General features: G+C 37.3%; 1 long non-coding RNA gene and 1 pseudogene across 2 annotated transcripts; one reads left to right on the top strand and one right to left on the bottom strand.

Annotated features, from left to right (window-relative positions):
• Nucleotides 1–12933: 12933 nt before the first annotated feature.
• LOC145095778 (geraniol 8-hydroxylase pseudogene) lies at nt 12934–24626 on the top strand (annotated as a pseudogene). The gene is made up of 3 exons (XR_013703722.1): nt 12934–12943; nt 15999–16655; nt 23951–24626. The product of XR_013703722.1 is annotated as a geraniol 8-hydroxylase pseudogene (transcript).
• LOC145093248 (uncharacterized) lies at nt 20729–23220 on the bottom strand. The gene is made up of 3 exons (XR_013702798.1): nt 22665–23220; nt 21563–21650; nt 20729–20904 (listed from the first exon to the last, which is right to left on the bottom strand). It is a non-coding gene; the product is annotated as an uncharacterized LOC145093248 (long non-coding RNA).
• Nucleotides 24627–60948: the final 36322 nt, after the last annotated feature.

The raw sequence follows: 60948 nt of genomic DNA, 5'->3' as shown, positions 1-60948 counted from the left end.
TCCGCGACAATGGTGCCTAAAACTTGATATGAATTATATATAGTAGTTTTTATTTTATAAACCAAAAAAATCTTAACTAGCTAGGTAAAACGCAATAGGCAGTGTACCTGATCGAGCAATAAAAGTCGGGTGTCGAACACAAAGGGAACATAATGATTAAAATCTAAAATCTCAACTAAAGTTAACTAATTTAAATAGAGTAAATAAGGGGGTTATTCTGAATTTTCAAGTCTAGAAAACTTAATTAATAGCAATAAACAAAAGGTAACTAAAACTTAAGCTGGAAAACGATTTTTAAGACAAGATTAAAGAATACTTTCATTTATATACGATTCACCTACTAACTATGGTGGATTTTATGTATAGTGCAATGGATATAAGTTTCGTTGCTTACTGATTCCTATTACGATTAGAATTATGTTAAAATTACTAATCCTTTGATTCAATGAGATTATTTATTCAGGGATCAAATGGAAAAACAATTAAATAAATTAGTACTGAGTTCGAAGTATACAAGACTTGAAATAATGAATGATATTAATTGTAATTAACACCGATTATATATATATATATATATATATATATATATATATATATATATATATATATATATATTGTAACAACCCAAATTTTCATAAAATTTTTAAACTTTTATTTTCATTACATTAACCATAGTAAATATAAAAATCCCAATACATATCTATGTTATTTTGAAAATTGTGAGTATAAAGAACTAATGTGAGAACACCGGAGAATGCATGCATCGTCATCAAGCCGGGCCCTTGCCCTTATCAATAGAAGTACCTGAAACATACAAATAAACTGTAAGAACATGCTTAGTGGGTTTCCTGATCACACAAATCATATAATCACACAATGTCATGCTCATATATATATATATATATATATATATATATATATATATATATATATATATATACATACCAATTTCCATGGACTCCCTCCATGGACTTCAATGGAATGTCATCGGCTACCCTCATGGTCTTATATCGTTTTGCCATGGGCTCCCCCCATGGTCTTGACAAGTGCCATGAGCTCCCCAATGTTCTTTATAACACCTTGTTTATTTAATAAATAAATAAACAAATTAATGAATGAATAGTAGCCCTACAATTTATAATTTTATAGCAAGATGTTGCTCTTGAGGAGTTAACTGTCATAATTTTTAGAAGGCGGGGAATAAAGTGTAAAGTCCGGAATAAATTTATAAGCAATATTGAAGACAAGGGCTGCTTGGTAACAATTAGGATTTACTATGAAAAGATTTATGGAAGCTGGGGGCTGAATAGTAAATATTGGATTAATGTTGAAAAGAGGTTTTGGGGTTTATTCGGCCGAGCAGCTCGCCGTGGGGAGCTCCGATCCTTTTTGTCAAGAAAAAGGATGGTTCACACCGGATGTGCATTGACTACCGGGAGTTGAACAAGTTGACGGTCAAGAACGGTTACCCCTTACCGAGGATCGACGATTTGTTCGACCAGTTACAGGGAGCATCTTGGTTCTCCAAGATCGATCTGAGGTCTGGATATCATCAGGTGAGAGTGCGAGATGATGATATTCAGAAGACCGCATTTAGGACTCGTTATGGGCACTACGAGTTCGTGGTGATGCCTTTCGGGCTCACCAATGCACCATCAGCATTCATGGATCTCATGAACAGAGTGTGCAGGCCGATGTTGGATCGTTCGGTGATCGTGTTCATTGACGACATATTGGTGTACTCAAAATCCAGGGGGCAGCATAAGGAGCATTTGAGGGAGATCCTCGGAGTTCTGAGATCGGAGAGGCTTTATGCCAAATTCTCCAAGTGCGATTTCTGGTTACGAGAGGTTCAGTTCTTAGGACACCTCGTTAACCAGAATGGGATATTGGTCGATCCGGCCAAGATTGAGGCAGTGATGAGTTGTGAGGTGTCGAGATCCCCCACCGAGATCAGGAGTTTCCTAGGGTTGGTCGGCTACCATAGGAGATTCATCAGGGATTTCTCTAAGATTGTTGTGCCTCTCACCAGGTTGACCCGAAAGGGTGTTGCTTTTACATGGGGTCCGGAGCACCAGACCTCATTTGAGACTCTTCGCTAGAGATTATGCGAAGCTCCGGTGTTATCCCTTTCGGAGGGGATGGAGGATTTTGTGGTGTATTGTGACGCGTCGATATCGGGATTGGGTGCGGTCCTGATGCAGAGAGGGCATGTGATCGCATACGCATTGAGGCAGCTGAAGCCTTATGAGATGAGGTATCCCACCCACGATCTAGAGTTGGGGGCTGTAGTGTTTGCCCTCAAGATCTGGCATCACTATTTATATGGGGTCCGGTGTACTATATACACGGACCACAAGAGTTTGAAGTACTTGATGGATCAACCCAACCTGAATATGCGCCAGAGAAGGTGGTTGGATGTGGTAAAGGATTACGATTGTGAGATCTTGTACCACCTAGGCAACGCTAATGTTGTAGCCGATGCCCTGAGTCGTAGGGCGGAGAGTGCCCCGATACGAGACATTTACATGGGATTGACAGTGATGACTCCAGTGTTGGACACCATTCGAGAGGCCTAGGTTGAGGCCGGGAGACCAAAGAACCGCAAGAGAGAGGGGGTAGTCGGGCAGGTGACGGAGTTTGTCGCTGACAATCGAGGGCTTTTGACCTTTCAGGGTCAGATTTGGGTGCCGTTTGAGGGTGGGGCACACACCATTCTGATGGAGGAGGTGCATAGGTCGCGGTTCTTGATCCATCCTGGGGCCACTAAGATGTACTTGGACCTGAAGAGACAATATTGGTGGCCCTATATGAAGAGGGATGTTGCATGGTTTGTAGAGAGGTGCTTAACCTGTCGCAAAGTCAAGGCTGAGCATCAGCGTCCGCATGGCAAGTTGCAGCCATTAGAGATTCCCGAGTGGAAGTGGGAACATATTTCCATGGATTTTATCACCAAATTGCCAAGGACTACGAGAGGTGTCGATGCAATTTGGGTGATCGTTCATCAATTGACGAAGAGCGCTCACTTCCTTGCTATCAGTGAGAGCTCTTCTGCTGAGAGGCTAGCGGAGTTGTACGTAAGGGAGGTAGTATCGCGGCATGGAGTTCCGGTCTCGATTGTTTCAGATCGGGATGTGCGTTTCACTTCTAGATTTTGGAAGAAATTCCATGAGGAGTTGCCACAGCAGGCGACGGTGCAACGGATTTGTCTTTGAGGTTGCTCTCAGCAGTCCTCAAGAGTCCTTGGAGCTTGCTCAAGGAGACCTCCTCTTTGTTCATATGGTAGGTCATCCTAAACTGATTGTAGCAGGAGGGCAAGGAGTGGAGGATTATGTCAATAGCCAAATCCTCATCAAACTTAACATTAAGTTTGAGAAGACGATCAACATACCTCTGCATTTTCTGCAAATGAGAGGTTAGGGATTCTCCACTCCCCATCTTAGCGGTGATCATGCTAGTAATGATCTCATAGCGCTCTTGCCTCGCGCTCTGGTGATACCTGTCCAGCAAATCCTGATGCATTTCATATGGATACATGTCCTCATAGGACTTTTGGAGTTCGAGGTTCATGGTGGCCAGCATGATGCAGTGAACTTTCGTGGCATCACGCTCGTGGGCCTCAAAGGCGGCCAGTTCCTCAGGAGTAGCAACATCTGGGATGATCTTCTCAAGCTTTTCATCGAGGACATATTCTTTGTCCTCGTAGCGTGTGATCATGCGAATGTATCTCATCCACTCGTTGAAGTTTGAACCATCAAATGTCACTTTCTGACACAAGTTCATCAACGAGAATGACCCAGAAGCGTTGTTGTTGTTGTTGTTAGCAGACATCTGAAAAAGAAAGGGACAAAGCTTGATTAGAAATGAATCCCTAATTAACCACCCAAATGAGAAATTAGGGCTAGGATCCAACAACATTATTTACAACTTAGAAAGGGATGCCCTACTCTAAAAGTAAATAACTTGAAGGTAAGTGAATGACGATTCACTAATTCTCACCATGAAAAACGAAAAAGCAATTTAGGTTTTATACAAACAATCCTATGTGTGCATGCAACCCTAGTTGGATCTATGTTTTCACTATAAGACATACAACTTTATGAACACAAAATAAAACCCTGGCATGCTTCTATAATTTTCGAAAATTACATAGAAGTGTAGTAAACATACCTTTGTTGTTATATAGCAATAACAACTAGTTTCCTTGATCTCTTGAACTCTCTTGAACTCTTGAAAGCAAGCACCACAATTGTAGTGCCTCTAATGGCTCACAAACACCTTGAAGCAAGAAGGCAACAAAGAGAGAGAAGGGAATGATGCTAATTTCGGCCCTAGGGTTTCCTTGGAATCAAGTGGCCTTAAATTGAAGCATAGGGCATGTATTTATACTATAGGGTGCTAGGGTTTTAGTCAAAACCCTAATGGACAGCTTAACCACCAAGCAGCCCAAGGAACCTTATGGAATGAGGCCTTTGGACGAAAATATGATGATCCTTCATCATAATTTCGTTCCCCCTTAGTCCATTAGGTTTCCTAGCCCAAAACTCAACTATCACACATTTGACAGTTTATACCCTTTTATTTAATTAATCTCTTTTAGTCACCAAATTAATTCCTAATTAATTTATGACTAATACTAATTAAATAAATATGATTTCTCCTTTAATATATTATTCTTATAATATGTTAATAAATCATAATATCTCCTCTCTCATATCAAATTACCTTGTCAAGTTGCTTTGGTGAAGGCAACCCAAAAGGACCATGCACACTCGGGTCAAGTATATACCAAATATGGTTACTGACTTAGACACTAATCCAACAGTCTCCCACTTGGATAAGTCTAGTAACTATATCTCACGTATAACTTCCGTACCTGATAGCAATCGTAGCTTTCAATAGCCGCTGTCAACTCTGACCAATAATCTGTCCTTCAGATAAGGGATCGTATAATCCTCTGTTCTAGATATCATGCTAACAATACTTATTGTCTAGCATTCTATTTCTTGATTTCTGATTTGTTCGACATAGAACTCAGTTGAACACATCAACTTTATCCTGACCGGGCCCGGCACATAAGTCAAACCAAATCATGAAGTGGCCGAGATATCGCTTTTATCCTCATAGAATAAAAGGAACAGAAAACGTTGACTAATATGCCTTTATCATTTACTAGTTAAACCACACACAATAATACATTTTATAACATCAAGTTACTGATGCGTTTTCGCATTATCAATGTATAATCAACTAGTAAACAATAACCATATCTCTAGGTTTAAAGATTATATGATATTATCATCTTGCGATCACTTGTGATAACATTCATGAAGTAATACCAGCAAGTGTGGGTCTATTTCAATGCTCAATACAAATTTCATAAGCACTCATAAACTTTGCAGCAAACCTTTGCTATGTCTAAAACTTTTCAGACAATCTACAAACAAATTTATGACAATCTTCCTTCATATCTACTTCCAACATATGAGCGATTGTGAACTGTTCGAATAATCTTATTATTCAAGAAGTCAAAACATGCAAAATCGACACAATAGATAAATAATCAACACAAGATAGAAACTTTCTTATAAATAACACACCTTTATTTAATCATCATTTGTTGAATATGACATTATCTATTACAAGTTTTTCTACCTATCTAATCTAAACTAATATCGTCCTTCAGCCCTACGCTCCTAGCGTGCTGCAAATGCTTGACCCTACTCAGTCCCTTTGTAAGGGGATCTGCTGGGTTATCTTCTGACGATACCCTCTTCACAACGAGGAGTCCCTCTTCTACCCGATGTCTAATAAAGTGGTATTTCCTGTCGATATGTCGAGATCTGCCATGATCCCTTGGTTCCTTGGTTAAGGCAACCGCTCCTTCATTATCACAGAAAATTTCCACGGGCTCTTTTATGGATGGCACAACTCCAAGGTCTCCAATGAAGTTCTTCAACCATATAGCCTCCTTTGACGCTTCGCTCGCCGCAATATACTCTGATTCGCACGTTGAATCAGCTACGGTCTCTTGCTTGGAACTTTTCCAAGTCATTGCTCCTCCATTTAGGGTAAAGACCCAGCCTGACTGCGATCGGAAGTTATCCCGATCCGTCTGAAAACTAGCATCACTGTACCCTCGTACCCTTAAGTCATCACTCCCACCGAGGACTAGAAACCATCCCTTGGTCCTCCGAAGGTACTTAAGAATATTCTTAACCGCAATCCAATGTGCCCTACCAGGATTCCCTTGATATCTGCTGACCATGCTTAAAGCGAAGGCCACATCAGGGCGAGTACAAGTAGGGCGAGTACAAGTCATAGCGTACATGATAGAGCCTACTGCGGAAGCGTAAGGTACTCGGCTCATATCAGCTATCTCTGTCTCTGTACTCGGGCTCTGAGTCTTACTCAGCTTGGTATTGCTTTGGATTGGCAACTCCCCTTTCTTGGAATTTTCCATACTAAAACGCTTTAGTACCTTTTCCAAGTATGTATCCTGACTGAGTCCTATCAGTCTCTTTTCCCTGTTTCTTACTATTCTTATTCCCAGAATATAAGCGGCTTCTCCGAGGTCCTTCATAGCGAAGCATTTCCCAAGCCAGGACTTGACTTCCTGCAAGGTTGGGACATCGTTTCCTATGAGTAGTATGTCGTCGACATACAATACGAGGAAGCTTACTATACTCCCACTGGCTTTGACATACACACAAGATTCATCTTCGCTTCGCAGAAAGCCAAACTCTTTAACCTTCTCGTCAAAACAAAGATTCCATCTGCGAGATGCTTGTTCCAATCCATAAATAGATTTCTCAAGCTTGCATACTCTATTCGGATGCTTCACATCGACAAAACCTTCTGGCTGATTCATATAGACATCCTCAGCCAACTTTCCATTAAGGAAAGCGGTTTTCACGTCCATCTGCCATATTTCATAATCATGAAACGCAGCTATGGCAAGCATCACCCTAATAGACTTTATCTTCGCAACTGGTGAGAAGGTCTCATCATAGTCAACTCCGGGAGTTTGAGTAAAGCCCTTCGCAACCAATCGCGCTTTATAAGTATGCACTTTCCCATCCATGTCCGTCTTCTTCTTGAAGATCCACTTGCACCCGACTGTCTTACGACCCGGTACATTATCAACCAAATTCCAAACTTGGTTGTCGTACATGGACTGAATCTCGCTGTCCATAGCCTCTTTCCATTTTGCAGACTCCGGGCCTGCCATGGCTTCCTTATAGCTGCTAGGTTCATCCAAATTTACTAGTGTACTATCACTAATAAATGTATCCCCTTCAGTAGTAATATGAAAACCATAAAACTGGGGTGGAATGCTAGCCCTAGTGGAACGTTGAAGAGGTAGGGACTCGTCAATAGGTTCAACAGGAGTTTCCTCCTCAAGTTGAGTGCCAGTGTCCGAGGTTCCTTCATCGCTTTGATCTTGAATTTCTTCAAGTTCAATTTGCCTCCCACTGTCTTCTTGGCTTATTAATTCCCTTTCTCGGAAAACCCCTCTTCTAGCAACGAAAACAACATTGTCACTCGGTCTATAGAAAAGGTAGCCAAAAGATTTTTGCGGATAGCCGATGAAATAACACTTCTCACTGCGAGGTTCTAGTTTGTCGTGAGTCTCTTGTCTTACGAAAGCCTCACAACCCCAAACCTTGATATGCGCCAACGAGGGAGCCTTCCCTGTCCACATCTCGTGAGGAGTCTTGGAAACCTTCTTAGTGGGAACTAAGTTAAGTATATGGGCGGCAGTCTCTAAGGCATACCCCCAGAAAGCTATTGGTAGCGAAGTCCGACTCATCATAGAACGAACCATGTCCAACAAGGTCCGATTACGTCTCTCAGCCACACCATTCAATTGTGGCGTTCTCGGAGGCGTCAATTGCGAAACGATTCCACATTCTTTTAGATAGTCGTGAAACTCAAGACTTAGGTACTCTCCTCCTCGGTCTGACCGAAGCATCTTGATTTTCCTGCCCAGCTGATTCTCCACTTCATTCTTAAACTCTTTGAATTTTTCAAAGGTTTCCGACTTTTGCTTGATCAAGTAGATATATCCATATCTGCTATAATCATCTGTAAAAGTCACGTAGAAGCGGCAAGCATCCCTTGTGGTGGATCTAAAGGGCCCACACACATCGGTGTGTATGAGATCCAATAAACCCTCACCCCTTTCACAAGTGCCAGTAAAGGGTGACTTGGTCATCTTCCCAAGTAAACAAGACTCACACGTGTCATCGTCCCTAAGGTCGAATGACTCCAACACTCCATCCTTTTGGAGTTGGGCTATGCGTTTCTTGTTGACATGGCCAAGACGACAATGCCACAAGCATGCTTTGTCTAGACTAGTAGACGAATCAATATTCAAAACATTATTTCCAAAATTATCAACAATCATCACTGATTCATAAATCCCATTACAAGGTAATGCATTGAAATAAAAGACACCATTCAAATAAACATTAATAGAACCATTACTATTATCAAAAGAATATCTGAAACCTTGTCTAAACAACCCATGAAAAGAAATAATGTTTCTTGCCATATCTGGCGAATAACAGCAATTCTCTAAATCTATTCCTAACCCATTACTTAACACTAAAGAATAAACACCGACTTTGGTCACAGGCGACGATCTTCTGTTTCCCATAATCAGGTTCATCTTCCCATGCTCCATCTCCCTACTTCTTTTTAGGCCCTGCAAATCAGAACAAATGTGGTAACCACATCCTGTATCAAGAACCCATGAAGTAGCAAATGATGAGTTATTAGATTTAATAGAATACATACCTGCAAATGTGGGCTTGATCTTCCCATCTCTTATGTCCTGCAGATATTGTGGGCAGCTTCGCTTCCAGTGGCCCTTTTGGTGGCAATAGAAGCACTCTGCTTCTTTAGGATCGGAAGAGGGTTTAATGGGGCCTGCTTTGGTCCCACTTGATGACGAACCATCACGGGGTTTCCCCTTATGGTGGCTCTTACATGGTGCCTTCCTCTTTTTACCCTTTCCTTGACTTATCGCCATCACGGGAGCGGCCACAGCAGGCGACGGTGCAACGGATTTGTCTTTGAGGTTGCTCTCAGCAGTCCTCAAGAGTCCTTGGAGCTTGCTCAAGGAGACCTCCTCTTTGTTCATATGGTAGGTCATCCTAAACTGATTGTAGCAGGAGGGCAAGGAGTGGAGGATTATGTCAATAGCCAAATCCTCATCAAACTTAACATTAAGTTTGAGAAGACGATCAACATACCTCTGCATTTTCTGCAAATGAGAGGTTAGGGATTCTCCACTCCCCATCTTAGCGGTGATCATGCTAGTAATGATCTCATAGCGCTCTTGCCTCGCGCTCTGGTGATACCTGTCCAGCAAATCCTGATGCATTTCATATGGATACATGTCCTCATAGGACTTTTGGAGTTCGAGGTTCATGGTGGCCAGCATGATGCAGTGAACTTTCGTGGCATCACGCTCGTGGGCCTCAAAGGCGGCCAGTTCCTCAGGAGTAGCAACATCTGGGATGATCTTCTCAAGCTTTTCATCGAGGACATATTCTTTGTCCTCGTAGCGTGTGATCATGCGAATGTATCTCATCCACTCGTTGAAGTTTGAACCATCAAATGTCACTTTCTGACACAAGTTCATCAACGAGAATGACCCAGAAGCGTTGTTGTTGTTGTTGTTAGCAGACATCTGAAAAAGAAAGGGACAAAGCTTGATTAGAAATGAATCCCTAATTAACCACCCAAATGAGAAATTAGGGCTAGGATCCAACAACATTATTTACAACTTAGAAAGGGATGCCCTACTCTAAAAGTAAATAACTTGAAGGTAAGTGAATGACGATTCACTAATTCTCACCATGAAAAACGAAAAAGCAATTTAGGTTTTATACAAACAATCCTATGTGTGCATGCAACCCTAGTTGGATCTATGTTTTCACTATAAGACATACAACTTTATGAACACAAAATAAAACCCTGGCATGCTTCTATAATTTTCGAAAATTACATAGAAGTGTAGTAAACATACCTTTGTTGTTATATAGCAATAACAACTAGTTTCCTTGATCTCTTGAACTCTCTTGAACTCTTGAAAGCAAGCACCACAATTGTAGTGCCTCTAATGGCTCACAAACACCTTGAAGCAAGAAGGCAACAAAGAGAGAGAAGGGAATGATGCTAATTTCGGCCCTAGGGTTTCCTTGGAATCAAGTGGCCTTAAATTGAAGCATAGGGCATGTATTTATACTATAGGGTGCTAGGGTTTTAGTCAAAACCCTAATGGACAGCTTAACCACCAAGCAGCCCAAGGAACCTTATGGAATGAGGCCTTTGGACGAAAATATGATGATCCTTCATCATAATTTCGTTCCCCCTTAGTCCATTAGGTTTCCTAGCCCAAAACTCAACTATCACACATTTGACAGTTTATACCCTTTTATTTAATTAATCTCTTTTAGTCACCAAATTAATTCCTAATTAATTTATGACTAATACTAATTAAATAAATATGATTTCTCCTTTAATATATTATTCTTATAATATGTTAATAAATCATAATATCTCCTCTCTCATATCAAATTACCTTGTCAAGTTGCTTTGGTGAAGGCAACCCAAAAGGACCATGCACACTCGGGTCAAGTATATACCAAATATGGTTACTGACTTAGACACTAATCCAACACTACCTGCGGAGTTAGGTCAGATTCATGACACCTTTCACGTATCGCAGTTGAGGAAGTGTGTGGCCGATGAGTCGGCGGTGGTACCATTAGAGGATATCCAGGTGGATGCGAGCCTAAACTACGTTGAAAGACTGGTTGCAATTATGTATTGGAAGATCAAGGTCCATAGGAACAAGGAAGTGCCCCTGGTGCAGGTCCAGTGGCAACATCGGAGAGGGCCCGAGCTGACTTGGGAGCCGGAGCGAGAGATGCGTGAGCAGCATCCAGAGTTGTTTGCAGAGTGAGACTTCGAGGACGAAGTCTGATTCTAGTGGGGGAGAATTGTAACATCCGGAATTCCAGGTATATTATTTTATTCATTTATTTTGAGTTTTGGGAGGAACTCGGCGAGTTGATGCTTAGACTCGCGAGTAGGACCACGGGTTCTTATCCGAATTGGTGAACGGACTCGACGAGTCGACTTGTGGACTCGGTGAGTCCACGTTGTTAAGTGAAACCCTAATTTCTCAGGTTTGGGATCTATTTAAATGGTCTTATAGCCTTCAGTTGCGGCTACCAGACCCTTGAGAGAAACCCTAAGAGAGCTAGAACGTTTGTGAGGGAGGAGAGGCCATTTTTGATCCTTGTGTTGGTGTTCTTGCAATAAGAAGGTGACCAAGGCAAGAAGGAGCTGAAGAGGGTGCTATTCAGTAGATTTCAGAGCCCAGGGACTTCATATTTGAGGTATAGATTCGATCCTTCTTCAGTTTTGATGTTAACCTTCGGAGTTAAGGTTTTCTAGACCCTTTAGAGGCTTGATTTGATGAGCATTTGGTCCCTTCTCGTATTGAGGCTTTGGATCTGGATCCAAAGAGGTCCAGAGACCTTAACCCTTTGATCTTTATGATTGGTATTAGGAGACATGAGCTTAGGATGTCATATTTGAGGTTCTTTCTCCAAATAGAGCCTTTAGGCCTTTGCATGAGCATCAAGATCTGAAATTTACGTAATTATCATGCTTGGGAAGGTCAGATCTATGGATTAGAGGAACAGATCCGACCTTAGGAGGTCATTTGAGTATGAGCATGACATGAACTTGCCGAGTCCAAGGATAGACTCGACGAGTAGGGGTAGGTTTCCCCAAGAACCACATAGTTAGTGACTCACTGAGTTGGGGAAGTGACTCAGTGAGTCATTGGGGATTTAGAGGACTTAAGTTCATGACTAAACTCACCGAGTCATAATTTTGCACTCGGCGAGTCTGGTCAAGATTTGATCGTTGACTTTTAGGGTTTGGTCAACAATTGGACTTGTGGACCGTTTGAAGGGTAAAATGGTCTTTTAGCCTTCTTAGAGGACATGTAAGAGTCTAGTCTAGCCTGGAGAGCAGTTATTGATTGAAATGATTGTTATGTGTTTAGGCAGAGGCTAGATCAGTGTATACGCGAGCGAAGTATTACCCGAGACATCCGAGGTGAGTCTTCTCACTATACTTTACCTTGAGTAGGTAACCAGAGTTATGTGATAGAGTATCTTGTATGCTATCTATGTGATGTCTTGCACTACATTATTTCTATGTGATTTATGCTGTTAGTATATCAGAGTGAGGACCAGAAGGTCCACAGAGCTAGGACCAGGGGGTCCGCAGAGTTAGGGCCCAAGGGCCCACAAGAGTTATAGCCTTGAGTGGCTAATATGTGTTATATGTGGTATTTTGGGGAACTCACTAAGCTTCGTGCTTATAGTGTTTTGTGTTATGTGTTTCAGGTACTAGTGAGGATCGCAGGAAGACGCTGGCATGATCAGTACACACACACGCGGAGTTTTATTTATATGTTATGATCTTGGGATTTTTACTTATGTTCAAATATATGAAACAATGAGTTATATGATATTGTGAAATAAAGTGTTTTTTTTAATATGAAAATTTGTTTGAAATTTTTCGGCCTTACATATAGTACTATTATCTACTTATTGTCACTATGAGCATCATTCTCCAACACTAACATGTAAAAAACTAGCCCTAGATCCAAAAATATGCAAAAAGACTAAGGCTTCCTTGCATGATTCAAAAAGGGCCTAAGTTATATTCTTCACATCTCATTGTGACTAGAAGAACTATTCAAACAACTCACAAGCTCGGAGTTTTCCAAACTCCAAAGCACAAGGAACTGAACATGACTAAAGATGCTTAAAACACTATATCTGGCAGCATAGAGTCATAAAGATTCAAACTTTACAACTTATAGAGCAATATAGGATGGCAAAAGGTTGGTACAAGCTGGATCATTTGCACTAAATACACGAGCTTCTTCTTCAAGTTTCACACCAAAGGTACCAAGAACACATGAATAGATGAGAGGAAGCTAGGGATTGTTGCTTTAGGGTTTCTAGAGAATGGAGTCTGATAAGAGAGAAAATTCTAAGAGTTAGTTTCTTTAAATAGTATTCAAACCTGAGGTCTATGATTTGGGCTGGTAGCTATGACGTGTCGCGAACCACTTAAGTCTCGTCGTGATTTAATTATTAGAATGCCCTACGACCAACAACAGTTGTTCGCGGAGTCATTTTCTTCCCAAAACCCTCATTCTGATTTTCCATAAAATAAATAATTAAACATACCCGGAAAACATGTGTTACACTATTTTTAAAACAAAACCAAAAACAACCTCATTTAAAAAAATCATGATCAGGAAGTCAAATGCTTCTTTCTGTTTGCGTTTAAGTATCAACGAGGGTGGCGTAGGGTAACTCAAATCTCTTACCATCTCACATATTTTTTGTTACGGACTTGGTTCCTACTATTTGTTTTTGTTACGCATTTGGTCTCTGTCTTACCTAAAAAGACTATTATTTAAATAGAAAAAACTGATGGGGTAGATAAGGTGAGGGGGTGTGTATTTAAATAAATTAAAAAACAATGGCAAAATAGTATTTTTTTTAGGTAAGATATGGACCAAGCGCGTAAAAAAAACAAATAGTAAGGACCACCCGAGTTAAAAAAATAAGTTAGGGACGAAACATGCAAATTAACCTAAGAGAGAAAATTTTGGACTCTGATAAGAGAGAAAATTCTAAGAGTTAGTTCCTTTAAATAATATTCAAACCTGAGGTCTATGATTTGGGCTGGTAGCTACGACGTGTCGCGAACCACTTAAGTCTCATCGTGATTTAATTATTAGAATGCCCTGCGACCAACAACAGCTCTTCGCGGAGTCATTTTCTTCCTAAAACCCTCATTCTGGTTTTCATTAAAATAAATAATTGGACATACCCGGAAAACACAATGTTTTAAAAACCGGTTTTCTAGTTGAACCGGTATGGTGACCGGTTCCCGGTTCAACCGCTGGGTGAACCCGGATTCTATATTTTTCATGTGTTTTTCTATTTTCCTACACATACATACATATATAAATTATGAATTTGATTTTAAAAGTTCAAACATTAAATATACATATAAAAATAATTTGTAGATAAATTCAAATACATTAAAATAACACATAAGCATAAGTTTTAGTGTTTAACATCAATCCATATACGTCAAAATGAAAATAAAATATAATACCGAAACAAAAGAGAGTTTTAGATGAATACAAACACATCAAAAAAATTTATAAAATTTACCATATGTTTTTATTTAGAAAAAACTAAATAGATTTGAAAAAAATCACCAAAGTTTATTATGTAAATGGTTCTTTTTCATGTGGTTTTATTAGATTTAACCGGTTCAACCGGGTTTTTTCTAAAAACTAGCCGGTTCAATCCGGTTCAGAAATAAATATAAAATCGGCGATAGTTGAACCGCTTCCTCTCCCGGTTCCCGGTCCAACCGGTTCGACCGGCCGGTTCAAACAGGTTTTTAAAACATTGTGGAAAACATGTGTTACACTATTTTTAAAACAAAACCAAAAACAACCTCATTTAAAAAAAATCATGATCAGGAAGTCAAACACTTCTTTCTGTTTGCGTTTAAGTATCAACGAGGGTGGCGTCCGGTAACTCGACTCTCTCTTACCATCTCACATCTTTTTTGTTACGGACTTGGTTCCTACTATTTGTTTTTGTTACGCGTTTAGTCTCTGTCTTACCTAAAAATACTATTATTTAAATAGAAAAAACTGATGGGGTAGATAAGGCGAGGGGGTGTGTGTATTTAACTAAATTAAAAAATCAATGACAAAATAGAATTTTTAGGTAAGATATGGACCAACCACTTAAAAAAACAAATAGTAAAGACCATCCGAGTTAAAAAAATAAGTTAGGGACGAAACATGCAAATTAACCTAAGAGAGAAAATTCTGGACTCTGATAAGAGAGAAAATTCTAAGAGTTAGTTCCTTTAAATAGTATTCAAACCTGAGGTCTGTGATTTGGGCTGGTAGCTAGGATGTGTCGCGAACCACTTAAGTCTCATCGTGATTTAATTATTAGAATGCCCTACGACCAACAACAACTGTTCGCGGAGTCATTTTCTTCCCAAAACCCTCATTCTGATTTTCCATAAAATAAATAATTAAACATACCTGGAAAGCATGTGTTACACAATTTTTAAAACAAAACCAAAAACAATCTCATTTAAAAAAAATCATGATCAGGAAGTCAAACGCTTCTTTCTGTTTGCGTTTAAGTATCAACGAGGGTGGCGTCGGGTAATTTGACTCTCTTTTACCATCTCACATCTTTTTTGGTACGGACTTGATTCTTACTATTTGTTTTTGTTACGCGTTTGGTCTCCGTCTTACCTAAAAAGAGTATTATTTAAATAGAAAAAACTGATAGGATAAATAAGGTGAGGGAGGTGTGTGTATTTAAATAAATTAAAAAATCAATGGCAAAATAGAATTTTTAGGTAAGATATGGACCAAGCGCGTAAAAATAACAAATAGTAATGACCACCCGAGTTAAAAAAATAAGTTAGAGACGAAACATACAAATTAACCTAAATAGTGAACATTAATGAAATTACTCTAAGAAAAACTCATAGAGGATAAAACCAACGATATCCAATGGTCTAATACTTGGATAAAGGTATAAACAACCTTAGGTTATTCTAAAAATATGTTTACTTTTTAAATAATCGTGGGGCCCTGATATCAAAAAATTTACTACAGGTTGCGATTTTAGCGAGGTACAATAATTTAGATAATAAGTTATATATGCTAATTCATGTTGATGGAATTATGCAATCAATTAATTTAAACTGTAAATATGTATAAAAAAGCATCTCGAATTAACAAATAACTAAAACGTGGGCAAAACAAGGTAACTATAAGGGACCTAACTATAAAGAACAATATATATGGTCATATCACACACTTAACTCAGGCATAACCAACAACACCTACGTCCTTGCCACCATTAATGGAGTCCTCCAAAACCAAGACCTTGCTTTCTCCTCTCGCTATATCCCGGACGCCCTCACCGCCCACAACCATTCCACTTACTCTGTGGTCTGGCTCCCTGTCGCCACCCAGTGGCGGAGTCTCCGCAGGTTCTTTAACACCAACATCTTCTCTAGAAACTCCCTTGATGCTAACCAGCACTTACGCAGACAGAAAGTGCAAGAACTGGTGGCATACTGCCGGAAAGCTAGCCACTCCGGAGATTCAGTCAACATCAGCCGAGCTGCTTTCAGAACCTCACTGAATCTCCTATCCAACACATTTTTCTCCAAGGATTTAACAGACCCGTATGAGGATTCCGGTAAGGAGTTTAAGGAGCTGGTTGGAAACATGATGGAGGAGGCCGGGAAGCCAAATCTTGTGGACTTTTTTCCGGTGTTAATTAAGGAAGATTGATCCACAAGGGATCAGGAGGAGATTGACTCTTTATATTGGGAAGGCTTTTGAGATTTTTGAGGAGTTGATTGAAGAGAGGTTGGGGAATAGATCGAATCAGGATGATGTATTAAACGAGTGTTTGAAATTCAGTGAAGAGAATCCAGATCAGATGAATCGAACACGCATCAAGAGCTTGCTTTTGGTACGTATTTATTTATTTTTCTTAGTATTTCAGACTTGGTTTAAACTTTCAACTACCAGAAGTTAAATTGGTCTTTAACACATGTCTAAAAGACTAAAACTATTATTGGGGTTTTCCCTAAAAACATGACACTTTTTCTTTATTTTCCTAATTTACTATAAATGTTTTCTTTTTCTTTTTTCATTTTCTTTTTAAATTTATAACTGTTTTATTATTGTCTGTGCTATTTGTTTCATTGGACAACTAAGAGCTTTTCCGGAGATGTCCTAAAAAGTTTTTTTTTTTGTAATAGCTATTAAGCCATTTCCAATGGTCTTCAAAATAATAATTTGGTGTCAAATTTTGCTACAACCGGTTTCCAAACCTTTTTTAGTGATTTTGTACGATAACACACCATAATGGTGTACTACTATTGACTGCCAAAAAAAAAATTATGTGTGTAATTTGTTAGATAATTAATATAAATGTCAAAAACTAATTTCTAGATAATAAATAATTACAAATATTACATTAAGAACTTTAATATAAGCCCCATATTATATATAACATAAGTGAAAAAACAGTAAAAAAAATATAATTTTATCACTAAAATATTAAATTAATATGTTTTTAGTATAAAGTGTTAGTATGTGGTTGAAGTAACAACTTCATTATAATGTCAAAATCTCAAAATCTTAGTGTAGTTGTTGAAGTTGATCTAAGGAGTTTTTTCAAACTAAAAACTATTAGAAATTTGAAAAAACTTCTGAAGCCACAAATGAAATTTTCAATGAAATTATAAATTTACAAGGTCTTGATCTTTTTCAATGACTGTAATAATTATATATTTGTTAGCAACCTTTTATATGCTTATTTATTTATTTATTTATTATTATTATTATTATTATTATTATTATTATTATTATTATTAAAAACTTTGTGATGTAGACTTATATTCATATTTTTTTGTTTTGTTAAAACAATACATATGTTGAGAATCATTTAATTTAGTTTTTTATTTGAATTGATGAAAGTGAATTTATTTTTTAAAGAATTTATTAAAAGCATACCTAGTCTTTCACCAAAACCAACTATTTAGTATCATTGTAACTGACTAGGGATGAGCGGAAGTGTAACGTCACAAATTTTAGAATAAAATTTTTTATTTTTAAAATAGAATAAACATCTATTTTTATAAAGTTCCATTAAGTCAAACCATTTGTTTAAAAACCATAATTCAAAATCAGAGTTATAAGCAAAACGATGCATAATCTTTAACCATAAATTTGTTGATGTGCGCATGTATAGTCTCTCATTCGCAATTCGATAAGTACCTGAAAACATTTAAATCCATAATTATAAGTCAGGGCTTAATGAGTTCCCAAAATACCTCATACAACAATACACATACAATGTATGCACATCGTAAAATTGGATTGCCTCCACCGAGCCCACAACCTATGACTTGATTGCCCTTATTGGGCCCACAACATATAACTGGATTACCCACATCGGGCCTACAACATAAGACTGGATTGCCACCGAGCCTACAACATAAAGCTAGACCGCTCCCGGGTTTGTTGGCCTACAATACGAAGCGGTACCGCCTCAACCTTACCACACTATATCGGCATATGTAGCAAAACAGTAACACGCAAACACCATTAATCATAGCAGATCTTTCAGACTAACAGAAAACTATATCATAACAACATCATACATATAAGGACACATACTTTAGTATAAAGTATAGTGAGAAAACTCACCACAATCAGAAGACAAGATGAACCACAAACTTGAGCACACGATATCAAGTATCCTCATGCTAAACACAAAATAAAACCCTAACTAACAATTAAGGTAATAACTAACTTCCAAAAAGTATTGGTTCATAGCTAATCCTACGTGGCGTAAAAGACCATTTTGCCCATCCAAGACTAAATCCCAATGAAGTTGACCAAAAGTCAAATCGGTGAAAAAGTCAACGGTCAACCCTCACTTGACCTATGCTCAGCATGGCATACTGCTCTACGTTCAGCGTAGTGGGCCTTCCTACACTCAGCGTACACGATGCTACGCTTAGCATAGCCTCAGAAGTCTAAAAACTCTATTAAGCAGCTGATCCATCAAACTTTCAAATATGGACCTTTGTAATGTCTTAATGGATAAATTTTCCAACTTTACCCATTAAGACACTCTCATCAAGCAAGATCTAAACTCTAAGCACTAAAATGAAAAAAAAAAATGCTAACACAACTTGCATGGCTTAAAGAACAAGCACCAAAGCATAACTTACCAAGTCTAACAAGTCCCAAGAGTGTTCCATATAGCTCAAAAGTTGTTGGAGTTATCTCAACTCCCAAAATACTAACTCAAGGAACCCAAAAGGGAAAAATATAATAAATAAAAAGATCTATGAAACCGATGAGCAATTTAGAAGCTTTTTACTCATAATGGTCCAAGAATGAAGCAACCTTGTTGGATCTATACATGAACCCTTCTTCTATGCACTTTACAAACACATTGACCTTCAAGAATCAACCATCAAATGGGGAATATAAGCTCACAAAAGATGCCAAGGATCAAAACACGCGAGTGGAGTCTAGGGTTTCTCAAGGAATGATATGAGGTGATTGAGGCTAGTCATGGGAATGATACCAAGAAGTTAGAGCCCTTAAATATGGCTCAAAACCTTAGGGTTAGGGTTTTGGTCTACAGCGGCTACAATCAACGTAGCAGAACCTACGCTCAACGTAGGTCATTAAATTTGTGTTATGTATTCATCACCTACACTCGGGTAAATTTCCCAATTTCCATTTCAACTTCAATCAGTCATAACTTCTTTGTTTGAACTCCATTTTCGTCAATCTTTATATGCACGAAAAGGTATTAACGATTCCCACATATCTATCTAGTTACTTTTGACTAAAAACGTATCAATCTAAAATCCTTAGTTCATGCAAGAACCTTGAAATATCACATTTCTAATTTTACCCTTTTGCTTCAAGGCACAAATCGAGGGCTTTAGTAACTTAATCCAAAATTATCAACATCCAAAAGGCTCTAGACTCTATTCCTTTGAAGCCCAGGACCTTACTCGATCAACTTCCGACCCAATGTCCCGAAATTAGAACATCACGGAAACTTGATGTTATAGGAAGTATCGGAAAAACAAGAACTGGACATGTATTTTCAAGTGGTTCGATTCTTGGTTATGCAAAATGGATGTCCCGAAATTAGAAAACCATGAGAACTAGGTGTTATAGGAAGAACCCGAAAAACAAGAATTGGACCTATATTTTCAAGCGGCTTGGTTCTTGGTTATGCAAAATAATAATTTTCGATCCTAGTTTTAAGATCGGTTTGGTCCTCTAAATACTATTCAAAAACCTGAACTGGAACCGAATCGAGAATTTAAAAAGACATCATCCATGCAGTTGATTGTATGCTTTCAAAATATTTTATTATTATGTCCCGCTTTTTAAAATAAGCATAAATCACTCATATGAAGTTGGAGTTACTTGATTTTGTTCCAACATATGATTTGTTGTTTGTCCTCGATTTTAGACTAAAAAGACATATTTTGATTGAATATTGAAACAATTACAAGTCTCAAAAGATAAATATCAATGCTCTGTTTTTTTCTATTTCAACATTTTTTATTTTTTATTTTTGTCCTATTTTTTAAAATACACATAACTCACTCATATTAAGTCGGAATTACTTAATTTTTTTCAAACATGTAATTTGGTGTTTGTAATTCATTTTAGAATGTAAAAAAGACATATTTTTGTTAGATATTGAATCATATAAACACCCCAGAAGACAACCTATATTTGTTGCGTTTTTTTTTTCTCTGTTTCAACATTTTTATTCTTGGTTCCATTTTAAAAGTGTGTTGTTATTCATGGTTCCATTTTGAAAATGCATTACTATTTTGGTTCCATTTTGAAAGTAAATTGCTATTCTTGATTCTATTTTGAAAGTGCATTGATATTATTACTTCCATTTTGAAAGTCTATTGATATTCATGGTGCTAAATTGGTTCCATTTTGAAAGTTCATTTGAAACATCCCATAAACACAGTTTGAAAATTTCGTTTTAAATCGGTAATAAAACCATATTCATCAAACGTCATATAAGAATCATAAACTACATATCTCAAAATATCATAACAACTGTTAAATATATCAGAGTATAAACACCCCAGGCTGAACAAATGGTGTGTGCACTGCAATCTTCCCGAGCTCCTCTTTTGAAAACTAAGTACCTGAAACCAAAACTAAAACTGTAAGCACAAAGCTTAGTGAGCTCCCCCAAACTACCAAATACCATACAATAACATATAAAGCACATACTGGGCCTTGCCCACTACATCAGACCGAAGTCCGAAAACTGCATCGGACCGAAGTCCGGAACTGACTGGGACCTTGTCCCCTGCATCAGACCGAATTTCGGAACTAACTGCATCGGACCGAAGTTCGGAAACTGCATCAGACCGAAGTTCGGAAACTAACCAGGGCCTTGCCCTCTGCATCGAACCGAAGTCCGGAACTGACTGAACATAGCATCTCGTAACATATCAACTATCATGAATACATATATTGCATACTGCATCGGAACAGAGTCCGGGACACATAACACAAAACATGCTTGAATCAAAAAGACATCAAGCACTCTAACTACTGCATCGGACCGAGGTCCGGAACTAACTGAACGTAGCATAACATAATCATAACATATAATATAAACACATATACCGCATAATGCATCGGACCATAGTCTGGAACACATAACTCATACTATGTCTGTATCATAAAGACACCAAGCATACTAAACTACTGCATCGGACTGTAGTCCGAAACTACTGCTAACTAAACGGCCCGGCATTGTAGCCGTAGACCCGTTCCTACTGGAAGGAAACTCACCTCACACTGCTGAAGTCCTGTAGACACAACCCCACACTGCTGAAGTTCCGCAGAATCAACCCCAGCTGCTAGATGACAGATTCCCAAACTGTCAACACCAAAATAACACTCAATTAATAATTGGGTTCTAACACATAACTATAAATACATACTTTGGATAATTACTACATTACCCCTAGCTTGGCTTACCCAAGCCCAAGGCCCAATCCATAAGCCCAAAGTCAACTAGGGATTAAAGCCCAACATATGGCCTAACTTTCCAAATTGGGCCCAATCCTTCATATGGGCCTTACCCCAAAGCCCAACTAATTACTCTAGTCCATTTGATTATTCTTGGATGGCCCAACACAAAGCCCAAGTAAAATTAGGGTTTCTCATAAAATAATAATTAGGGTTAAGTGTTTCTCACTTAACCCATTAAAGGCTTAACCCACTAAGGACTTAATCCATTAAGTCCATTATTGCTTAGATTAATTTCTGTCAATGATTATTATTTAATATTTCACTTATTAAATAATTCCTGTGTGTGTGTCCTGATAATTTCTCAAATATCAGTATTCGCTCAATTAGCCCATTAAGGACTTAGTCCATTAAGTCCTTTATTCTATTAGATAAATGGCATGAAATAGTTTGGGCTTGATTCACAATCCAATCCCAATGGCCCAAGAGTGGGTCCAAATAAGTCCAAGGCCCAAATACTCATAATTAGGGGTTTCCACCCAAACATGACCCAATAGGCCCAAAACCAAATCTCTAAGCCCATTAGGGTTTGCTAGCGGGGCACCACCCATTACCACCTCAGGTAGTGGTGGTTGATGGCGGCTCGCGGTGGTGGTTACTATTATTTTATTATTCATGCTAATTACAATTACAAGGTTTTTATCCAAAAATAAGCACACACACACATAAACAGCATAAACACACACACAGCCACCTTGTGGTGGCTGGTGGTGGGAGATGGTGGCAGAAAACGGTTTCAGGGCATCAACCACCATGGTCGGCGGCCATGGTGGGTTTTTCTCTCAATCTTCGGCTAAGCTTACACATACACACACGAAACATAATTAGCAGCAACATCATGCTAACTTGAACAAACCCCCACCTAGAGATGTGCAACGGGAGGAGGTCGGCAACGGAAAGAAACAGCCGCTGGGGTGGCAGTGGCGTGAAATGACGGACAACAGAGGCAGATACGACAGCAGCAACGACGGCTTCCGATGACAACAACCACGTTCAGCTCTTCTGGTCTCTCCCAAGGGTCCCATCGCCCTATCTCGATAAACCTTGTTCATGCCGGCAGCAGATCAATGGCGGCGTTAATGCAACAGAACATCTGCAACAGTAGCAGTTGGCGGCGGTGCTGGGCAGCCCTAGCAACATCGGCAGTGTGGCTGAAGGTGAGACAGAAGAAGAAGAGTGAGTGGCGAGCAGTCTTACAGAGGGCCTCATAATCGCAGATAACTTGCACGGGGACGCACACGGTGGGTTTTTCCCTGGTCTTTGGCGGTCCTTTGATGCCCACGACGCCTCCGGCAGTCGCATATTGGCGGAACTCCGGCGAGCAGCTTCACCTGGTAGGAACATCAAGAAGAGGGGAAGCGGCGGCTGGGAACTCACGCATGGCGGCTGGAAATGGTTTCTTAGGTTAGGGTTGAAGATGCGATGTGGGGGGGGGGGGGGGGGGGGGGGGAGGGATACGGGTATATCCCGTGTCCATTCAAACTTCCGTTCCTTTATCCAAGATTAGTCCCTCCCCACCAAATTCATTTCCGTATAAATCCGAAACTTACCTATTAGCCCCCATTATTTCAAAATCTTTACAATTTAAATCCTAATAATTACCAAGCATACCCTTACTTCTAAAATTCTTCTCAAATAAACTCTGTAATTTACTAAACAACCCCCAACTATCAAAATTCTTCACACATTAGTCTGGGACTCACATATTAATTTATTTAAATAAACGGGGCGTTACATCATTATTGTTGCGAATCAGAAAAACTAATTTTGTTCTAAAAATAACCAAAAAATCAGTACCATTACCAACACCGAAAGTTTGGTTCTCAGCTCATATAGTATGACAAATCCGATTCTAGTTCCAAACCGGTTCGGTTCCTGTTTGATTTTAAAACTAATCCCAATAACCAACTCCTTTAAGTTCTAATTCTAACTCAACTTTACTTTCAATTTGTTACAATAGTTTGACACTATCAATCTCCATTAGTAAACATGTGTACACTAATTTTAAACTCTTCTACCAACAACATTGCAATAAATTTCATAATACGATTTGATTGTTTCCAAATAATATTTGTTACCAAAATTCGATTTAGTATTTTTATTTCTCATTTCTAAAATTAATATGTTATTATTTATATATGTTTGTAGGATTTGTTTGCGGCTGGCACCGATACGACTTCAAGCTCGTTAGAATGGGCAATGACAGAAATACTATGTAATCCATACACCTTGACCAGAGCCCAAAAGGAGCTCAAAGACGTTATTGGTAAAGGGAAGATGGTAGAAGAATCTGACATATTAAGGTTTCCTTACTTAGCATGCATCTTGAAAGAAACCCTACGGATTCATCCACCAATCCCTTTCTTAATCCCACGAAAAAATCATACTGAGATCAAACTCAACGACTACATTATACCAAAAGGTATCCAAGTGCTAGTCAATTCATGGGCCATAGGACGAGACTCAACCTTTTGGGAGGACTCAATGAAATTCAAGCCAGAAAGGTTTTTGACTTCAAGTCTTGATGTTCGGGGTCGTGATTTTGAACTAGTTCCCTTTGGTGCTGGACGGAGAATTTGTCCTTGTTTACCACTTGCAAATCGTGTGCTTCCTGTGATGTTGGGATCATTACTCAATAATTTTAATTGGAAGCTTGATGGTGGACTTGGACATAACGAATTGGAAATGAATGAGAAATATGGGATCACCCTGCAAAAGGCAAACCCTCTTTGTGTATTTCCGGTTCCTATAAATTAATTTCTATGTATTTATATCTTTTACTTTTATTTTAATGTTTTTATCAGCCATCATAGTCATTCTCATATCAAGTAAATAAGGATTGTAATGTAATTACATTTTAATTTCTTCTAGATTATATGTTATGCATGTATAGCTATGTAGTATAAATTTGATGACAAATGGCACATACCATTGTCTGCTTCTTTTAAGCAATAAATATTGGATAGAAAATCATGAAAAATAACACTTAGTTGGATGAAATTTAAAGATAAAATAACATCATATAATGAAATATGCCAAGTGGTGAGATGAATTACTTTTTTCACATTTAATTTTACTTGATAAGTGTAACATCAGCGACATAAAATAAAAAGCTTTGACATTTTTCTGATTGAATAGTTGTTTATCCCACCATTACTATGGTAATTTTGAACATGTGTTAGGCCGGTGGGTCTATAAGCCGTACAACATAATGGAAGGTGGTGTCACCATAGCAGTACCACGACAACCAATGTGCGATGGTGCCATGGACCACCCTTATTTTTCTCCCCCACCCTAACCTCAACAAATTCTTAATCAACATATTACACTATGACACTTGTTAGCCCAATTATATTCCATAAATTTTCCCTCCCCCTGAATACATTCGGGAAACCAATCCTTGACCAAGCCGGAAATCAGGTTTGTTCGGGAAATGCAACCCAAATCCTAATCTCATACCGTTTGACCCCAAAGGAAGTGGAAATGGAAAAACACGATTAAAAAATGAGCCCCTCAACAATGGACACCAGAAGAAGAGAAAGTATTAGCAGAATCATGGTTCGACATTTTCGAGAATCTCATGAATAAAAATATGCAACCGAATGATGATTTTTTACTACGCATTACCGAGCGGTTTCTCAACAAAATAAGTCATGTCGCGTACCATACAATGCACTAATGTACGACCTAGTTTCTTGAAATGAACAAGACGGTTACAAAGTTCAACGAGACATACAAAAACTTGATGAGTCAACGAAAAAGCGGGGAAAGAGATATAAACGTTTTCGAAACGGTGCTTAAAATATTTAAAATCAACAATAAAGAAGGTCATTCAAAATTTGACATGGCTCCTTGTCACTACCCAATGGCGGAGTCTTTGCAAGTTCCTTAACACCAACATTTTCTCCGGTAACTCCCTTGATGTTAACCTGTAAGATAATAAGGATAAAATAGCCTTGGAAATTCTGAGAATTGTGATTTCACTATCAAATCAAAGTATTAGGCGGTACTCCCTAATCTTTGATTGGATAAGACTCAGAAGAGAAAAGAACAGAGAATGAGTATATGAATTTCCGTAAGTACCAGAAAAAACTGACCAAAATCGGTTAAATACATTCTTTGTCTGAAAACTGTCAAAACTGTCATAAAACAGTTTGGCAACAGTCAACAAACTGTCATAAATCCGTGTTTTCTATAAGAATTAATACCAAGTCAAAATGGGTCAAATATTCTAAATTTGGATTTCTGATGCATTTTCGCGCTGACCTGGCAGCTCGATCCCAGCTAGGGGCTCTGCCCCTTAGACCCCGCTCCCAGGGGCGTTGTCCCCGAACTCCCGTTCGTTCAGGGGCTTCGCCCCTAAATGACAGTCTACTTTTAATCTTAAATAAATTTAAACAAGTGTGCACTCCACACCTTCCTTACTTGTTTAATATTTATCAAGATCATTTTTGGTCAACAAAAGTAATCCCATTACACTTAAATCACATTAGTGAAACAAATCACCAACATAACCAACAGTGACGGAACCAGAAAGTACAAGAACTCGTGGCATACTGCCGAAAAGCTAGCCACTCCGGAGATTTAGTCAACATCAACCGAGATACATTCAGAATCACCCTGAATCTTCTATCTAACATGTTTTTCTCCAAGGATTTAACCGATCCCTATGTGGATTCCGTTAAAGAGTTTAAGGAGCTGGTTTCAACTTTATGTTTATTTATATATCTTTATTGTATATAAGAAACTTTCAACTATATGCTTAAGTACATTATGTTTAATTGGTTTTTAACACATGTCTAAAACTATTATTGGGTTTTCCCCAATAACACGTCACTTTCTAATCATTTTCATATCCACTACAAGGTTTTTTTTATTATTTTTATTTTTTTTATTTTTTTTTATTTTAATTATAATTACGAGAAATTGCTTTTTTCCGGTTTCTGTGATGACGCATGTATCTACTTATGTTTACTTTGAAGGTGGTGCATACAACATTCTATAACGGTGATTATCATTACTTCACTCATACACATACTAAACCTTTTGAACCAACAATCGAGTTTTAGAAACTTCTCAATTTAATCATTATCTTGTAACGATTAAATACACTTGTAATAAAATAATCTTTCTTCCAAATAAGAAAAATACAAAGTGAAAGATTCAAATCATACGAAATTTTAAAAGAAAGAATCAAATATATTGGGATCTAGTATGAAAAGTACAAGTCTCTCTTTTTGACAAAATTTAGGTTCAGAATTCATTTATTTTGTCCTACTAAATTTTTTATAGGCGCTGACCATTTTTATGTAAAAAAAATACACATAGACCTTTTATGTAAACTAGTGAAAACGCTCGAGCATTGGAGCAAGTTTGTATGTGTTTGCTATTATAGACTAAAAAATATAAATTTCTTATATTGTTAAAAAAAAGGATAAAATAGGTTGCTATTTTTCCGGAATTAGCCCAAAAGAATACTAAAAAAAATACCTAAATAGTAAGGTCGAATTGTAGAATGGAATGTTTTAGTTGTTCAAAGGCTTTAAATCCTTTTCTTGTTGTGTAACTTCTTCGGTGTATGTTCAATTCGGTTGCAAAATAGTTTTCAACCTGTATTAATAAATTACTATAATGCCTCTCCAGTCTCCACTTTAAACTTCATTTTACTTATTACAATAAAGAAATGGCATAAATGTAATTTTACCAAGAAAAAATGTCAACTCCACAAGACATATAACAAGTACATATGCATTGACAGTGAAATATTAATCATACATTGCAGAAACAATGGTTAACATTTGTCATAAGTAACTAAGAGGTGAAAAAACTAATTACCATTCACAAATTAAGGTGTATGCTATAAAAAAATCTTGAAAAATGATGTTTTTTGAAAAAAGAAAAAGAAAAATATAGTATGAATGTTTTTCATTTATTGAAAAAAATTAGAAATATGAGAGGTAAAGGAGAAAATATAATAACAATTTTGTGGATAATATTTAGTGTTGCTCTTTTGAAAAATTTATGTTATTCTTAAATACATAAATCTAGAAAAAAAAATGTGTAAAATTAATTATTTGTTGCAATGAATTCTCGTTGTCCTTTTCAAAGTTAAAATATAAATATCCTTGTATGATTTATTTATTATGTATTAGTTTATAACCTATGAGAACCACAATTATAGAATTGATTAAACTTTCATAGTAAAAACTTAAAATTATTAATCAACTATTTCAAATAAATTGTTTTAAATAAATTATTAATTAAGAGATACTTTTTTAGTTATATAAAATTATAATCATTTATTTAAATGAATACATGAAATTATATCACTTGATAATATATATTAATTGTATTTTATTTTTTATTTTACTGTTATTAATTTAATATAATTAGAGTGTAAAATTTAAATACAGTGAGAAATTTAAAATTTAAAATTTGAAAAAGTGAATTAATATGTTGATATGTGGCATGATAGGTGACATATAATATTAATGATAATTTTTATATTATGACACTTGTCAATACGAAAATAAATTTATTCATTTATTAGAATAGGAAGATTAACTATGAATTGTATATATTTGAATGAAAATTTTATTAATTAAACTATAAAAGGAATTAGAATAAAAATCAAGTACAAGAAATATACAAAAACTTGAAAACTATATTAGATTTTAAAAATGTGTAAAAATTAAAATAAAAGATGTTTTAGTTATCAATAGGTTTAAGAATTACCACAGTACACATTTGATCAATATTAAAAAATTAAAATAAAAGATCTCATATCCAAGTTAAAAACAGCTTTCAAAAGTCATTGAACTAAATTCTAAAATCTTTGAAAAAAATATTTGAAATAATTTTTAAATTGTAAGTTTATATGGTTTTTTTTTCATTTTATTGCAATGTAGTATTTTTTAAGATCAAAATATTTATAAATTACTCTTCAAAATTTGTTTGAGATATCTAATTAATAAGATTATTTAATGTCATTTTACATTTTACATCTAAATTATTAGCTACATTTATTATTAAAACTTTTTTCAGTCAGCAAAGAGCAAGACTCCAAATTTAGGCATAAAAGTTTTCTACATGAATATGGTATGGTTCAAATTTAAACACAATATAGGGCATTTTTAGTAGTCAAGGGGAATGTATTAAGAACTGAACGGGTAAGTAAGAAGCTTCTCTAATCAAAGATGGAGTAGAACTAATTTTACTAGTTCTTTGAAGCATTTCATCAAGAATTTCATGTGCATCTTAATCTGTCAAGTTTGAACAACAAAAAACAATCTAATAAAACCCAAATTAGTTTTTTTTCATAGAGTAGCTTTGTGTGAAATTAGATATGAATTCATTATGTCAAAAGAGAACCAGTATTTAAAATGTACACGAAAATGCAGCAAAAAGTCACAAAAAGCGAAGAATCGTTGCACGAATGTCAAAATACATGAAATTAGTAGCTAAATGATGTGCACTTAATCAAAAGGGAAAATAACACAAATGCCCTAAGAACTTTCTAGGTTTTACCCGTTGAGTCCCTAAAGTTTTTGTCGGACTTTATAGGTCCCTAAACTAGAACATGACCTGCTCTTTTAGTCTCTATCAACATGTAATAGTCGGTTTAGTAACCTTTTAGACCAAAAAAAAACTCACATTGTGCCCCTATAAAGGCAAAAAAAATAATAAGTTTGATGATCAATTCATAGCAAAAAATTCCCCTTTTCTTCTAAATCCATTTCACACTCAAGTCACACCCTCCTGAACGAAATGTTCATGAACATTTTATTCAACCATTACATTACAACCATCATAACTTACCTTAATCACCATCTAATCAATATCACAACAACCCAATCCAAACACCCTTATTCCTCCCCTTTGTTTTGCGAAATAAGCTACCATTAGAGCACCCATAACCCACAAAAACCACCAGTCAGCCACCATAACCAATCCCCTACAAATCGAAGAAAAACAGAGATTAACTCTCATTTTCTCTCTGAACCTCATCAAACCCACGCATCCTTCTCAACATCTCATCCATCAAACCACCAACTCGAAGGGAGAAAGAGAGGTAGCTTGTGCGATTTTGAATAGAGAAGAAGGAAGGATGGGGTCAATTCCTTGAAGAGCTAAAATCGAATCAAAGAAAATAGTGGAAAGGGGTTTTGATTGAGAATCAATTAGAAGGGGAAGAGGGTTGTGATCTTCGGTGAGTGTGTGTGACGATCGAGGGTGAAGACGGAAAGAAGAGCAATGATTGATTTCTTAGGTGGGTACAAATTGAGTGTGAATCGGCTTTAGAAGAAAATGAGACTTTTTTTGTACGAATTGATACCCCAACTTATTTTTTTGGCTTTATAGTGGCACAATGTGAGTTTTTTGGTCTAAAAGGTCACTGAACCGGCTATTACAGGTTGATAGGGACTAAAATAGCAGAACATAATCCGAGTTTAGAGACCCATAAAGCCCGAAAAAAACATTAGGGACTCAACGGGTAAACCCTAGAAAGTTCATAGGGCATTTTGTCATTTTCCCTAATAAAAACAGAAATTACGTTGAAATTTCTCAAAAATTAGGTTCTAAATAAAGTAATATGAAGATATAGTTCATCGAGCTTAGTCTTCATGAAATCTTTGGAATGTATGTAGAAAAATAGAAACCGGTGGGGGACCTACTCACATATCTGATGCCTTGCCACCTGACTTCAACCATCGCAACCATCGTAGGTTCAGAGAAATGAGAGAAGATGGAAGAAAGTGGAGCAGCGACCTAGTAGAAAGAGACGAAATCAATCGTTTTTTTAAGAAGAAAGGTGAGTCTCGTATTGGTTTTGGAGGACCCAATTTGACATCCGGAGAAGCTATGTTTTTCCACATCATATTCAAACCATCAAACGCAATGGCTATCCGACATACCATCATTCATTCGATTCCAGCGTAGTGGTGCGATCGGCAAGAGCAAAAGTGGAAGAACAACGGTGTTCAAGAAGAATGGCGGGGGGTAGGTGGTGGGAGAAATTGTTCATAAGATGCAGAAGTGAAATCGATGTAGGAAAGAATGTTTCCAACAGAAAAAAACTCACAGAAGAACAACACGTATGGAAGAAGCGGATGACAATCCACATTAAAAAAAATCTGGGAAAATGCAAAACAAAAAAAAAAAAATTGGCAAAATTGTAATATCCATAAACTTCGCTATTGTTAAAGGCTTTTGATTTAATATATACTAGGTGTGAGACCCATGTATTACATGAGTTTATTTAAAATAAAAATTATATACAAAATTCTAAACATTTGAGAAGTATAAATTTATAAAAAAAGTGAGAAAATATTGAATTATAAAAATTAAAGTGCTTTTTTTTCTCTTTTAAATTTAAACAAATAATTTAAATTAATAAATAAATAAAATTAATGAATATTTAATTTAGTAATTTTGAAATTAGAAAGAAAGTTCATTAGTGAAATTGATATGTATTTATTATTGTATTTAAACACTATTTAACATTTAATAAAATGAAAAAAAAAACATAAAATGACACAAGGAATAAAAATTAACTTAAAATAACCATAAAATTATATGTGACAAAATAAATGAAAATATAATATGTGGTAAAAAAGATCTTTATTTATTAAGAAGGAGCATTATAAGTATTCTATTTTATTTTTCTATTTGTTTCATTGCGTATTTAAGATCTTTTTCTAAAATACCGTAAAAGGCATCTCCAATGGTCCTTAAAAATAATAATTTGATACCAAAATTTGCTACAACCGAACTCCAAAATTTGCTAGAATCGAATTCCAAACTTTGAACAATTTTAGGGATTTTGTAAAGTAACACTCCAAAACGGTGCGCTACTATTGAAACTAGTGTTAAATTAAAACAACCAAATATGAAATGTATAGTCAATAGGAGGAGGCGGAGCTCACTTTTTAGACTAATAAATATCAATTCAACTATTATCTTTTTTGCGTAAAGCAAATAAATAATGTCAACATTGCACACCTTCATTTAGGTCTAAGTTCACGTGTCATCATACAAATAACTTCATGAATAAATGATAAGGAGCTGATTAACACATTTTGAATAAGAATCAATTCAAGTTTCAATTTTGAATCGGAATCAATTAAAGTTAATAGATTCAAAATCAATTCAAGTTTATATTCAAGGTTAATAGAATAAAATCAATTCAAGTTTACACTTAAAATAAAGTTAACCGAATCAAAGCCAATTCATGTTCAATTAAAGTTAACAGATTCAGAATCAATTCAAGTTTATATTCTAGGTTAATAGAATCAAAATCAATTCAAGTTTACACTTAAAATAAAGTTAACCGAATCAGAGCCAATTCATGTTTATATTCAGGATTAACATTTAACATAATCAAAATCAATTCAAGTTTGAATTAAAGGTTAACACTTAAAAAAATCAAAATCAATTCAACTTTTCCTTCAAGGCTAACAGTTAATAGAATAAGAATTAATTGAAGTTTACACTTAAGGATCAAATTTTGGAGTTAACTCTTTGAGTATGGTTGTAAATGAACCGGTTGAACATAATCAAATGTTTAACTTTAAACGACAAACAAGCGAACACGAACAATTATTCAAACAAAATTTTATGTTTGTGTTCGTTTGTTAAGAAATTTAGTCTCTTCGTGTGATAAACGAACATAAATGAACAACAAACACAAAATTACATAAACAAATAGAATTGAACACTAAAATATAAACGAACGAATGCAAATGAAATTAAAATAAAATAAACAAGCAAATAGATGTGAACTCAAATGAACTAACACATACAAACATTTGTATACATATAAAAATCTATTTATCAAAAAATAAATGAACGTACGTAAACGAACATCAAGAAACGAACATTCACGAACATAAATGAACAAATGTGGGGATTGTTCGTGTATGTTCATTTAAATAAACGAACAGAATATTTTGTCCATGTTCGTTTGTTTATTAAATAAACAAACTTTCCACCAAAAGGTTCACGAACAGTTCGTTGACCATTCGATTTATTTATAACCTATCTTTGAAAGTGGGTTGAAGTAATGTCGGCTGAAGAGGTGTTCATATCGTTATGTGTCCTTTAGGGTTCTAAGTGTGGTCCTACGCTTTGGAAATAAAAACTAGGTTTTGATTATGATATTTTAAAAATATATACTATGAGGGTATAATTGTCAGTAATTTTGACATTTACAAGATGGTGGATTCAAGGCCTGTCATGGAACAATACAATGAACTCATGAGGATTTTGGGACAATTTGAACAATAGAAAATGCAAATGGATGAATCCATTCTGCCCCAAGTGTTATTGACAAATTGCCCCCATCATGGAAAAACTTTGTAACACCCATAAAACTCACAAGAAATTGGAACTTTTTAAAACAACCCAAATTCATAAATTGTTTACAATAATAGTTTTCAAAACATTTTGAACATTAGAGTCTCCCAAAATCATAAGTCATAACATGAGGATGTGTACGGCCACACCTTTGCCTTCCCGCAGTCATCTGAAGTACCTGAAACATAACCCAAAGTTGTAAGCCAAGTCTTAGTGAGATCCCCAAAGTGCCAACACATAAATAGATAACATATACAATAACAGCATGTCGGGTCCAATCAACCATCGGATTGGAATACCCCTACGCCCAACCAATCATCGGGTTAGGATGTCAATATACTATGGGTCCAGTCAACCATCGGGTTGAAATACCATAGGCCCATCAACTATCAGATTGGAATGCCAATCTACAATCAACCATCGGGTTGGTATGCCCCTAACCTATTGGCTTACACACAAAGCAGTAAAGCCTCAACCACTGACTAAATATGTACACATATAACAGATAACATATAATAACAGTCTACAGACAGTCAAGCAGATCTACAGATCCCTAAGCATAGCATCATCCTATATACCAGGATACCGATCTAACATATCACTCATGATAACATGCATAACAAGATACCAAATCCAAAGGACCGGTCTTGGTGCCTTTGACCTGTAAGTACAGTGAGGAAAACTCACCTCGCAAACTAGAAAAAAGCTTATGAGGTCTCGACTCCAAATCTCAGCTCTCTAACTAACACCTATTCCAACCAAATGACTAATTTTCCATTTAAATCCCAAAATACCCAAAATACCCTTAAGACCAAACTTTGTCGAACTTGGTCAAAGTCAAGGCCAAACTAGTCAAAATCCATAAATCAAAGGAGTCAACCAAACCGAGTCAACGTAGTTGAGTCAACTCAGCAAGCGTACGTTGGGCGTACTATGGGCATACTCCTCCTGTTGACCAAAAACGAGGTCGTTGACCACGTACATTGGGCGTACTCCCAGGTACGCACGATGTAACCCCCATACTTCCTTCTAATCCTATTAAGAGCTTAATACAATGTCTTAACACGTCCAAATGCAGATCCACCATCAAAATGTCATTAGGGAGAGTACATGTGATAACGTACATGATAGATCCATTGGCGGAAGCATATGGAACTCTACTCATTTATGCTATCTCTACATCGGTACTCGGACTCTAAGTCTTACTCAGTTTGGTATTACTTTGTATTGGTAATTCTCCCTTTTGGAATTATCCATACTAAAACATTTTAGTACCTTATCCAATTATGTACTTGACTAAGTCCAACTAGCTATCATTATCCCTAGAATATAAGCAACCTCTCCCAGATCCTTCATAGCAAACACTTTCCAAGCCAAGACTTAACTTCTTGCAAAAATGGAATGTCATTTCCTTTAAGAAGTATGTCATGAACATACAATACTAGGAAGGTCACTATATTCCCACTAGCTTTGGGATATACACAAGATTCATCCTCACTTCTAGAGAAGCCAAACTCTTTAACTTTCTCATCAAGCAAAGATTCCATCTGCGAGAAGCTTGTTTCAATCCATATATTAATTTATCAAGCTTACACACTCTATTGGGGTACTTAGCATCCATAAAACCCTCTGGCTGACTCATGTAAACATCTTCAGCCCACTTCCCATTAAGGAAAGCGGTTTTGACATCTATCTGCCTGATTTCATAGTCATCAAACACAACTATAGCTAGCATCACCCTAATAGATTTAATCTTAGCTATTGGTGAGAAGGTCTCATCATAGTCAACCCATTGGGTTTAAGTAAATCCCTTTGCAACCAGTCGAGGCTTGAAAGTGTGCACCTTTCCATCCATGCCGACCTTCTTCTTGAAGATCCATTTGCACCCAGCTATCTTACGACCTGGTAAATTCTCAACCAAACTCCAAACTTGGTTGTCATACATGGACTTGATCTCGCTGTCCATTTCCTCTTTCCACTTGGAAGACTCAACGCTTGACATTGCTTCCTTGTAGTTAGAAGGTTCATCCAAATTTACCAATGTACTATCATTGATAAACGTATCACCATCTATAGTAATATGGAAACCATAAAACTCAGGTGACATTCTAACTCTACTGGAACGCCTAAGAGGTAATGACTCGTCAATCAGTTCAACTAGAGTTTCTTCCTCTAGTTGAGCGCTATCATTTTTAGAAGTTTCTTCATCGTTTAACTCATGAATTTCTTCAATATTAATGGTACTCCCACTGTCCTTTTTGCATATGAACTCTCTCTCGTTAAATACTCCCCTTTGTGCTACGAAGACCACGTTCTCACAAGATCTGTAGAACAAATATCCAAAAGACTTCTGTGGGTAGCCGATGAAAATACATCTCTCACTTCGAGGTTCAAGCTTGTCGTGAGTCTCACGTATAATGAAAGCCTCGCAACCCCAAACCTTGATATGTGCTAATGAGGGAACTTTCCGTGTCCACATCTCATGAGGTGTTTTAGCAACCTTCTTTGTTAGGACAAGATTAAGAATGTGGGCGGCTGTCTCTAAGGCATACCCCCAGAAAAAGATTGGAAATGAAGCTCGACTCATCATGGAACGAACCATGTCTAACAAGGTCCGATTACGCCTCTCAACTACACCATTAATCTATGGTGTTCTACAAGGAGTCAATTGTGAAACTATTCCACATTCCTTGAGGTAGTCGTGGAAATCGATACTAAGATACTCACTGCCTCTATCAGATGTAAGCATCTTTTTCTTCCTGACCTATTGATTCTCAACTTCTTGTTTAAACTCTTTGAACTTTTCAAAGGTTTCTGACTTATGCTTGATTAAGTAGATATAGCCATATCTGCTATAATCATAAGTAAAAGTCACATATAATTGATTTGCATCCCTTGTGGTGGATCAGAAGGGACTACACACATTTGTGTGTATGAGATCCAACAATCCTTCAGCTCTTTCACAAGAACCAGTGAAAGGTGATTTTGTCATATTTCCAAGTAAACAATACTCGCACGTATCATTTGTCCTTAAGTCAAATATTTCCAACACTCCATCCTTTTGGAGTTGTGCGATGCGTTTCTTGTTAAGATGTCCAAGAGGAAAATGCCACAAGCATGCTTTGTCTATACCATTAGACAAATCAATTTAAAATATAATATTGCTTAAATTGTCTACACACATCATAGTTTAATGCACATCATCACAAGGTAAGCTTCAAAATAAAACACACCATTTTTATAAGCAGAAATAGTACCATTCTTATCATCAAAAGAATATCTACAACCTTGTCTAAACAATGCATGGAAAGAAATAGTTTTCATGTCATTTCTGACGAGTAACAATAATTCATCAAATCTAAATTAACACCATTACTAAGCACTAAGTTATAAACTCCAATCTTGGTAACATGTGAATATCTCCTATAGCCCATGATCAAGTTCATCCTTCCATGTTGCACATCCTCACTTCTTCTTAGCCCCTGAAAATCAGAACAAATGTGAAAACCACATCCTGTATCAATGACCCAAGAATGAGAATATGATGAGTTTTCAGATAAGATAGTGTAAATACTTGCTGAGGTTGGCTTCACCTTGCCATCCTTGATATCCTACAAGTATTTCGAACAACTTCATTTCCAATTCCCCTTGCCATTGCAGTAAAAGAAAGTGGCTTCCTTTGGATCGGAAATAGGGGGAGCGTCGGAACTAGACTTTCTTTTGCGTTCACTACCAGACAACCCAACATGGGAGGTTCCCTTCCAATTCAACTTGGGAGGACCTTTCCTCTTTTTTTCCTTAACCAATGGCTAGAACAGGGGCAACAACATGAGTGGAGGCAACACCTTTCCCTTTATTCCTTCTTTAGCTGTTCGCAGGAGGTTGTGCAATTGTGATAAAGTAGTTTCGTTGTTGTTCAATTGATAGGTCAATATGAACTGATCATAACAACTTGGCAGGGAGTTCAACAATATGTTGATTTACAAATCTTCATCCAATTTCACATTCAGTTTGATGAGCCTATCCACGTATCATTGCATTCCTAAAACGTGGTTGCTTATAGACTCGCCATCCCTCATTTTGCATGCCATAAGGGACTTTACCACCTCGTTATTGACGTATTATAAGTAAAATTTACACCAAATCTTATAACGATTCAAGAAAATAAGTTCATCTAAATTATATTTATTTAGAATTATAAAGATGAATAACTCTTTGTATACCGTTCTTGTAACTATAAAAGATTTCATTTTATAAAACTTTCGGTGTTAAAACCTATGCAACGCACCAACATTTTTGTTGATGTATTTTTAAAATGTGTGTATTCTCAAGTGACTTAGAAGCCGAAGGTAGAACATCGGTGCTATGTAAATTATATTTTCTTAGTTTTAAATAATTTTGGCATGTTTTCATATCGTTAATATTTAAAGTATTGTAATATATCCGTTTCCAAACATAAAAGTTTGTAATATATTAATTATCATACTTTCAATGTTCGACTTATGTGGTTAATTGTGATCGAATTTATAACGTCGCGACCCCGAAATTTTCCGCTGTAGGTCAGGGTGTGACAAGTACTCATATATTTTGTAAGTCGAGTCTTGGAAGGAGCTAAAATAGGATATACTGATGTGGAAAAACTAGCATTATGTAACAGCCCGGAATTTCAGGTATTGTTATAATTATGTTTTTGGGTGTTTTAAGAGGGGACTCGGCGAGTTGGAGCCTAGACTCGCCGAGTAGGATCGCAGATCTGGTCGCGGGTTCGCGACTGGACTCGACGAGTCCGGATATGGACTCGGCGAGTCTGCGCTGTTCAGCGAAAACCCTAACCGTTCAGGTTTGGGACGTATATGAGGGACTTTATGGCCGTCATTGTTCACCCTAGCCTTCTGAGAGAAACCCTAAGACGATTGTGAGCATCTGGAGCAAGGTTGAAGACCATTATTGATTTTGGAGGTATTGTTTTGCAAGGAAGAGAAGGCTTGGTTAAGGGAACAACAAGAGAAGTCACGTTCTGAGGATTGGGGACACAGAGAGCACATTATTCAGGTAATAATTTGAGTTACATTCTTCTATGTTGATGTGTATATGGATTTAGGGTTATTGAACCCTTTTGTGGCTAGATTGAATGTTACCTTAATCCCCCAAACGATTGGAACCCTGTATTGGGATCTTCGGAAGTCCAGAATGTCCCATGCCTGAGCATTTCGGGAATCAATGGAGGTTTTGGATTGGAATCCTTATGCCTTAGGTCAAAATGTAAATTATGAGTCATGGGGTGTATTATGAGCACCGAAATGAGGACCTTACGTGATGGATCAGTCTAGGAAGGCCAGACCTATGAATGGTCGGAGCAGTTCTGACCTTAGAAAGCAGTTTGAGCGGTTGCATGGCATGGACTCGCCGAGTCCGATGAACAGACTCGGCGAGTAGCTTGAAGATTAACTGGGACTCGTCGAGTTGTTCTTCAGACTCGGCGAGTTGAGTCGGGGTGGCCCCGCGATTCTTCCAGGAGGAACTCGTCGAGTCAAGGAGGATACTCGACGAGTAGAAAGGGAATCTTAGAGAATTGGTGAGGACGTCTAGACTCGCCGAGTCGCCCTAGCACTCGCCGAGTCCGGTCAAGTTGACCGTTGACCGTTGACCGTTGACCACAGTTGACCTATGTCTGACTTCTTAGGGATAGTCAAACTTAGAAGGTAAAAGTGTTAATAAGAGATATATGATGTTATAGGGAGATTGTAGCTCGGCGGATCGAGCACGAGTGATTTCGGGATTTGCTAGCTTTCGATATTCACGATGTGAGTCTTCTCACTATACTATACCCGGAAGGGTTTGACTGTATGACCGGAAGGTCAGATATGATATGTGATACATGTGCTATATGTGGTAAATTATTTGTTATACGTGCTATGTATGTTATGGGCCGGAAGGCGATTATGTTACGGGCCGGAAGGCATTATGTTATGGGCCGGAAGGCAATTATGTTATGGGCCGGAAGGCATTGTGTTATGGACCGGAAGGTCGGTGTGGGTAGGACCGGAAGGTTTACCCAGCAGGGACGGAAGTCCCCTGAGACACATGGACCAGAAGGTCAGGGCCTGGAAAGGCGTATGTGCGTAAGTTGTATATTGGGGAACTCACTAAGCATTTATGCTTACAGTTGTTATGTATGTGTTTCAGGTACTAGCGAGGACCGTGGGAAGACGCCGGCGTGATCTGTACACACTGAAGGATGTTTTGTGATCTTGGGTTTTAGATGATTTGTATTTTGACATGATACTTGAAATGTTTATGCCTCGTTTTGAATGAAAATACTATATTTTGAAATGAAAAATTTGTTTGAAAATTTACGGTGTTACAAATTGGTATCAGAGCCTTGGTTTGAGGGATTCGGGTGCACCTTCGGGCGTAACTGAACTCAAACCGAGGATTTGAGGAAAACTTTTAAAAATAAAGGCATAAACTTTTATAAATGATTTTGTGGTAAACAAGAAAGAAGCAGTGTGTACGATCAGTCAGCGCCCGAACGGTAAAGATCCCCAAAATACCTTACAATGTTATGTTATGAGATAAGTTATGATATGAATTGTTATGCATGCTAGAAGACTAGGTATTCATGATAGAACTAGAGTGGCCTGATTTGTGATGCCTTAGTCTAGGGAGTTTGCCGATATGAGATGCTTGATAGCGTGCAGGTAGATAGTGCATATCAAAAGTGGAGTACTCACTATCCGGGGTTTGGGGAGGAAGATTTGGGATGAATGCTGATGCGGTGTGGTCGGTAGTTTTGGCCCGTACTACCGAAGACACCGGGTCAGTGGGAGACCCAAGTAAGAATCCCTGGATATCGGAGACTGAGTAGGGTTGCGTTATCGAGTGCGATTATACTCGATGGAGTCTCTGATAGTTTTATGTTGTATTTCAGAGACATCATGGTTAGACCACGCCACGGAGCGAGTTCGAGCGGTGTGAGTGACGAGGAGATTCGTCATATGATTCATGAGGAGGTAGCTGCAACGATCCGGGCTGAGATTCCTGAGATGTTTGGGTCTATTAAGACCACCTTGATGGAAACTTTTGAGGAGCGGTACGCCGCATTGACTGAGGCTGCAGCCGCTGCAGCTACCGCAGCTGTGGCCGCTGCCAGGCCACAGGGGGGTGACTCGTTGCTGTTCCGGGAGTTCAGCAACACGAAGCCGCCTGAGTTCGATGGGACGCAGGATCCGATTGCTGCGATGAGGTGGATCGCTGATATTGAGGGGTGCTTCTACACTTGTTCATGTCCGGAGCACCTGAGGGTACGGTTCGCTTTGAACCAGCTCCGTCTGGAGCGAAGGATTGGTGGAAGTTCGTGACGGCGAACTTCACCTTGGCAGAGATTTCAACAGTGACATGGGAGGGGTTTACTTCTATGTTTAGAGACGAGTACGTTCCCCCGGTGGAGAGGGAACGATTGGTTCAGGAGTTCTTGACCCTCAAGCAGGGTACTGATTCGGTTGCGGTGATCACGCGGAAGTTTCATGAGAGGGCAATGTTCTGCCCCGAGCTGGTGTCCACAGAGCAGGCTCGGATGAGCCGGTACTTGGGTGTTTTGAGGAGGGATATCCGGGAGTTTGTGTCAAACTCCACCTATCATACCTTTGCTGAGCTTCAGGCGAATGCCAGGAAGCGCGAGATCGAGTTGGAGACCCAGGCCAGGGAGGAGGCCGAGTCTCAGCGGGTGGACCGGCGGCCGGCTCAGTCTCAGCCGGCAGCCAAGCGGACCAAGTCCGCCGATTCGAGGACGGGAGGTCCGAAGGGCCGCACTTGCGGAAAGTGCGGCAAGGGTCATGATGGGGCGTGTCGATCTGGTGCTTGCTACAAGTGTGGCAAGGAGGGGCACATTGCTAGGGAGTGCCCCAAGGGGTTTACGGTTTGCTTTCATTGCAACCAGACAGGCCATCGGAAGGCCGAGTGCCCTCAGCTTCTTCAGGGATCTGCACCTACTGCCAGAGCTACTGCGACTCGACCGGTGAAGGCCGAGGCCCCGAGGGCTCGTGGGAGAGCCTTTCAGCTGACTGCGGAGGAGGTCCGCGCTGCGCCCGATGTTGTGGCAGGTATGCTGTATTTCATGTGTTTATTTTGATGTCGAGATGTTATGCTTATGTTATGATATGCATAGGTACTTTCCTTGTGAACTCTGTGCCTGCTTTAGTGTTATTTGACTCGGGTGCGAGTAGGTCCTTTGTATCTTTAGATTTTAGTCAGCATATCAGCGTTAGTCGTGAGTCGTTGAGTCGGCCTCTGAGAGTTTCTATAGCTGACGAGAGAGTGATTTGTGCCACGGAGGTTCTCCGGGGATGTGTGTTAGAGATTTTCATGGTTGAGTTTCCGATTGACCTGATTCCTATTGTGATGGGTGATGTCTGTGTCATTGTGGGCATGGACTGGTTGAGCTGATTCGACGCCGTCATCGACTGTGAGCGTCAGCTGGTGACTATACGAGACCCTAGTGGGGGAGTTCTTTCGGTGTACGGCGAGGGTACCCGTTCGGGATCAGCTTTTTGTTCGGCCGCTAGGGCGAGGCAGTGTCTACAGCAGGGCTGTAAGGGTTTTGTGGCGTATGTGATGGATACGCGGGAGGTTTCCGAGAGACCGAGATCAGTTGAGGAGGTCCCAGTGGTGCGTGAGTTTCCAGATGTTTTCCCCGAGGAGCTGCCGGGAGTACCTCCTGTGAGGCAAGTAGAGTTTGGTATCGATCTGATTCCGGGGGCCGCGCCTATTGCTAAGGTGCCTTATCGTCTTGCACCTCCAGAGATGCAAGAGTTGTCCTCGCAGCTTCAGGAGTTGCTGGGGAAGGGATTCATTTGGCCGAGCAGTTCGCCGTGGGGAGCGCCTATTCTGTTTGTCAAGAAGAAGGATGGTTCACACCGGATGTGCATTGATTACCGGGAGTTGAACAAGTTGACGGTCAAGAACCGTTACCCGTTACCGAGGATCGATGATTTATTCGATCAGTTGCAGGGAGCATCTTGGTTTTCCAAGATCGATCTGAGGTCAGGGTACCATCAGGTGAGAGTGCGGGATGAGGACGTCCAGAAGACAGCGTTTAGGACGCGATATGGGCATTATGAGTTTGTGGTGATGCCTTTCGGGCTCACCAATGCCCCGGCTGTGTTCATGGATCTCATGAACAGGGTATGCAGGCCGATGTTGGATCGGTCAGTGATTGTATTTATCGACGACATTCTAGTGTATTCGAGATCTAGAGAGCAGCATGAGGAGCATTTGAGGGAGGTCCTTGAGGTATTGAGGTCGGAGAAGCTTTATGCAAAGTTCTCCAAATGTGACTTCTGGTTGCGGGAGGTCCAATTTCTAGGACATGTTGTTAACCAGGAAGGGATATTGGTCGATCCGGCCAAGGTTGAGGCGGTGATGAGTTGGGAGGTGCCGAAGTCACCCTCTGAGATCAGGAGCTTCCTTGGGTTGGCGGGGTATTATCGGAGATTTATTAAGGATTTCTCCAAGATCGCAGTGCCGCTCACCAGATTGACCTGGAAGGGTGTTGCATTCTCATGGGGACCCGAGCAGCAGACCTCCTTTGAGACACTTCGCCAAAGGTTGTGCGAAGCCCCGGTATTAGCCCTCCCGGAAGGGATGGAGGATTTTGTAGTATATTGCGATGCATCGATTTCGGGACTGGGTGCAGTGTTGATGCAGAGGGGTCATGTGATAGCTTATGCGTCGAGGCAGCTGAAGCCTCATGAGGCGAGATATCCCACGCATGATTTAGAGTTGGGGGCAGTAGTGTTCGCTCTCAAGATTTGGCATCACTACTTGTATGGGGTTCGATGTACGATATACACGGACCATAAGAGCTTGAAGTATTTGATGGATCAGCCCAACCTAAATATGCGTTAGAGGAGGTGGTTGGATGTGGTCAAGGATTATGATTGTGAGATCCTGTACCACCCAGGCAAGGCTAATGTGGTAGCCGATGCATTGAGCCGCAAGGCGGAGAGCACTCCATTGCGAGATGTATGTTTGAGATTGACTGTGATGGCTCCGGTATTGGATGCTATTCGTGGGGCACAGGCCGAGGCGGTGCGACCAGAGATGCAGAAGAGAGAGCGGGTCGTTGGGTTGATTTCAGAGTTCGTTAAGGATGGACGAGGGCTTCTGACGTTTCAGGGTCGGATTTGGGTACCGTTCGTGGGCGGTACGCGTATTACTTTGATGGAAGAGGCTCATCGATCGAAATTCTCGATCCATCCCGGGGCTACGAAGATGTATTTGGATTTGAGGAAAGAGTATTGGTGGCCCTGTATGAAGAGGGACGTCGCATGGTTCGTTGAGAGGTGTTTGACCTGCCGTAGGGTTAAGGCCGAGCACCAGAGACCGCATGGCAAGTTGCAGCCATTGGAGGTTCCCGAGTGGAAGTGGGAACATATCACTATGGATTTCATCACCAAATTGCCGAGGATTGCCAGAGGAGTCGATGCCATTTGGGTGATTGTGGATAGGTTGACGAAGAGTGCACACTTCCTTGCCATCAGTGAGAGTTCTTCAGCGGAGAAGTTGGTGGAGATATATGTGAGAGAAGTGGTATCTCGGCATGGGGTGCCGATCTCGATTGTTTCAGACCGCGATGTGCGCTTCACTTCCAGATTCTGGAAGAAATTCCATGATGAGCTGGGTACTAAATTGCATTTTAGTACCGCATACCATCCCCAGACAGACGGCCAGAGTGAGCGAACGATTCAGACGCTGGAGGACATGCTTCGAGCGTGTGTATTAGATTTCGGGGGTAGCTGGGATGCGTATTTACCCTTGGCAGAGTTTTCCTACAACAACAACCATCATTCGAGCATTGGTATGCCACCCTTTGAGCTGTTGTATGGCAGGAGATGTCGAACCCCCATTTGCTGGGGAGAGGTGGGGCAGAGAGTGATGGGCAGTACAGAGATCGTGCTTCAGACGACAGAGCAGATTCAGCAGGTTAGGCAGAGGTTATTGACCGCCCAGAGCCGACAGAAGAGTTATGCAGAAAGACGCCGATCCGAACTTGAGTTTCAAGTCGGCGACTTCGTTCTCCTGAAGGTCTCTCCTTGGAAAGGAGTGATTCGATTCAGGAAGAGGGGCAAGTTGGGACCCCAGTATATTGGGCCATTTCGTGTGATTGCAAGGATAGGCCGGGTATCCTATAGTTTGGAGTTGCCAGCAGAGTTGGGGCAGATCCACGACACTTTTCATGTGTCGCAATTGAGGAAGTGTATAGCCGATGAGTCGGCAGTGGTTCCATTAGAGGATATTCAGGTGGATGCGAGCCAGAATTATGCCGAGAGACCAGTGGCCATCAGGGATCGGAATATCAAGGTTCTGAGGAACAAGGAGGTACCTCTGGTGTTGGTTCAGTGGCAACACCGGAAGGGATCGGAAATGACTTGGGAGCCGGAGCGGGAGATGCGGGAGCAGCATCCGGAGCTATTTTCAGAGTGAGACTTTGAGGGCGAAGTCTAGTCCTAGTGGGGGAGAGTTGTAACAGCCCGGAATTTCAGGTATTGTTATAATTATGTTTTTGGGTGTTTTAAGAGGGGACTCGGCGAGTTGGAGCCTAGACTCGCCGAGTAGGATCGCAGATTTGGTCGCGGGTTCGCGACTGGACTCGACGAGTCCGGATATGGACTCGGCGAGTCTGCGCTGTTCAGCGAAAACCCTAACCGTTCAGGTTTGGGACGTATATGAGGGACTTTATGGCCGTCATTGTTCACCCTAGCCTTCTGAGAGAAACCCTAAGACGATTGTGAGCATCTGGAGCAAGGTTGAAGACCATTGTTGATTTTGGAGGTATTGTTTTGCAAGGAAGAGAAGGCTTGGTTAAGGGAACAACAAGAGAAGTCACGTTCTGAGGATTGGGGACACAGAGAGCACATTATTCAGGTAATAATTCGAGTTACATTCTTCTATGTTGATGTGTATATGGATTTAGGGTTATTGAACCCTTTTGTGGCTAGATTGAATGTTACCTTAGTCCCCCAAACGATTGGAACCCTGTATTGGGATCTTTGGAAGTCCAGAATGTCCCATGCCTGAGCATTTCGGGAATCAATGGAGGTTTTGGATTGGAATCCTTATGCCTTAGGTCAAAATGTAAATTATGAGTCATGGGGTGTATTATGAGCACCGAAATGAGGACCTTACGTGATGGATCAGTCTAGGAAGGCCAGACCTATGAATGGTCGGAGCAGTTCTGACCTTAGAAAGCAGTTTGAGCGGTTGCATGGCATGGACTCGCCGAGTCCGATGAACAGACTCGGCGAGTAGCTTGAAGATTAACTGGGACTCGTCGAGTTGTTCTTTAGACTCGGCGAGTTGAGTCGGGGTGGCCCCGCGATTCTTCCAGGAGGAACTCGTCGAGTCAAGGAGGATACTCGACGAGTAGAAAGGGAATCTTAGAGAATTGGTGAGGACGTCTAGACTCGCCGAGTCGCCCTAGCACTCGCCGAGTCCGGTCAAGTTGACCGTTGACCGTTGACCGTTGACCACAGTTGACCTATGTCTGACTTCTTAGGGATAGTCAAACTTAGAAGGTAAAAGTGTTAATAAGAGATATATGATGTTATAGGGAGATTGTAGCTCGGCGGATCGAGCACGAGTGATTTCAGGATTTGCTAGCTTTCGATATTCACGATGTGAGTCTTCTCACTATACTATACCCGGAAGGGTTTGACTGTATGACCGGAAGGTCAGATATGATATGTGATACATGTGCTATATGTGGTAAATTATTTGTTATGCGTGCTATGTATGTTATGGGCCGGAAGGCGATTATGTTACGGGCCGGAAGGCATTATGTTATGGGCCGGAAGGCGATTATGTTATGGGCCGGAAGGCGTTGTGTTATGGACCGGAAGGTCGGTGTGGGTAGGACCGGAAGGTTTACCCAGCAGGGACGGAAGTCCCCTGAGACACATGGACCGGAAGGTCAGGGCCTGGAAAGGCGTATGTGCGTAAGTTGTATATTGGGGAACTCACTAAGCATTTATGCTTACAGTTGTTTTATATGTGTTTCAGGTACTAGCGAGGACCGTGGGAAGACGCCGGCATGATCTGTACACACTGAAGGATGTTTTGTGATCTTGGGTTTTAGATGATTTTTATTTTGACATGATACTTGAAATGTTTATGCCTCGTTTTGAATGAAAATACTATATTTTGAAATGAAAAATTTGTTTGAAAATTTACGGTGTTACACATTATCACTTGTAAACACGACAAGACGGTTAAAGGAGATACCTTTTAGCACATGGAATTGAGGTATTAACTAATGCACTGAAACGACAAGTACTCTTAAAACCAGAGAAGTCAGGATGTCTTGCCAAATAAGCGGTAGAATTAGGGGAACATGAGATAAATTTCAAAGCACATACAAGTTTAATAGTCTAGGCGCTAGCGGACTTCGTAACATCAATAACTAACAACACCAAAGTATTTATGATAGAAGAGAAGGATGGAGAAGACATATGTGTTGTTCAGTCAGACAAGGAGGAGTCAATCTTGCACATAGATGGATCCTTGAGTGTAAATGGGGCAGGTTCATGCTTAATATTATATAACCCAATTGGTAAAGATGTTACTTACACATTGGAGTACTAGTGACCAATTTTGTAAGCTTAGGGACCCTATTTATAGTTTAGAATCTTTAGGGTTTAAACATGTAAAACTTAATTCACTTGGTATTTTAATCTATTAACTCATTAGCCTTATGGACTAACTCTTCAAAGACTCTCACAAAGATTTAGTCTAATCCTAATCAACATGGATCATTAGCCCAAACTATAAATATCACTGATTTATATAATCAGTCCCTGCAAATTTAATTAGTCTTTTTTGATCACTAAGCTAATTCTAAATTAATTCTTGATCAATACCAATTAAATAATATGGTTTCTCAATTAATATATTATTCTTAAATATATTAATAAATCACAAATAACCTCTTTCTCAAATATCCATCCTATCAAATTGTCCTGGTGAAGGCAACCCGAAATGGACCATGCTACTCTCGGGTCAAGTACATACCAATTATAGGTGTGGGCTTAGACACCTAATCCAATAGTCTCCCACTTGGATAAGTCTAATAACTATAACTGCAAGTACAACTTTAAGAAACAACTACCAATCGTAGCTCTCTGTTGAACTCTGAACAAATCAATGACGCGTCCATTAGATAAGGGATCATATATCCCTCCATTCTACAAGATATCATATGAACTGAGACATTGATTATAATCATTCTCTCTGTTCATGTGTTGTTTCCCAATTTCCAATTTATGACGACTGACTAATTGAACAAATCAAATCAGTCCAGGCTTGGCCAAGCGCTTAGGGTGTCATCACTAAATCATCGAGGGGCCCACAGATATCGCTTTTATCCCACATAGGGTAAATGGAATGGATAAAATTCGACTCATATGGTTGCTCTATTTACTCATCAAATCACACACAATAATACGTTTTATAACACTAAGTTACTGTTATATCATCAATATGCAATCGACTTGTAAACTACAACTCACATGTCTTGGTCTCAAGAATATAAGATATTATCGTGTCATGATCACTCATGATAAAATCCATGAAGTGATTCAAATGAGTGTGGGTTTAATCCAAAACTCAAATATTATTACAGGAATACTCATGAACATTGCAGCAAACTCACACCATGTCTAAACACCTTAGATAATCTACAGTCGGATTCATGACAGTCTTACCTCAATACCTACTTCGTATGATCAACTGCTGATAGTTTGAATAATCTTATTATTCGGGAAGTCAAAACATGCGAAGTGAAACACAAGAATAATCAAATCAAATATGGTCTCAAAACTTTTGAATATGAATAAAACACCTTTTGTTTAATCACCGTATTGATTACACATTATTCATTGTATAATGTTTCGATTAATCAACTTAATACTTGAATTAAAATAATAGTTATCCCATGCTCCAAGCATGCACACTATGTTTACCTATGGTTCTCACTTTGTGAAATGGATCAATTGAAAACATTTCAATGATACTCATTTCACAATTCCAAATCCTTAGTGTAAGAACAACTAATTCTTGCCACTATCATGCAATGTTCCTTTTATAATGCCGGGGGTACAAAAGTCACAAAGACTTTGCCAACAATATTACAAAGTATTCCTTTGAAGATTGATAACAAGACAATTCCAAGGAAGCAAAGTCTCAAATTCAAAGTACATTCCTTTGAATATCCTTCTTGCATACATAGATTCTTAATATCCATCTCCAATTATGGAAACATTTCCATATATGCCATATGACAACTCATTATAAATAGAATCCCGTCTAGTCATAATAATGTCAATATGGTCCATCCATTACTATACTTTGAACTACAAGCTATCAATCCTTAGTGAACTTTAGATCGTCCTTGACAGTTGTTTAATAACTTTAGTCATAATAATGTCAATATGGTCCATCCGGTTCTAGTCCCTTTTCCCTCTTAATGCCCTAAACATTTGGAAAATTAGAACACGTGAATATTATAGCATATGCAATCGATCCTATATCCGAAGCATATGGGACACGATTCATAATGTCTTACATAAAGACATGATACTTGACCGGTCTTTTGCTATAATATTCCCATATATAGAATTTCCAATGTTGAAATATTTCAACATGGTATTCATATATATATATCCATGACTAAATTTGATTAATACTTCAATCTAAACTATTAGATTCGAAATAAAGTATAAGTATCATCTCCTTTATTATAACGAAATAACTTTTCAAACTTTGCAACTTTGCAAATTAGAACTTTTTTTCCTATAACTATTATTTCTAACTTGCAACACTTCACATAATAATAATGCTCCCACTACAATGATAATTATATTCTTACAAGCATAACACTAATGCTGCCACAAGCTCGGACATGTACTCCAAAAACATATGGACTTTTTAGAAATCAATACTTATTGACTTTCATAGGAAATTTCAGATTTCTGATAATAGATGCTTCGATAAGACTTTATCTAGGCTTCACAAAATCATACACCTTTCCTTAGATAGCTCATATGTGTGTCTAAATTATTTCAGACTTTTGCCATTTCTCACAATTCGTACTATGAAGAGGGATGTCGTAATCATAATCGAATTTGAGAATGCACTTAACACAACTTCTGTCTCTTTAAATCTACTTAGTGAAAGTGTTTCCTCACAATGATTTTCATGAAGCGGAGACAGATCTTATGACACTTAGATTTTATGGTGTTTGTGTTCCTTTCCACGTGAAACTTCCATTTCCAACCATTATCATTAGAAAAGGTCTATGGCAGATTCAAACTCATATGGACTGAACTTGTTCAATCTTAATTTCTTGCCACTAGGCATCACAAGGGCCTACTATGTCTCCCATGTTGTTGTTCAGATCACCCTTACTGATCAATGAACTTTCACTGATCAAGGCGCTTTGCCTTAAACAAACAATTAAGAACTCATACAACTCACAAGCATAGTTAATTTTTAACTTCAATGAGCATAGATACAAGAATATGTCAACACGATAGGTTGCAAACCTCAAAACGTGTGCTAGTGATAACTAAAAGGTTTATTTTTGATCAGTTCTTGAACTTTTCAAGACCATTAAGACTCCCAGTGACCTCTTGATATATAAGATTCTCTTGTCAAGAAATATTTCTTCATAATCACATATTCAAGAGTTAGTGTGAGACCTTATCAAGGCAATACTTCATGTAATTAGTCTTAATTGGTCTTTGTTTGATCCAGAACATCACAACTTTCAATTTCAAATGTACAATAGTAAGAAACATTTCTTCTCCACATTTCATGAGGCATTATAAACTTAAGATATGTCACTCAATGTACAATCTTGGAGTATAACTCTAAGACTTGATTTTGGAAAGAAGTATGATTCAACTTCTTGATTCAACCATTTCAACAATTCTCGATTACTCTCCTTAGCCATAAAATTTGTCTACGGTGACCTTAGAGAATCAATTGAGATATGGTTCCATAATCATTAGGATGATCATAAAACACGATACTCAAGCACTCTCTTTTCCTTTCAGATTGGAGAAACTTTTATCTTTCTGCCTAATTTGATTCTTCTTATTCGTTCTGCTACATATTGAAATTTTTTCAATGATTCAAAATTATACTTAATCTCGTAAGTATAACCATATTTACTAAACTTTCAGTAAATAATGACGCATATACTTTATCATCCTTTGTTGTGGACTTGACCAATGCACAAATTTGTGTACCAGATCTCCTAGTCCTTCACTTGACTCACATCTATATGTGAACAAGGAATTAGACTTAATTTCCCAAAGACAAAAGTTCTCATTCATCATACAATACAAGTTACATGATTCCAAGTTTTTGTCCAATGAAAACTTGGGTGATGAAAAACTTTTCTAATTTGGTATATAATGGCATTACCACAAACTAAGAATCAAACCATTTTCAACATTGCTATTAATGGAAACATATAAACAACAATTTCTACAAATGTCATTTCAAGGAAACTTAAAATAAGATAAAAAAAACAAAATTCTTTTTTTCTTTATAAAAGTGCGGAAAACTTGTCCTTACCATGTAAATGCAAATGAAAACTATGTTATTAACTATTCGTAAGCAATCTATCATAACTCTTAAGTAGCAGCTCAAAAATCTAATCATCAAACCATGAAATCGAAATCCATCTCTTCGCGATTAGAATCAACTTACTCTTCTTTTAAGCTTCCTTTTTCTTCTTCAATCCTACAAAACATCAAAATGCAATCTTATCACATCATGTATCAAGAATCTATAAATAGGAACTTAACAGAGTTACATAGTATTCTTACCTGAAGTATAGTCATACATTTTTGACTTTACCATCTCTTAGATCTTTCAGGTAGATATGGTAGCTCTACAACCAATTCCCCTTTTCTTGGGAATAGAAACAAATAGACTCTTTCGGAATGGTACATGGGACTATCTCAGATTTAGTCTTTGTGTTTACCATTCAGCGAATGTCCATGGAAGTTTTGGAAATTGATCTTCCAATCAAATTTGCTTGAGCAGTGCGCCAAATGATTGCTGATTCACCAGCAATTAAAAAATATGTAAGATCGATAAGGGCCACGTCGTGATCTGTCTTGTAGTAGTCTTTAACAAACTCAATATATGACTTAGGAAGTGATTGAAGAATCAAGTCAGCATCCAACTTCTTTGGGAAAATGACACCCAACCTTCCCAGCCTGTCAATGTGTGACTTCATCTCCAAGACATGTGAACACACAGACCTTCCATCTTGGTGTTTGCATGCCAATAGGGTTTCAGTGACCTTGAAGTTTTCAAGTCGATGAACATGTGGGTCAGGGAGAATTATTGGAGGATGTGGAGGAAGTGAAGTATGATTTCTGGGAACATCATCTTCATGAGAAAAACTTTTTCCAAAAGATTCAGGAAGACCATAGTTGTCTGAACTAGATATCTACAATGGAGAAATTCAAGTTAGTTGATTTAATTCCTTAATACAACACCTAATATGAAATATTAAGGCTAGGATGCAACACAATATTCTATAATTTGGAAGATGGATGTCGTAATCCAGTTGCAAAATATTTGAAGGTAGGTAAATGAAGATTTACCAATTTCCACCATGAAAAACAAAAATGAACTTTAGGTTTTAAATGAATTGAAATTCCTAGATTCTTTGAGATTCATTGAACTTTTTAATGACATGTTTAATCTCGATGATGCCCTCGCAAGTTTGTGACTGGGATATCGGGGATCACAAACAAGGTCTGAATAACTGCGCAAATTAGCTTGGTACTCTTAAAGACTTCTATCACTTAATCAATGTGTCGGTTAACCACATATGCTCCATTAATCTATGATAATCTACGAGCTACCCATTGCCATCCTACATTAGCCCCAGATTAGTGTGCCAGTTAACCATACACGATCCACTAATGACTAATAAGGTGCAATGTGCAATTTCATGGGTTAGCATTAAATTCACATTTTCCTATAGTAGCTAAGACTGAGAATTTATAATGATTTAGTTACTTTATGTTTCATTATACTTTTAATGAGGATTTAAATGTCCTGTCAAACTCGTTCGGGTAATGACCCTCCACTGGTTAAGGGTGCGGTGGGTAAGAGTGGATACCTAATGGTTGTCATTTTATAGGTCGCTTCCTTAAACACCCCTTATAGACCAGCTTCGTGAATGAGGCCTACTAATGGTAAGACTGATTTTTAACTTATACATATATAATATATTAAACTTATAATTTTATATAGTATAGGGGTGTATTTTAAACATTTAAAATACTAGGTGGTTTAATCTACTAATTAAACTAGACTTTTAATTTAATTAAACTCAAAACATATAATTATGGATTTATTAATACTCTTTTAATTAATCTTTTAATTAATTTTCAACGAAGCCATAATTAAGACTTTTTAGTCTAAATTTATGTTATGAAGCCAAAAGGTTTAGTATTTAATATTTCACAATTAAAACTTTTTTAATCAAATTTTAAATTCCGAAACTTGAGGGCAAGTTTTGAAACTCTTGAAAAAAAAACACTTGAGTTTTATAATTTATGTTACATAAATGAGATTTTCCAAGTTCTGTAACTTGAGGACAAGTTATGAAACTCTTCAAGACCTTTGGACTCCAAAACTTTATGACGATATTTGTAACCTTTCAAGACTCTTGAATTCCATAACTTAAGGAGTTAATTTGTTTCATGAATAAGACTTTTCTTATCCATAATTTATGGAGGTTTCATAAACTCTTTAGATCAAACTTTTAAACTAATAAAATAATCAAATAATTTTATCTTTAAGTAATTTGACCTAATTCAACTCTTATATCAAGATAACTTCAAATCAAAGAATTACAAGGAATTAGCTTATCATGTAAAGTAGTAATTATCTCAAGATTTGACAATTTATCTTTTAATTGGATGAGGTTAATCACTACCAAATAAAAAAAACAGATTTTATGTTATAAAATAGTTCATGGTAATGATCCTAATCTAATCTTGGCAAAACAAAAACTCGAAAAATCTACCATCTAATGATCCAATTCGTCGAGCCAAGCTATGGACTCGTCGAGTTCATGGTCATGTGAGCCAACTCGTCGAGTCCACTCATGGGACTCGTCGAGTCTAGCAGTCAGACAACAATTTTTTCAGGTTTTTCAACTTTGAACAATTAAACAATGCATCTATATAACATAAAACTACTCATGGCTCTGATACCACTGTTGGGTTTTAAGTACTATAACACTCCTATGGTGCACATACAACCCTAAATATTTAGATCTAAGTTTTCTCTAATTATACATGCAATATTCATTTCCAAAGCATGAAGCCTAATTAGCATACAACAGTGATATTTAAAAACATAAAAAACTAGTTAGAAGATTACCTTCTTGTTGTAGCTTGTAGAACTTAGCCTTTCAAGAGCATAGAACCCCAAGTGACCAATTTTGCAAGCTTAGGGACCCTATTTATAGTTTGGAATCTTTAGGGTTTAAACTTGTAAACCTTAATTCACTTGGGCTTTTAATCCATCAACTCATTAGCCTTATGGACTAACTCTTCGTGGACTCTCACAAAGATTTAGTCCAATCCTAATCAACATGGATTCTTAGCCCAAACTATAAATATCACTTATTTACATAATTAGTCCCTACAAATTTAATTAGTCTCCTTTGATCACTAAACTAATTCCAAATTAATTCTTGATCAATACCAATTAAATAATATGATTTTTCAATTAATACATTATTCTTATAATATATTAATAAATCACAAATAACCTCTTTCTCAAATATCCATCTTATCAAATTGTCCTGATGAAGGCAAATCAAAATGGACCATGCTACTCTCGGGTCAAGTACATACCAATTATAGTTATAGGCTTAGACACCTAATCCAGCAACATTAATAGCAGGGTCACAAATAGAAATTAGGATGAGGTGTGAAAATATATGTGCTTTCATAGATTCCAAGGTGGTGGCCAACCAGAAAAATGGGCCCTACGAAGTTTAGGGCAGAACTTGATGAAATACGCAACTAGGGTGAAAACACTAGCAGAATATTTCAAAACATTCAAACTACAACGCGTGCCCAAATCAAAGAACAAATGAGTAGACACGTTGAGCAATATAGCATCATAAGAATTTTTACATCTCGCAAAACAAGTATTTGTCGAAACAGTATAGATAAAAGCAATAGATGAAAAGCCTCCAATATCGATAAATGACGCAATAGATAATTCGATGGCGATGTGGGGATTGTCTATGATCGTAAAGATGAACTTCAAGGACATGGTGAATGCGTAATTTGATTTCCATCACAATTAGGTATGAGTTCAAACCCATGCAAGGGAGAATTATTAATACGAGGTGATACTTTTGATAGGGAACAACATAATGTCCGTTCACAAGAGCTTGAAGGTACCAGTTGCTTAATGTTGTCAGATATTTATCACTCATGAGAACTCGAAGGTACCAATAACTTTATTTTGTCAGATATTTAACACTCACGATATATATATATATATATATATATATATATATATATATATATATATATATATATATATATATATAAAACAGGCAACTTTAGAGAGATACAATAAGATGAAGGGTGAAAGTCCTGAGAAGTTAGTTTCAGGTAGTGATGATTTCACTATATTCCTCTGGGAAACTTTTAAAGACAAGCATCCGAAAACTCGAATGGCAGGTCATCAACAGGTACTAGTTTTATGTTTCTTCATTTTGTTGCTCAAAATAGCAACATACTTTACTCTTTTTTATCAATATAGGTAATGCAATCTTTTTTACTGATAACAACAATATTTAACTTCTTATAGCAATTAGTAACTTTTAAGAGCCAAAACTTGCCGTTTTTTTTGTCGATGTTCTGAAGAGATACTTGAATGTGTCCATGGAGTTGATACTCCTTATTGTTAGATTAGTGTATAAGTCCATAACAATTTTGGTATGTACTTGACCCGATTATGAGCATAGTCCTTTTGGGTTGCCTTCACCATAGCAACTTGTAGGATGAATTAAGGAGAGAAAGGATTAATTATGATTTATTAATATATTATAAGAATAATATATTAAAGGAGAAATCATATTGTCTAATTAATATTAGTCAAGAATTAATTAAGAATTAATTTTATGACTAAAAGAGATTAATTAAACTTAGGGGACTGGATTTGTAATTATAAGATAGTTGCAAGAATGGGCTAATGGAGTCCATAGAGTGGAGTGGACGAAATTTATGGGGAAGCCCATAAGATTTCGTCAATGGCTCAAAGGAAAGGCGTCCATGGGCTGCTTAGAGCCTAAGCAGTCAGATTAGGGTTTCGTAAGTTCAAACCCTAATAGCCTACCTATTTAAAGGACCCCCTATGGCCCCAAAAACGTGGCTAAGACTTCCTTTAGGGTTTCTAGATGTTTTTGGCTGCCTCATCTCTTCTCCTCTTCATCCTTGTTGCTCATGGTGTTTTTGACTCCATTAGAGGTGCAACATTTGATGCACTAAGCTTTCTAAAGCCAATTGCAAGAAGGATTAGATTGTTATTGCTATATAATAATCAAAGGTTAGATCTAAACCCTATTTTATGTTGATATGATTAATTGTATGCTAGATCTAGGGTTTATAGTTTTGGATATTCAATTGCATGCTCATTAGACAAACTAGATCCAAAAGCTATTAGGGTTTGCATATACACCATAGGAATGATGTAGTGCTCAAAACCCATTAGTGGTATCAGAGCCAAGGGTGTTTTTCTAATGTATTTGATAATTTTCGAAGTTGAGAAAAAAAAAATCGTTTTTAGGATTCTGACCAGGCTTACGATGTGAGCACAGTGCTCACGACGTGAGCACAACTGTTTGCTGGATTTCAAATTTTCTGCCTTATTTTGTTTAGGATAGTTGCCATAAATTGTTTTTTCCAATTAAAATCATATTTCTTTGTTATGGTAATTGTTATCCCAATCAAATAAATGGATAATTGTCAATTTTAGATAATTATTTGATTTATAAGATAAATATTAATTATTTGTGAATTTATTTGAATTATCTTCTAAGAAAATAAATTAGGTTAAATATTGGGATAAATATTATTTACATGATAATCAATTATTTTTTAAATTTAATCTGAAAGATATTTTAAAAGTTTCAAAACTTACTCTTAAGTTTTGGAATTTAAAAGTTGATTAAAAAGTTTTATTTTGAAATGTTAAATTATAAAACCCTAGTATTTTGAAAAGTTCAAATTACACCCTTATGGTTTTATTAATTAATTAAGGTGTATAACTAAAAGAGATTTAATAAACCCATAAAGTTTTGGTTTACATTTAATTAAATTAAAAGTATAATTTATTAAATTGAACCACCTAGTATTTTAAAAGTGTAAAATACACCCTATACTGTATATAACATTAGAAGTCTAATATTATATAGGGAAAATGACACAAAAGCCCTTAAGTTTTCACAAAAATGTCGGTTTTACCCTTAGATGTGTTTTAGGTCCAGTAAAGCCCGAAGTTTTGTTTAATTTGTTCATTTTTACCCTTGTAGCTGGTTTCCAGGTAACTTACCGGTTACCTAATGCTAATAAAGCCCTTGAATTTTCAAATATATTCAGATTTACCCTTAAATTTTTCAAAAATGTTCGGATTTACCCTTACCTTGATTTTTAATTTGATTAATTTGATTATTATTATTATTATTATTACTATTACTATTATTATTATTATTACGTATTTTTAATACATTTTAATGTATAAAAATATTTTATACACAGATTTTTAAATGTATACAAATATATTTATTAATATAAATATATTTTTAAAAATATATATACTTGTATTTAGTATTTATATACATTTGAATTCCCATGTATTCCATTAAAAATGTATTTATATATTAAAAAATATTTATTTGTATATAGTAGGTATAAATATATATTTATTTCGTATAAAAATATTATATATATATATATATATATATATATATATATATATATATAATACATATTTATATGGATGATGTTGTATAAACGATATATATTTATATGTATTTGTACATATTACTAACTATAAATATGTATTTATTTCATAACTATTTGCATCGGATATTTTTTTATACAAATGAAACACATATTTATATCTATTAAATACAAATGAAAATGTATTTATACATTTCCAAACATATTTATATGTATTAAATACAAATAAAAAGTGTATTTATACATTTAAAGACATATTTATACAATTAAAAATATTTTTATTTGTATTGAATATATATAAACATGTATTTCCTCTATATAAAAACTATAGTATGCATATAATTATGAAATAAATACATATTTATAGTTGGTAATATGCACAAATACATCTAATTATATATTTTATATAATATAAACCATATAAATATGCATTTTTATATTTATATGTATATAATATATTTTTATATGAAATGAATATATATTTGTACCAACTAAATACAAATAAATACATTTTTAACATATAAATATGTTACTACAGGAATACATGGAGTTTCAAATGTATATAAATACTAAATACAAGTATATATATTTTTAAAAATATATTTCTTTTAGTAAAAATATTTTCATACATTTAAAAATGTATGTATAAAATATTTTTATACATTTAAAAATGTATTAAAAATAAATAATAATAATAATAATAATAATAATAATAATAATAATAATAATAATAATAATAATAATAATCAAAATAATCAAAATAAAAATCAATGTAAGGGTAAATTCGAACATTTTTGAAAAACTTAGGGGTAAATCCGAATATGTTTGAAAATTCAAGGGCTTTACTGGCTTTGGGTAACTGGTAGGTTACCTAGAAATTGGCTACAAGAGTAAAAACGAACAAATTAAACAAAACTTCGGGCTTTACTGGACCTAAAACACATACAAGGGTAAAACTGACATTTTTGTGAAAACTTAAGGGCTTTTATGTCATTTTCTCTTTATATATATGTATGAGTAAAACAGTCAGTCTTACCATTAGTAGGCCTCATTGACAAAGCTGGTCTATAAGGGGTGTTTAAGGAAATTGCCTATAAAATGACGATTGAATGGGTATCCACTCTTAACCACCACACTCTTGACTAGTGGATGGTCGTTAGCCGAACAGGTAGGATAGGACAAAAACCTTCCATTATAAGTATAATGAAGTACAAAGTAACTAAAAGTTTTTACAAATTCCCAAATCATATTTACTTTAGGCAAAATGTGAAATTGTATGCTCATCCATGGAATTACACTTCGTACCCTTGTCAAACATTAGTGGAGCGTGTGTGGTTAATCGACACACTAATTTGAGGTTGACATTGGTAAAAAAAGGTGGCTCGATGTTTATCATAGATCAATGGAGCGTGTGTGGCTAACCGGCACGTTGATTAGTTGATAGTATCATTGAGTGCACCATGTTGATTCGCATGGTTATTCACACCTTGTTTGTGATCATCGGCATCCCAGTCGCAAACTTGAAGGGCATAATCGAGATTAAACATGTCATTGAAAAGTTCAATGTATCTCAAAATATCTAGGAGTTTCAATTCATTTAAAACATAAACCTCATTTTTGCTTTTCATGGTGGAAACTGGTGAATCGTCATTCATCTACCTTCAAGTATTCTGCAACTAGATTACGACATCCCTCTTCTAGGTTGTAGAGTATTGTGTTGGATCTGCCTTGATTTTCATTTGGGTGTTACTTCAAGGATTCCTATCAACTATCTTGAATTTTGTCCCGGTTTTTGTAGATGTCTGAATCTTACAATGGTCTTCCCAAATTCCATGGAACAAGCTTTCCAAATGAAGATGACATTCCACGATATGATCGAGGAACACGAGGTTATGCTTCACTTCCTCCACCTCCTCCTATTGTTCTCCCTAACCCACAAGCTCGAAGGCTTGAAAAGTTCAAGCTCACTCAAGTCCTATTGGCAAGTAAGCACGAAGATGGGAAACCTGTGTGTGCACACGTCTTAGAGATGAAGTCAGACATTGATAGGTTAAGGATGTTGGGTGTCGATATCTCAGAGATGTTGGCTGTTGATTGGGTTCTTAAGTCACTTCCTGATTCATATAGTGAGTTCGTAAGAGAGTACTATACGATGGTTCACGACATGACACTCATTGATTTGACCTATTTGCTTATTGCTGCTGAATCAGCGATGATATGATGCACTGGTGAAATAAATTTGTCTGGTGAATTAAACTCCCAAACTTCAATGGATACTGGCAACATTGGAAGTCCAGAAAGGACTAAGTATGAGATTGTCCCATGTGCTGTGCCACAGGAGTCTATTTGCTTTTATTTCCATGAAAAGGGGCATTGGAGACGAAGCTGCCCTGTTTACCTGAGAGATCTAAGAGATGGGAGAGTCAAGACGTATGGCTCTACTTCAGGTAAAATCCAATATCTAACTCTTTTTAGTTCCTATTCTAGATTCTTAATTAATGATGTGATAAGATTAAATTTTGATGTATTATAGGATCCAAGAAAAGAGAGGAAGCTTAAGGGAAGAAGTGAACTGAATCTAATCGTGAAGAAAATGGATTGGATTTTTGAGCTACTACTTGGAGTTAGGATAGATTGCTTAGGAATATGTAATAGCATAGTTTTTTAGTTAAATTACATTGTAAGGACAAAGTTTTTTCCGCAATAAACTCTTTTCTTTCTTATTTATTTATCCTTGCAATGGCATGTATGAAAAATTGATGTTTGAATGTTTCTACTATTAGCAATAATGGATTTGATTCTTAATTGTGTTATTTGTGGAAATGTCGAGAATTTATCAAATAGGGAGAGTTTCTCATCGCCCAAGTTTCAATTGGACAGAAACTTGGAATCATACAACTTGGTTGCGTGATGAATGAGAAACCTCATATTTGGAAATTAGACTAATTCTTTGTCAAAGTGTCAAGTGAAAGACTCAAAGATCGAGTACACTAGGTTGTGAGTCAATCAAGTCCACCACCAGAGTGATAAAGATATTCATCATGATTTACTAAAGTTTAGTAAATATGATTATACTTATAAGATTAAGTGTAATTATGAGTTGATTGAAAAGGTTTCAATAAATGGCAGAACGAATAAGAAGAATCAAGAAGGCAGAAAGATAAAAGTTTCTCTATTCTAAGAAGAAGGGAGAGTACCTTTTATTGTGTTTTATGATAAGTCTTAATGATTAAGAACCATATCTAAGTTGATCCTCTAAGTGAGTCTTAGTGCATTTGTATGTCTATGAAGAGGAATCGAGAATTGTGGAAATGGTTAAAATCAAGAAGTCAATCATACTTCGTTCCAATATCAAGTCTTAGATTCATACTCTAAGATTAAGAATTGAGTGACATGGTTTTAAGTAGGTTTATAACACTCAACAAATATGGAATTGGAAAAAGTCTTCGTATTCCTGCACATTTGAAATTGGTAACTTGTGATGTCTTGGATAAGACAAAGACCAACCAAGACCAATTATGTGAAGTGTTTTTGTCTTGATAAGAACTACACGAACTCCTGACAAGAGAATCATATATGTCAAGAGGTCAGTGGGAGTTTTAATGATCTTGAAAAAGTTTCAAGAACAAATCAAGAATAAACCTTATCGATCATCACTAGCACATGACTTGAGGTTTACAACCTATCGTGTTGACATAATCTTGTTTCTGT

Source organism: Lactuca serriola, chromosome 3 (genome assembly GCF_051521515.1).
Source record: "Lactuca serriola cultivar US96UC23 chromosome 3, Lser_US96UC23_V15, whole genome shotgun sequence".
In the NCBI taxonomy this organism is placed as follows: Eukaryota; Viridiplantae; Streptophyta; class Magnoliopsida; order Asterales; family Asteraceae; genus Lactuca; species Lactuca serriola.
This window is presented reverse-complemented; position numbering and strand designations above follow the sequence as displayed.